This window comes from Felis catus, chromosome A3, assembly GCF_018350175.1.
Source record: "Felis catus isolate Fca126 chromosome A3, F.catus_Fca126_mat1.0, whole genome shotgun sequence".
Classification (NCBI taxonomy): domain Eukaryota; kingdom Metazoa; phylum Chordata; class Mammalia; order Carnivora; family Felidae; genus Felis; species Felis catus.
Genome location: NC_058370.1, coordinates 53036676 through 53108764, shown reverse-complemented (window position 1 = coordinate 53108764; position 72089 = coordinate 53036676). Strand labels below are relative to the sequence as shown.

Here is a 72089-nt window from a genome sequence, read left to right as displayed (position 1 = left end):
GAGAAAATAGGGATTTTTTATAAATTATGTAAATGACCCAAGGTCACATAGTTTATAAGTGCAGGACCTGGGATTTAAGTCTATAGTCTCTCTTCAGAGCTCATGCTCTTAGCAACTGGGTTATCATATCATGACATACACTGCTGAGAAATCCAGCAAGCTGGGGATAAAGCTTTGGTGTCTACTGCAGTCACTGCCTTGCCTTGAGGAAATAGAGCTCCCCTTGAGCACAGCTTGGGCAGGGACTTATTACACAAACAATACTCAAGCATCTAATATGCTCACACCTCTGTCCTGGGAAATGTCCTGTGAATACAGAGATGTGAAATATAGGGCTTCTACATTCAAGGAGCTAATACATGGTTGAACTCCCCATTAATGACAGCCAAGGTCTGGAGAAACTCTTCAGTTAACATTACCTTCCTCCTGTCCCACAAATCCTGTTACAGACAAAGAATGTTTATTTTTTGCCCTCACAACATCTTCTCCGATTAAGAAATAGGTCCTGTTTTTGTTCTCTTTTTTTTTTTAGGCTGTATGTGCATAAGGAGAGCTTGATTATGCTAATCAACATTACTCAGTTTCTAGATTAAGCAAGTGTTCTCATTTAAAACCTAGGAATGCTACACTCCATGAAATTGGGTAATTTGGAATGCTTTTGCTGTGTGTGTGTGTGTGTGTGTGTGTGTGTGTATGTGTGTGTGTGTGCATGTTGCACAGGTTTGTGTGTAGGCACACAATAAGAAATAGGGGCTCTCTAGTTAGGATAGTGCCCAAAGAAGAAAACACATCTGGCACTTTGAAATAACTCTCCCCATCTTGATAAAAGAGTCCTTTTGTTCCCTGCTGTTCTTGCTATCATTTCCCAAGATTGTTTCATTTTTCTTGTTCCTTTGTTTTTATTACTCTCACATCCTTTCTTCTCTGACTCTATCAGGGAGCCCCAAAGTTCACAAAAGGCTTAACTTACCACAGCATAAAAATGTCAGGAGTTTACTTGCTGCTAAGCAAATTAAAGGCTGATGCAAAAGGAAACACCTTCACAGAGCATTTCTATTCTGTTATAGATTTTGGGCAAATTCATCTTGCTTGTTCTTTTTGTTTCATGCGTATTGATTCTAGGACTCTTCTGTATAGAGTCCAGTGCATCTCCTCACAGGAAAGAGTGAGGGCATATACATGTGCAATCACACTAGTTGAATAACACAGCATGATATATTCAGTGAACAAAACATACTCCTCATTGGAGGTTTGGGCTTTCACCAGACTGCCCTAATTTGCCCTAATGCTCTGTGTTCTGAGCTTCAGTGATTAACGGGGGAAGGTAGGGGCAAGGCGGGGGGCCTCCAGCTGAGCTGAATGGAAGCAGAGCCAGTTTAAAGCACTTTAGCTTTAAAGCAAACCCCTCATTAAGAAACATGAAAAGCAATATTGACTATGGTAAAGATGGAGGCAATGAAAAGTGAATACAGCCTTGGTAAAAATAGCACACATTTACTCTCCACACCGGTATTTAATCCATTATGGAGTCATTTCTTTCCCTTTTTCTGCTACAAGGTTCCCTTCAAAAGCCTCCTCCCATGCTGGTCAGTAAAAGCATCTGTGATTATTTAAGTAGCAGGATGCAGATCCTAAGATGGAAGGCAAGAGGTTCTTCTGGTGGCAGCCCTGGGGGAGCTTGAGGACACATCTATTAGTGTCACAAGGGGACACTCAGAGGCCTCTTGAGCCCCAGTTCTTCCTAGTATCATATTTTATCTTTATGTGAAGTGTTGATTCTCATTGAAATAAACTATAAAATGAGAGGCATCGATAAAGATGGCACCTGTGTCAAGTGGAACTTGAGTGTATAAATTTCTCTAACTATTCCTTATTTAATTAAATAGCTTGGAGCCACCCAGTGGTAACAAAGCCCTCAAGGTTAATGAACTGTCACAATGACAACTGGTTATATGGTCTTAATTTTACCCTCTTGAAACATTCTCAGTGAGGAATTAGTCTAAGTATATAAATAGATATTTTCTCAATCTCAAACATTAGCCCTAAATTTAAGGTTAGATAGGCTTTTCCTAGATAGGATAGAATTGACAAGTTTTGGTGACTTCTATTTGGCAGTTTCCAAAGCGGGTGTCCTACTTATTATAAAATAAAACTGAGCATCTCAGTTTGTCTTTGTTTTTAAATAGTGACTGTTTGGGTTTTTCAAGTGTTATTAAGTCCTAATACTTAAATTCAGGGCCTCAAATTGTTGATACTTTGCTTCGAGAGCAATAATGCCTCTTGTGACTACTTATGCAGAGGCCAGAGGGTAGGAAACAGAGAAGCTGTCTAGATGCTATTGGTGTGCCGCCATAAAGGGCCCCTAACTCTGCACCTCTTCTTCTCTACTGGCTGGCTCTGGCTTTATTGTAACCATTTTGACCTTGGTCTTGTATTGTCTTATATTCTTGTCTCTTCCATCAAATTGCTCTTTTCCTGGGAATTTTCCTGCCTTATTTAACTCTAAAGCCCAGCATACAGACAGTATTTGTCACACAATAGGCACCTAATTATTGCTTATTATATGAATGCTTAATAAATATCAAGGCTAAATTTACAGAACCATTAAGCCAGCTGTGAAAAATCTTAATCCAGTCTGCACTGACTAATGGGGAATGCAGTCACTTGCCTAATAAATACACTACTTGAGTAGCAGACTCAGGACCTGAGCTTTGATCTCTGTAATCCTGACTTCTTCCCCATGCTGTCCCTCTCATTCCCCCAAGGATGCCTCTCATACTTGACTTCACATTTCCTTTAGAGTCAGCTCATGTCTGAGCTGGGCTGTGACATGAAGTGTTTCAAATATTTGTGTGCTGATTCAGAAAGATGGGTTGGTAGTGATCACCTGAACTCTGAGGCATTCTAGAACTGTGCCAGGGTTCAGAAAGGAAGCCTAGTGTTGGGGGGTGATGAGTAACCATGTGAAGGTGTGAGTGTGTTGGTGGTCATGTTGAAGGGAGTTGAGGTTCAAGTGCCACACATGAAATTTAAATAAGTACCTGCTTGCCAAGCACCTGTTTTGTGGTCGGGTAAGGGTGACATTTAAAAATTAATAAGGAGGTTATCTGGGATCAAATATTAACTAAGCAGGAAAGCTGTTGTGACTTCATAAAAAGGCCACGGGCTCTGAAAAGAGATATAACATCCAAACACCTGGGTTTGAGTTAAGAAACAGCCATCTAGCAGCTGGGCAACACTGGGCATGTCACTTAACCTTTCTGAGTCTCAGTATTTTTATCTGCAAAAGGTATGAGGGAGAATGCCTTCCATAGTCAATAATAACCAGAGTCTCATTTAACCAGAAGTGAGGAGGTAGGTCATTCCAGAGTTGGTGAACTCAGTAGCTTGTTGATGATGTGAGAAAACATGGCCCTCTCACCTTGCAGCTCTGCCATTCTCAGGGTGTCAGAAAAGGGTCTCCATAGTACTCACAAGATGGCCTCACCAGCTCCAAAAAACTCAACCTCACATGACAATGTCTCAGAGGAAAACAAAACAAAACAAAACAAAAAAAAAGCTGGGGAGAAGATGGTCATCATTTACTTGTTTGTTTGCATTGGCTGGAACTAGGTCCCCACACCTGATACCCCTAGGTCTACCCATAATAAAAGGGAGGGAATCCAGAATGCCTGATTCTGATGAGCAGAACTCATTCCCTGGGGCTCAGGCCACACTGCCACATACCTGAATGAAATCCGGGCTCTGACAGTAAGGAGGAAGGAAGGAATTAGTGCTTGTCAGGAAACCAAGTGCCTGCTACGGAAACCTAACCCGCAAATCTTTTGTGAGGCTTGAGGTAATGGGAATGAAAGTGCACTTTGTAAACTATAAATCACCATACAGCTTAAAGTTATTATTTCTGTCAAAATTATATTTGCTAACAGCTAGTGTTCTCACCTGGGGCATTTTGCCTCATTTCTTCACTGTGAGGAACTTGATAATGAAGGGTTATCCAGGAAAGGGAAAAATATCAACTTGTCTCCAATTCCTGAACTTAGGTAAATATAGCTGGCAGTTACTAAAATTAAAATATCTATGCACTTTCTCCAAGAGAATGAATGTTTCATGTTACTTACAATTTGAGAGGGTAATTGAGATTAGGCAGAGGGTTTGTAGTGGAAAGATGCCTTCTGGGGTAGCTGCCTCACTCCCTCCCAAATTTCTCTTCACTGAAAGCATCCCCAGATACACACCTCCACACTATGTGGTCCTACCCAACTGGTCAGAATGGATTGTTCCAGAGGAGGACGCTGGACTGAAGCTGGCTCAGTCTGTTCTTTGTGTTTGAAATTTGGAGTGGAGAGGCACAAATCTGGGAGCTGCCAGGCCCAATATCTAAAAGGCAGCGTTCTGATGGGAAGGACCCCTTCCTCCAACTCCTGAAGCCCTTAGCACTGCCACTGGCCACTAGATCCCACCCCAGATCTTAGTACCTTACCTAGGAGAATAGCAGTTTTGAAGTAAACAAGATGTTTTCCCTTCCTTCTTGATGCTTCCCTTTGATTTTGTCCCATCACTGACCATTGGCCCACTGTTACTCACAGTCAGCTGTTCTCTTCCTACCTTCAGAGTTTTAAAATTGTAGGTCCTCAGGAGGGAAGAGAAATTGTTTTTCTTCTAATGAATCATTCCTGTTATTATATAAATAGGATCTTATGCATGCCAACTTAAAATAATACCCCATCCTTTACCTGTAGAAGACAAGAGGTGGGAGAACCAGGCAACAGCATACGGCACTTGAAAGATAATCTCCACTGGCTTCCAGCCATTCGTAACATTCTCCTCTAACCTCACTGACCCATTCTTTTCTGTTTCCTTTCCTGTTCCTGCTCTCTTTTCTTACCTCCTGTTTTGAAATGGCTCATGCCTCAGTCCTTGGACCTCTTCTCTTCTCCCCCCATGCCTTCTATCCAGATGGGCTCATCCAACCATGTCTCAGCCTTTGGACCTCTTCTCTTCTGTATCCACACCCACTCCTCAGGTAACCTCTATACTGATACCTCCCAAATGTTCATGTATGCAGCTGTCAATCCGCATCTCCAGGTAAATGTCTAATTGGCATCTCAGATCTAGCATGTTCTCTGAAAAACTCTTGATAACTATTCCACACAATTCCTCCTCTTACAGTCTTTCCTGTCTCCATAAATGTCAGGTTGACTCTGCCAGTTGTTCAGATCAAAATCCTTGATACATCTCTGTCATATCTATATCCAGTCCATCTAAAACCAAATTATGTTGGCTTTACTTTCACAAATGCCCAGAATCTTACAATTTCTCATCATCTTTACTACTAACACCTGACTTCAAGCCATTACCATTTTTTACATGAATTAGTGCAATAGATTCTTCACTGGTCTTTTTTTCTACCTTAAAGCTCTTACAATCAACCATAAGCCTCAAAGCATTCTTTAAATTTTGTCAAATTATGTTAGTCTTTGCTTAAAACACCCAAATTTCTTTCCAGCTCACTCAGAGTAAAAGACAAAATTCTTATGTAACATTCAAGGCACTACCTGATCTGGCTCCCTCTTCTACTTCTCTGTCTTCATCTACCACCATATCCCTACTGAGTAGTAGGTCAATTCATTCTGCTCAGCTATGCTGATTTATTTGCTTTTACTCAAATATACAAAGAATTCTTCAGTCCCAGGGCCTTGGCACTGTTTTTCTTCTTCTACCTAGAACATTCTGCTTCAGTTATTGGAATAATCTATCCCATCACTTCCTCTGATTTCATTCAAATACCTATTAGCATATAGACCTTCATTTTCAACCTTTGAAAATCTCATATACCACTAAGTGTTAGTATTTGGATATTAAAAGGCTTTCCCTAAAGTGTGCGGGGCCCTGGGCAACTGTATTTGTTAGGCTCCCTCCCTGTCCACCTAAAAAAATTTGACTCACTCAAAATTGGCAGGTCAGTTATTTTTTTAAAATATTGCTTATTTATTTATTTTTGAGAGAGAAAGAGAGAGCATGAGTGGGTCAGGGGCAGAGAGAGAGACAGAGAATCCCAAATAGACTCCATGCTATCAACACAGAGACCAATGTGGGGCTCAAACCTATAAACTTTGAGATCATGACCTGAGACAAAATCAAGAGTCAGACACTCAACAAACAGAGCCACCCAGGTGCTCTGGCAGTTCAGCCATTTTAACAGCCCAATCCCATGCAATCTCATGAAAGATACACTGCCGTGACCAGTGGCAATTCTGTGTTTACCAGGCTACTCTCCTAGAATCAGAATCTGGCCCAATAAGGTCCTAAGGTGGCCTTAAAATATAAGTCCTGGACTTCTCAGGGCATTTGGCCCATCCTATGCAAGAGATAGATACTCAGAAAGTACCTCAGATGGGTCAGATGGAGTCAAAATCTCTTTTCAAATTCGAAACATCCTTACTAGATGGCACCACCAGCCCCAGCTTGTCCCAGACACCACAGGAGACTTACAGAACTTTAAGAAAGGCACTCAAAATGCCCAAGATGCCCAGTCCAAGTCAGGAACTCCACTTGCCCAGTTCTCAAGGCAGTTCTCTCACTCTCTTTCTGTCTCTTTCTTGTACACTCTCTTTCACACACACACACACACACACACACACACAAACACACACACCACATATACTCAATATCCCCCCAAATTTACTATCAACTCCTGAAATAGTATACATTTATTAACTTAATTATTTATTTTGTATCCAACCATATCATAGTAATTTTGGGCAAGAGTTTCACCTGTTTTTCTCTCTGATGTAATCCTAATGCATAATAGTGCCTGACTTATAGTAAATATTCAATAAAAATTTATTGAATGTGAAAATTAATGATTGAATGCTATCTTTAAAATATGTCTTTTTAAACATATATGTTTCCAATATGGAAAAGTATTTTACTGTATTTGTCTTGCTTTTATTGTTTACAAACACATCTTGGATCACTTAGAAATGATCCCTTTTCAGTTTGAATTTTAGTGTTGACATTAGAGTTGTATACTTTTAGATGTGGGAGAAATGGCTTTGGGCTCAGAAGTGGACTTTTTTGTTGTGATTGGGAAATATCCTTACAGGTTCAGAAAGAGGTAGGGAATCATGCAGTAAAATGGGAACACATTTCAGAATGAGTTATGCATTTGATTTGGAGGTTTTGACTAAGGGACCTTCAGTAGCAGCTCTGGTCACTGAATGGAACAAGGTTTGTAAGATATGATTAGCATGCTGAATTCAGTTTTCAAAGCTAGTAATAAAAAGGCCATATTTTCTTGTGTAGATTGTTTTTATTGATCTCCTGGGTTCTGATATCACATTGACATTTCTATTTGAGGAGCAGGTTACTGCACAATGAGGACTTTCTGCTTCCCATTGTGCTTACTCTCCTTTCCCAAAATGTGCTGACTCTCCCAGAAGCAGATGAAACAACAGGACAACAAGTGGTCTCCCCCCACCCCTATCACACACATAGATGGGCAAGATCCACCCCACCTTCTCCTGCTATTTTCTCCCTTCAGTCCTGCATTCTCTGCCCCATGTGGCATGGCACAGTGGGAACCTCCCTGCAGCCAACCTGCTTTTTCTCTCCCTTTAGAAGGTCACTGTCTCCCCAAGGAGCATTTTCACACTGTTTTGGTACTTACCATGTTGCAGCTAATTATGGCTGAAACTTTGGATAGCACTTTTCACATTTCCTTACTTTCTATCATTATTCATATAACTTAAAACAAAAAAAAGTAGAAAAATAAAAAAAAGGAAATGCGTAAATACATGAACATCAAAATTGGTTTTATACTCTTTTTCTCACAATTCAAGGAAATATCATAAAATGTTGAGGTTTTGATATATACCAGCCATTTAACAAAACAGTATTTTAAGGGTATTCCATGACAAAATAACTCTTCAGAATATTAATAGGTATTAAATAAAGAAGAAATACTACCACTAACAGGAGTTATATGAAGAGTGGGTCAGAGGAGTGAAAAACACTGGCATGAAGCAGATTTCTTTCACATAGGGCCTTATACAACCTCACATGTTCTCAAGGGTAGGTAGTGTGTTTCCAAAAGACGGCTCTCCCTGCAAACGTTTCCCAAGCCAATTTGACCACTGAAAGTGACTGACTTCTAAGGGCAGTTTGCAGTTTCTGTAACATTCTTTGGTGAGTGCTGTTGTAGACAATGATTGCTTGCATAAATTTTACATTAGCATAGCATCTAATTTAATAGCATCCTAGAACTGTATATATCCTTCCTTTGTCTCAATTAGTTTAAAAGCATATGCTTAAACATATAAATAAACAAAGACAAGGACCAAAAATGTTTTGGAAAGTGATTTAAAATTGTTCTTTTTTAGAAGAGTGATGTCCCTTTACAAGTTTCAGAACCTCAAGGGAAAAAGGTCAGTTGATGTTGCAGTTCCATTTCCTGATTTTTTTTTCTTTGCTGGAGATACCAGCAAACAGTAACTCAGCATCATAGGCACTGAACTGGTTAAAAAAAAAAGGCAAAATCAGAATGGCAAAGACAAGACAGTGTCAGAGAAGTGATCTGGAAAGAACTTTGACCTTCTCCACCCAAGATATGACCGGGGTAGCCTATTGCTCATAATAACCTGTATTTGCTTTAATAAGACGGAATGAATCTAATGGAGAATCCTGCTATGAGCAGCAGTTGAAATTTAAAGAAGAAAAAAAGAAACCACTCGGGTTGAATGGACTGATACAAGGATAACATTTGTCTGTACTCTGCTCAAAATAGGTGGATAGACGTATATAAAAAAATCAAACCAATAGATCTATCTAAATCATGAAATCCTTCATTTATTTTTTGTCGCTTTTGAGATAAAAGGCATGCTTGTTAAATAGCCTCTAGGCCCATGTTAATATATAGATTGAAAACATAAGTTACTTTAATAAAATTACCCAAGTGAGATAGGTGACAGGTCTGAAAATAAACATGATAATCCACAACACAACTAACACTAAAATATTTAAAATATCTTAACAATTCTTGAACTTGAATGAATGAAATCATTAACTTGTTTGCAATAAATTTCTTCACCTAAGAATATTTTGCCTTATTTTTTAGGTTGTGGACCCAGTGGAATAGGCAAAAGAATAAAAAGGAATATGAATTTCTCCTGTTTTGTTAGATTAGTTAATTATAACTGAGATCTAGTTAGCTTTAAGAAAAGAGTCTCCACCAAAAAACTGTTAGAACTAATAAATGAATTAATAAAGTTTCAAGATACAAAATCAATATACAAAAATCAGTTGCATTCCTGTATACTAACAATAAACTATTAGAAACTGAAATTAAGAAAACAATCCCAGTATGGAACCACAAAAGACCCTGAATAGTTAACACAATCTTGAGAGAGAAGAACAAAACTGGAAGTATCACAATTCCAGATTTCAAGATATACTACAAAGCTGTAGTAATCAAATTTGTATGGTACTGGCATCAAGATGGACACACAGATTGCTAGAACAAAATAGAGAGCCCAGAAATAAACCCACACCTACATGGTCAATTAATCTATTACAAAGAAGCAAAGAATATGCAATGAGGAAAAGACAGTCTCTTCAATAAATGGTGTTGGGAAAACTGGACAGCCACATGCAAAAGAATTAAACTAGACTTTCTTGCACCACACACAAAAATTAAGTAGATTAAAGACCTAAATATGATATCTAAAACCATAAAACTTCCAGAAGAAAACATAAACAGTAACTTCTTTGACATTGGCCATGGCAATTTTTTCTAGATTCCTTAGGCAAGGGAAACAAAAGCAAAGATAAACTGTTGGTACTACACCAAAAAAAAAGTACATTTGTACAGCGAAGGAAAACATCAACAAAAAGAAAAGGCAACCTACTGATTGGGAGAAGATATTTGCAAGTGATACATACAAAATATATAAAGAACTTATATAACCCAACTCCAAAAAAATCTGATAAAAAGTGGGCAGAAGACCTGAATAGACATTTTTCCAAAAAAAAAAAGCATACAGATGACTAACAAACACATGAAAAGATGCTCAACATCGTTTAATCCTGAGGGAAATGCAAATAAAAACCACAACAAGATATTACCTTACACCTGTCAGAATGGCTAGATTCAAAAAGGAAAGAAATAACATGTGTTTATAAGGATGCGAAGAAAAAGAAACCCTGGTGCACTGTTGGTGGGAATGCAAACTGATATAGCCAGTGTGGAAAACAGTACGGAGGTTCCTTAAAAATTAAAAATAGAAATCCATATTATCCAATAATTCAATGACTGGTTATTTACCCAAAGAAAACAAAAACACTAATTTGAAAAGATCTATGCACCCTATGTTTACTGAAGCATTATTTACAATAGCCTAGATATGGAAGCAACCCAAGTGCTTGTCAGTAGATGAATGGAAAAAGAAGACGTGAGAAATATTATATATATATTTTTTGTTTATATGTATATATTTATATATTATATATAGCATAATATATACATATATAATATATAACATATATTATATAATATTTATATATTACATATTAATATAATATAATTAATATATTATAATGTAAAATAAGATATATTATATTATTTATATATTACATATAGTATTATACATATGTGTGTATATATATACATACATATACATATACATACATATACATATATATATATACAATTAATCAGGAAGTGAAAGATGTGTATGCTGAAAGGTACAAAATACTGATGAAAGAAACTGAAGAAACTAATAAATGGAAAGATATTCTGTGCTCATGGATTGGAAGAATTAATATTGTAGAAATGTCCATACTTCCCAAAGCAATCTGCAGATTCAGTGCAATCCCTATCAAAATCCCAATAACATTTTCACAGGAAAGTGAAAATAGTCCTAAAATTCATATGGAAACACAAAAGACCCTGAAGAACCAAAGCAAACTTGAGAAAGAAGAACAAAGCTGGAGGCATCACACTCCCTGAATCAAACTATATTACAAAACTGTAGTAATCAAAACAGTATAGTATTGGCATAAATAGAGACACATAGATCAACAGAACAGAATAAAGAGCCCAGAAAGAAACTTAAGCTTAAATGGTCAATTAATTTATGATAAAAAAAGACAATAATATACAATGGGGAAAAACAGTGTCTTCAACAAATGGTTTCAGGAAAACTGGACAGCAACATGCAAAAGAATGAAACCAGACCACTCTCTGATACCACATGCAATGTATTAAAGATTTGAATGTAAGACCTGAAACCATTAAACTTTTAGAGAAAATATAGGCGGGAAGCTCTTTGAGATTAGTCTTATGATGATATTTTTAGATTTGACACCAAAAGCAAAGTCAGTAAAATAAAAAATAAAAAAGTGGAACTACAGCAAAATTAAAAGCTTCTGCACAGCAAAGGAAACCATCAACAAAATGAAAAAGCAACCTATAAAATGGTAGAAATTTTTGCAAATCATACATCATACATCCAAAATATATAAAGAACACATACAACTCAGTGGCAAAATAATAAATAACTCAATTAAAAAATGGGCAAAGGATCTGATTAGACATTTTTCCCAAGAAGACATACAAATGGCCAAGAGGAACATGAAAAGATGCTCAACATCACTCATCATTAGGGAAATGCAAATCAAAACCACAATGAGATATCACCTCACACCTGTCAGAATGGCTAAAAACGAAAAGACAAGAAGTAATGAGATAGTGAGGATATGGAGAAAAGGGATTCTTTATGCATTGCTGATGGGAATGCAAACTGGTCCAGACACTATGGAAAACAATGCGAAGTTTACTCAGAAAAATTAAAAATAGAACTACATATGAAATGGTACCAATTGCATTTCTGGGTATATATCCAAAGGAAATGAAAACAGGATATGAAAGAAATATCTATACCCTGTGTTTATTGCAGCATTATTCACAATAGCCAAGATATGAAAAAAAACAACCCAAGTCTCCATCAATGGATGCATGGATGAAGAAGATGTGGTGTGTATATATACAATGGAACATTATTTAGCCATTAGAAAGAAGGAAATCCTGCCTTTGGGGCAAAATGGCTCAACTTCAAGGGCGTGACACTAAGTGAAAAAGCCAGACAGAAAGACAAACACTGTGTGGTATCACTTACATGTGAAATTAAAAAAAAAAAAAAAAAAAGTCAAATTTATACAAACAAAAAGTAGAGAAGTGGTTACCAGGGTCTGGGATGGGTGGGGGATAGGAAGAGTTTGATTAAAAGGGGTACAAATTTCCAGTTATACAATAAATAACTTCTGAGAATCTAATGCAAAGCATAGTGATGATAGTTGGTAACACTGCATTATAAAATTTAAATCTGTTAAACCAACAAAGAAAAAAGATAAATAAAAAGAGGTGGGGCAGTGTCCTTATGTGGGTAACAGCTCTTCAAGTCCTGTATTATTCTTGATACCTCAGTTAATAGTTGTTTATTTCTGGAAGTTGACAGATTTCATGGCAATAGTGCTTTAGCATGTTTTAATAAGTTATGTCTAATTCACTTTTCTACCTGAGGAGGCTCTAAACATTATTTGTGTAATGAATAGACTTTCCCTAATGCCTCACACAATATTACAGATGTTTACCTCAGAATCGTAGAGCCAAATGTTAGAACATTAGAACATGAGGATTTTTAGAGGTAATCATATTCCCATATTTTACCATTGAGGAAAATGAGATGTAGTTATCTCCAGACTATTGGAACTTCATTTGGCTGTGCTTCCAAATGTTAGTCTATCACCTCTTCTCCTCTTCTGTTTTACAGGGATGCTGCTGCAGCTGGATTCACTCTCCTTGCAGGACTAATCCATTCCAATCTGCACACCCACCTGGGCTCCAGAAAAGATGAGCTTCAATAAGTTCATGTCTCTTATTAGATAAAGTTTGAATCAAACCATTCTTCTTGGGTTACCTATTGAACTGCTGGGTAAAGTTCTTGATGGGTTTTCTTTTGCTGATCCTACTTAGAATGTACTAACCACTGGAATTCTTTATTTCTAGAGGCCCAGTGTTCAGTTCTGCAGTACCATGTTATAATAACTGCAGTGATAAGACACTTAGACACACACACCAGTCACACACATATGCATGTCACACACAACATACTACACACACACTCATGCACACCACCCACCTACATACAAATGCATACCATACCCACATCATACACTACATACACACACCACCACCACCCCACACACATATGCACAACACACATATGACTGCCTCACTGACACACTCATATCACATCCTTCACATACATATATGCACACCACCCCCATATATACACATGCATACCACACACACTGTGTATCTCACACACACATATGCACACACACTACATGCTCCTTCATCTACACTCATAGGCTCTAAATACAGCCTTTTGTTATATTTATATTATATTTATTCTGACATCTTATCCTTCAGTTCTGCTCATTTGTCAAGATACTCCAATATCTGACTTTGGAGAATCCTGGGCCTGAGCCATAACTGAGTTCCCATAAGCCAGAACCCAGGCTTTGCTGTCCACTGAGCCTGTGTAATTAGCCAGGCCTAGGTCTCTGCACGTGTCCCCTTAGGAGAACTTGGCCCTTCCTTGGGCCTCAATCCATCCCAGGCTCATTTTCCTTAGTCAGCCAAGCTTTGGATACTCAACCTTGACCCAATACAAAATTATGAAAAATTTAATGCTAATCTCTTGCTTGAAGTAAGTTCTTTCTCCTTCTCTCTCCCTAATTTTGTTAATTTTAATGACCTACAAAGATACACCTAAATTAACAAATATCTCTGCCTTTCAAAGGTGCTCTAAAAGAAATGATTGTTTAGACAAAGATATTTTTGCTATGTGCACAGAATTGAAATAACTAAGGTTTTGCATGTCATGTTTTCTTTGCGATGTTATTTCAATTAAAGACATTTCTGAGATAGAAGGCATATGCCAAATGGTGAAATGTCAGAATTAAGACTGATCAGCATAGAAATCAATGCACAAAAGTATACCTAAGATTCATATGTCTTGATGTCTTCAACCATTGTAAAGGAGCATTTTTCATAGGGAAAAATAATTCAAGAAAGGATATATGGAACTATTATCCTGTGACAGAATAGTATACAGGCAAACAGGTGGTGCTTGGTGGCCATGACAAGGCCATGTGATGGTATTGTAAATTTTTGAGTATTTTTTTTACAAGCCAGAAATTTATCTTGAAGGGGAGGGATAAGGATAGGATATCTCTCAAAATCAGAGGGAAAATAAACATGAAGGCAATATCAGTAGTTTCATATGCAGTGAGTAAGGAGACTGGACAAGCTTAATGTAATATTCACTAGAAAGTTATGGAATCACAGAGTGAACAGATACATATATATATATATATATATATATATATATATATATATATTCATAGTACAAGATATTCAGCTTCTTCAATGAAAGCAGATCGAAGATCTTTAGGTTGCATTAAAAACCCATGGTGCCAAAATACAAATCAAGGGAAGACTCTAAAGGAAACCACTTCAGGATTACTTTAGCTTTAATAGTATAATTTAAGCCAACATTTGTATATCACAGTGTGGAAAAGCTCAACATTAAATGGTAACTCAGCAGTCACGCTTCAAGGCACATGAACTGGATCAAAAGGGGACATAGGGAAAGTGCATGCATCAATGTCCACACACACCCAGAATCTGATATCAGCCTACACTGTGCATACAAAACAGAGGGGATCTCATTTAAGGTGCTTGCGACAGGAAGGCAGGAAGGTGCAGTAGGAAGAGCATGATCTAAATACAAAAGACGTCTGTCCTGGGGCAAGTTATTTAAACTCTTTAATCTTCGACTTTCTCACTTGTAAATGTGGAAAATAAGATGTACTGTACTTTGTAAACTAAGACTGACTTTGGAGGCTTTAGTGCACTTAGAAACACAGTGATTGGCAACTGGGCACTCAAAAAATGTGTGTTGTTTCTCTGTCTACTTGAAAACTTATGTACAATGAAACACTGTGACAATGTCATTGAAAATTTCGAACTAGGACTGATGTCTTTTTGTTAGCTTCTCTATTGGCTAGTGTTTGTTGAGGAGGAAAAACTTTTCCTCTGCCTTGGTGGATTTTTGCCTGAGGGTATGCAAGTCAAATGAGCAAAAGAAATTAACAGATGAAGAGGCCTACCATTATTACTAATATTTATGTGCATGAGAGTTCGATGAAAATGAGTATAACTCATAGAAATGGTTAGAACCTTGAGCTACACACTATTCTAATAAAGGAAAGAAAGGGTCAATAAATCATGGAGAAGTGATGAGGAAATACATGAGGGACCTTGTGGGAGATCAGGGTTATTTTACAAAATCTGTATGAAAACTCAGTGTAGACTCTCCCACTCTAGTGATAAGAGTCACTCTTCTTTTCCTGCTCATGTGTGGGCAGCACCTTGAAAAAGGGAAATTTGTGCCCTACTTTAGGCAGCTAAGAAGGGGGGGGTGGGTTGAGGGGAGAAGGAACGCTTCTTGCGTCTGTTGATTCTCAACTGCTTTGAGGTCAAAATAATCCCCATGCCTGTGGCTCAGTCTGCTTAGTCTCTGACCTTCTTTTTCGGCTCAGGTCATGATCTGAAGGTTGGTGGAATCAAGTCCTGCGTCTGGCTCTGCTCTGACAGCACAGAGCCTGTTTGGTATTCTCTCTCTCTCTCTCTCTCTCTCTCTCTCTCTCTCACCCTCCCTCTGCATCTGCTCCATTCATCCTCTAAAAATAAATAAAATGAAAACATTAAAAAAATAATAATCATCATGCCAAAGTGGCATACTTTTGGGGTGGCATATACTGAACTCTTCATGTTTGACAGGACATATACATGACTTACACAGAATGATGGAGAACTATCTGGGAAGAACTTTTTGTTGAATATGTATCTATCCTAAGACATTTTGGAGTTTCTGATTCCTGGGAAGAATATCTCAATTGTGTTCAAACACAATTCAAGAGAAGCTCTTAGAAGATCTGATGTTCAGGGCGCCTGTGTTGCTCAATCAGCTAAGTGCCCAACTCTTGGTTTCAGGTCAGGTTCTGATCTCATAGTTCTTGAGATCAAGCTCCACATAGGACTCTGGCTGACAGTGTGGAGCCTGCTTAGGATTCTCTGTCCCTCTCACTGCCCCTCCCATGCTCTTGTGCATGTGCACATGCTCTGTCTCTCTCTCTCAAAATAAATAAACATAAAAAAATAGTTAAAAAAAGATCAGCTGCTCAGAATTTCTGCCCAACCTAATAGAAGTTAAATGAATTTCCAGATCAGCTTTTCTTAAAACAAAATTCACATGCACTTCTCTGGGTCCTTGCTATGTACTTCTCATGGGTCCTTCATTGTATTCACCATTAAGATATTCTGGTGTGGTCCTAGACCAGACAAGACCTCCTAAGAGTAATAAATATTAATGTTATTGTGATAAGGAATACAATATTGTACATAAATATGAGGAAAAAAATTCTTGCTATTTTAGAATTTAAAGCTTTTAGAACAAATAGGCTCCAGTTATTTCACTGAGAGGTAATTTGCTATAAAATATTTTAGTGTCTACAAAACTGTAAAAAATAAGCAATTGTAACAGAAATTCTAGGATTCTGGGTTCATCTGGGTTATAGAAATGATCTAAACCAGTACATAGCACTAAAAAGAGTAAGACTTTTAGAAAATTGAGTTCTTCCTCAACATTCCCATTCCAGAACCATCTAGTAATCATGCAATCAATTGATGCTGACTATATTCCTTCCTACTGTCAGATGGCTCTGTATCTTCTGCTACTTCCAGTTCATAAAGACAAGGTACATAGCTTTTCTAAACTATGATACAATGAGAATATGTGGTTCAAATGGATTTGACATAAAGAACCTTCAAGGATTTGCCTCTATGATTGTGATTCCTTCTCCCTTTAAAGTGCCACTCTTTCTTATACCATTTCCATTGCAGGATGCTTAAGAAAGAGAATCCAAAGCAGGCTTCATGCCATCAGTACAGAGCCAGACATGGGGCTTGATCCCACAAACCACGGACTCATGACCTGAGCTGAAATCAAGGGTCAGATGCTTAACCAACTAAGCCACCCAAGTGTGACGACTTCCATTTTTTTTTTTGAGTGGACTCCAACTCAACATTATATATACCAAAAATGTTGCTATATCCCATAACTCTTGCTATTCCTGTTGCTGTCCTTTCCCAACTGAAGACCACCCACTGCAATGAATTATGCTGAACTGCAGGATGGTTTTGTGATGATAACAAATGAGGACCAGAATGAGACCAAAGAGTATATATCCACCGGAGGTTTGAGGTTATATTTCAGGACTTGTTTTTTTTGCAACACGCATGTCTGGTTGGATTCTGCAGTCTCCAGATACATTGGACAGATTTGACTGCATTGGACAGATATTGGTTAGCTTGAGTGCTCACAGCAGCTCAGCTTTTGCAATCCTTCAGCATGTGCTGGTTTTCATCATTCCCCAGAGCATTTCAAAATGATAATTGCATTCATTATTGTGGATAGCACAGGTGGATTTCAAAAAGTGCTTATACCTTAGTTGACTTTTTTAATGAACAAAACCACTGGCATCAGGCTTAAGACAAACCATCTGAATAAGTATTTAAACCTTTATTTCATATCCTTATCCACTATGAAATTGTTTTGCTATTTTTTGTATTTTTTGAAAAAGCAACAAATAAGAGAAACTTGCCTCTGTCCAGAACTCTTTTGATGTGCAAACATAGTTATGGATTATAATCTGTGAAAGACAATTCACTGTCCCCACTCCAAACAAACTCAGAACAAGATCTCATCCCTTGTCAGGATCTAAAGTACAGTGTTAGGGTACTTGCAGGTCATTCCTTGTCTTTTTGGAAATTTGTTTTCTTTGACTTAGTGCTGAGCAATGAATGATTTTGATTTCTGATGGAAAACAAAATACAGCAGGTATTACTCATATGATTGAATATTTCTGATTGTATACTGTAAATGCAATGTCTCCTATAATAGAGAAGAGATTGCAAATCAGAGAGAAAGTTTCAGGTAGCAAAGCCTCAGATATCTGATAACAATTTTGTAATGTTTTCACATCCTCTTCAAATTTAGACCAAAATACTTTTAAAATTAATTTAGATTATATATAGTCAGTTATAGACTGAACTGTGTCTTCCCAAGTTTATATACTGAAAGCCTAGCCTTTGGAGATCAGGCTTATAAAATGGTAGTTCAGGTTAAATGAGATCATAATGGTGGGGCCCTAATTCCATACAACTGTTGTCCTCATAAAGAGAGGACATGGAAAAAGGCTAAGTGAGGACAGAGCAAAAAGGTGGCCATCTGCAAGCTGAGGAGGGAAGCTCAGGAGAAACTATCCCTGCTGACACCTGGATTCTGGACTTCCAGACTCCAGGACTGTGAGTAAATGAATTTGCATTGTTTGAGCCACCCAATCGATGGATTTTATTATGGAAGCCCTAGCCATCTAATACATAATCCATATGGTGATTTGATTCATTTTAATTCCCAGGTTTGATTTTTTAAAAACCTAACTTATAAAGAAATGAAGAATAATAAAACCTTTAACCTGTGAATAATACTTTCTATTCTTAATGATTAATAATAATACTAGATTAGTAATAATACCATGATAAAAAAAATCTATTTTAATGTTCCTTTATTACATTGTTCTTAATACTAAAAGGCTTAAAATATAAAATTCACACTTTACTTTCATTTGTCTGCTAATGGAAGATGCCAGAGGTAACCATATACAAGGGGGTGCATCATCTCTCATAATATTGTTCTGCTCCTGCTGTCTTCTCTGCATAGTTTTTCATGAAGCTGACACTGCTCTCTAGAGCTTTGACATTAAGCTATCTGAGTTATCCAATAAACAGAAAAAAACACATTAATAATAGTCATTCTTTGATAGCAATACCTGGTAAATATGAAAAGCAATACATCCTATCAAGGAGATAGGCAGGGGCACCTGAGTAGCTCAGTTGGTTAAGTGTCTGGCTCTTGATTTTAGATAAGGTCATGATCTCACAGTTCACGGGATCAAGCCCTGTGTTGGATTCTGCCCTGACATCACAGAGCTTGCTTGAAATTCTCTCTCTTCCCCTCTCTCTATGCTCCCCCACTCATGCTTTCATAAATAAATAAATAAATAAATAAACTTTTTTTTGTTTTCTTTTTGTGTTTTTTTTAAATACAGAGATAACCAGGTGGTCACAGAAGACCCACGCCAAAAACCAGTACATATATAATCAGGAGAGAATTAGACTCGCAGTGTCATTTCACTAAAATGTACATATTACATTGGATAGCCTTTAGTTTATCTACTTCCTTCCCCAATGTTTGGAACAGAGAAGTAATATCTCTAGTGGTCTGGTGGCTAGTTTCTAAGGAGAAGGGCTGAGGACAAAGCTGGGGTTATCACAAGGAATTTTAACTCCTTGTATTAGACTCCAACTTACCGCTGATACTCTCAAAAGGCAATTTGTTTTGTAGGTAAACTGAGAAAAAACATCCTACTCCCAAAACAAGATTATAAAAAGTTCCTTCCTGATCTTTACTCTGGATAGAGGAGAGAAAAAGAGAAAGAAAAATGTCTTCTCTGACAATTTCTGACAACAAGTTCCGCCTCATATGAATATAAGGACAGGATAAATACCACCTATTGGCTCTAAATAGTACTAGCCAAAAATTTAAGTTAATTAAATTTTAGGTTTGCTCTCAAAAGCTTGTAGAAGTGAACCATTTCTAACAGTGTCCAAATAATTTAAACTGGCTCCAAAATCATTTACACTATCATAACATAAGAAAACTTATTTATGGGAAAATTATAAAACACTTGAGGAAGGAAGACATAATAAGCAAATGTTGAGAAAACAACTCACTGCAGAATTAGAATAAAAATTTTGCAGATATTAGAATTAACAAAAAAAGAATATAAATATTTAATGTGTCTAATCATATTTAACAAAAGTATAACAGGACATGGTCAGGAAGACTTGAAGAGGAATTAACCAGAGCTTCTAGAAATAAGCATTCTAGTAAGTAAAATTTAAAGCACAATGTAAAAAATTCCAACAGTCCGCAAATGGCAGAAAAGAACATGAAATGAGCTGTAAGGTCATCCAAAGGAATATTGCAGAGCACAGTGCAGAAAGACTAATGAAATATGGAAATAGTGAAAAACAGGTATAGGGGTTGAGTAGAGGGATCTAACATACATCTAACAGGACTCCATAAAGTGAGGATGGAGAGAACAGGGAAAAATAAATAAAGGTAGAGAGGAAGAATCTTGCACAACTGATCAGAGACTCCAATTCATAGTTGTAGAAAGTCATCCATACAAACAAACAAAACCCCATTCCTAAATACAGCATATAACAAGAGGAACAATGAATACGGCAAGTGACTTCTCAATGCAGTGGATGTCAGCAGTCAAGGAAATAACATATCTGAAGTGATGAGAAAAATTACCTGTCAGGCGTAAGTCATATATACAGAAAAGCTCTTGTTCTTGAATTCATGTGAATCAAAAACATACAAATTAACAACAACAAAAAAAACCCTTTAATTATAAAAGATGCTTATTAAAGAAACTTCTAAAAGATATGCCTCAGGAAGATTGAAAATTATGCTAGATAGAAGGTCTGGGATGCAGAAAGGAATAAGAGCAAAGAAATGTTAACTATTAAGCATATGGGTAAATCTGACATGTATCAACTATAAAACAATAACTGTTTTCAAAGAATAAAGATAAAAACAAAGCTTAAATAGAATACCAGATAATGATAGCATCTAGTTTGGGCAGAAAGCAGTAGTTAATGATCCTGAGGTCCTGAGATATTTTTCAGCAAGGCAAAAGCACTGCTAAAATTATTAAAATTTATAAAGTAACTCCCCAAAGAACAGAAACAGAGAATACAGCTTCCAAAGTAACAAAGGAAAAAGAAATGTGAATGAAGAGAAGCAATCTTAAAAGATGAGAACTCATGAAAATCATATAAGAAGAGGGGGAAAAAACGTGAACTATAGAAATACAATTTATGTATTTTGGAAATCACATTAAATATTTTTTGACAAAATGCTTCCATTATAATATAAAGATGGTTGGACATGAATTTTTAAATTCCAGCATAATAAACAGATAAAAATATCCAAATCATATAAAAATTAATCAAATGAAAGCGGTTGTGCCTATATTAATATCAGATAAAATAGACTATAAGAATATATACGCTGATAAAATTTTCAAATGGCTAGGATGAAATAATGATATATACATAAGTGTGGACAGAGCTACAAGATAACCACCATTTGAATAGAAGATGTTTAGGCATTAGTATAAGTACCTGAAGGTTTTATTAGACAAAAATTTAGTGTGGAAAAGGAGATTTGGACTACACTATTAGCAACCTTGTCTTAGCCTCTGAAAGAAATACATAAAGTTCTACATCCAATAATGGGAAAATTAATATCCATTCAGATTTAAAAATGGAATATTTATGAATATTGATTATACTATACCATGAAGTAAGTCTAAATGCATTTTAGTTTTCATCATTGTGCAGTAACTGACCTCTAACTAAAATTAAAATAAATTAAGAAATCCTTACAAAAATAATTAAAACTGTACTGTGAAAGATAAGAAGATGTAATAAGATATAATAAGATACATAAACTTATAGATAAGAAGATGCCATAATAGAAAATACTAAGTACTCAGAAATATATATCAAGATTACAATACCCAGGCATAAACAGAATACATCAAAAAAAAATGAAAGAAAAATTTAAAACTCTCCTAAATGGCAGAATGTAACAAATTAGATTTGAACACAGGGAAAGAACTCCCAGTTTCCCATTTAGAGAGAACATGTTGGATAATGGAATTGACATATTTAGTATAGCCTCTGAACATACCCTTAGTACCATTATTACCAAAAAGGATGTGAAATAAGTAATCCAATGGCTTCCTTTGGAAAGTAAGTTTCATAGAGGTATTTTTAAAGTGAGATATATATATATATATATATATATATATATATATATATATATATATAATATTTTATATGGAGTACATGTTTGCAACTCATCTTTAAAATATTGTCTTGTGATAGATGTTTTTTTCCAAGTAATGTAATTATAGCATAGAATTTAGACATCCAGTTGGAAAATATTTTCATTGCATTTCTGAGGTCCAGTAAAATTACATGCCTTTTCTTGGGCCAGGAGCTGTGTGTGTGTGTGTGTGTGTGTGTGTGTGTGTATAAAGGTGCATGCACACGTGAGTGCTTGTGTATGTACGTGTGTATATGAAGGTTTATGTGCGTGGTTGTGGTGTAGGAAGGTGCACACACATGTGCATGTGTGCATGATACTGTGTTATTCACTTCAGAGTAAACTCAAGAGTTAGCTTATGATGGACAGCATTCTTCCTTCAATCACAGTAAAAGACTAAAGGGAAATTTTTAGGAGCTTATTTCTGTTGGTCTTTACCCTCCTTTGATGTCTAGTATCTTAGTTCTGGCCAGTTGTTGACCTTAATGTGAATAGGTCAGGAACAGCCAGAAACCTCATTACTTTGCTTCAGGGGAGGGTAGTCTTCCTGTAGAACTGACTGAGCAGGCCCTTTCCTCCCTACTAAATAATGAGGCTTCCTGACTATAATAACATAATAACTCCATGCAAAGAATCACTAACAGAGATAGTAGTTTAATGGCAAATGATGCAGCTACCAACAGTACGCAATTCTGACATTAGTTGCACTAGCACAAAGGTCGGGCTTTCTCCCAGGGTAAAAAGAGGAATATGAAAAGCCCAATTTTTTTAATTCAAAAAAGATAACAATAGGAAATAGAAGAAAATGTCAAATGAAAGAAAAATTAAAAATCTTCAAATAAGGAAATATAAGTATTTTTAAACTGAGTGATAAAAGCCTAGCAATGGGCATTGAATAAAGTGACAGTGGGATACCATAACATTTTGTAGCATACGTAGAGGAGAGGAGGGGCATACTGAAACACTGAGGCAACAGGGCCCGGCTGACATACCCTGCCAGGGTCATAGTCAATCACAAAACAATAATACCTTCAATTTATATGCTTTTCTTCTTATGTTTATATAAACACACAAAGGAAAAATGCCTAACAATTTGTTTATTTTCACAAGAGGATATTTTCACAAAAGATGCCTGCTTTCAAAACAAAGTGAGGTGACCCTATTAGCAATGCCCCTCAAATGGCAAATTTAAAGGTACTCTGAAAACCACACAATTAATTCAAATTTTTATAATTTATAGATTTCTCTGTAAATATATTAATGAAACATCTGATATGAGTTTGGTTAATTTTGACAAAGTCATCTTTATAATTGATTATAAGGAATGAACTTAAAAATGTATTTCTAAGTAACTAAAAAGTATTTTGCATTTAAATTCCCTGGTCCTATTACATATTGGAAATTTACTCACATTGTAAGTATTCCAAACTCTGAAAAAGTACTCATTTTCTCCTTTCCAGTTTTCCTAGCTAGAATATTTGATTTGTCTCAATATTTACTCTGCCCTAATATCTTCATTAATATAAGAAAAGGGACAATTATCTCTGGTAATTATTTTTTTAAAAAGAAATTCATCAAGATGGGAATTAATTAAGCAAATATCTTAGTGTTTTTAAATATTAGAAAAATTATGCCAAAGATCCCTTTAAAGGCATAGGCTACAAAAAAATTGGCCAGCTTATTACTTTTCTAAAATAAGCATTATAGTATACATGCTCACAATTTATTTTATTTTTTTTTTATTTATTTATTTATTTTTTTTTTTGGGACAGAGAGAGACAGAGCATGAATGGGGGAGGGGCAGAGAGAGAGGGAGACACAGAATCGGAAACAGGCTCCAGGCTCCGAGCCATCAGCCCAGAGCCCGACGCGGGGCTCGAACTCACGGACCGCGAGATCGTGACCTGAGCTGAAGTCGGCCGCTTAACCGACTGAGCCACCCAGGCGCCCCAACATGCTCACAATTTGAAAGAACCATTTACTCTCAACTATAACTCAGATGTCTCCAGAAAGTTAATATTCTGGAGCTAACTAAAAAGGTGTGGTGTATTATGGGATGCCCATTAACAGATTTGACTTAATGTGCAGGTGAGAACCACAGTTATCTATTTTCTGTCCCTGCCTTTTATAACTCACCCTTAAACAACACAAACACACTTAGGGTTTTAACTTCATCAAGGCCTTGATGAATAAAACCAGACATTGGTGTTTGGAACGCCCTCCATCCCTGGAAGAGTGGAGAGGGGTCAAAGAAAGCCCAGGATACTGGAGGTGCATGGAGCTACAGTGTACCTTGTTGGCCAGAGAGTCCCAAAGCTCTCCTCAAAGGTCTGGGTTCCTGGTCCCTGGCCTTTGTCCCAGGGCTTGACTTGGGGCTGTAATTCTGATTGAAGCAGACGTCTAGCCAACTGAACCCCAGAATTCCTTGCTTGGTCTCTGCCAGCATCTTTGTCCTGAAGGTTGGTCCTTGCTTCTGGAATTCCTGAATCTCATAATCCTACAATGCATCTGATTTCTCCTCACTGCCTGTTTCCACATAAAACATGACTGCCTGGAAACTTGAACCACCAAGCTCTTCCCCCACCCTGTTAGACACTGATATCCACCCAATCCAGAAAAGTCTCCTGTTAGCTCTAGTCTCTGAATAGGGTCTGTGCTGTATTGCATTGACTTCTTCATACCTCCCATAAGGAACCACTCAATCTGTTGCACACCTGGGTTCATGTAAGTTATCATACTGAAATGACACAATATATGGGATTTTTGAAGACCAATTCTTTTTAAATATTGACCCCACTCTCCCCATTTCTTGTCAGACTACTGAGTTTGTTTCAAATTTTTGGTCATCAGGGCTGTTCCTTGGATTAATGCAATATTCTCGGATATATTCTAAAAGATATAACAAAGAAATAAAATATGTATCAGCATCTGCTATTATATTCAGCAGAGCCCCAAAGAAATAAGGCACAGGTAGGTACAATTTTTATTCAGTCCAAAAATATATTTTGAATATTTACCATATGCAAGTCTCTAGGCCAAATGTGTAAAGATGAGATTCATTAGTGGTGAGCACAGAATGGGTTTAAGCCCAATATAACATTTATTTGGAAAACATGTACTAATGTTAAGAATACAGCAAGAAGAAGGGCATCTGGGTGGCTCAGTTAGTTAAGTGTCCTACTCTTGATTTCAGCTCAGGTCATGATCTCATCATTTGTGAGATCAAGCCCCATGTTAGGCTCTGCACTGATAGCATGGAGCCTGCTTGAGATTCTCTCTCTCCCTCTCTCCACTCTACCCCCACTCATGCATGTGTGCACTCTCTCCCCCTCAAATAAATAAACATTAAAAAAAGATATGAAATGGTGAATTTTTACATGTTTATTCCTGTGTAATTATCACTGAAATCAACATATAGAACACTTTCAGCACTCTAGAAAGCATCCTCATGACCCTTCCCAGTCAGCATCCATATCCTCCCCCAGGTGAACCTTTACTTTTATTTCTATCACCATAAATATATTTTGCTTGTTCTTGAGCTTCTTATACATGGAATTATCCATACATACTCTTTTGTGGCTGGCTTCTACTTGACATTGTATAATCTATGAAATGTATTTATGCTGTGATGCTTAATAGTGTTTTTTTTTTCTTTTCTATTCCAGTGTAGTTTTCTATTACATGAGTATACCACAATGTATCTATGTTACTGCTGATGGACATTTGGGTTGTTTTCAGTTTGGGGCTACTATGAATAGAACCACTCTGTATATTATAAATGTCATTCATGGACAAACTTCTCTTTCACTTTCTCAAGGGTTACAAGATTACATAGGTCTGCTTTTAAAATACCTATTCACTGATTCTACCATTTTGGGGGATAAACTTCAATTATTGTAAGACAGTATGTTACAAATTTAGATTGAAATTAATTTTTGATCTCAGTAATCTCAAAGAGCTCAACCTCCCACTTCCATTCTTCCTTCCCTCCCTCCCTCCCACCTGTCTTCCCTTCCTTCTTTCTGTCTCCTTAATCATTTAAGAGTGACCTTCAGAGAACCTGATCCTTTGCTCCCCAAACCTTAGCTTGCATCTCCCAAAGCAAGAATGTTTTCTTCTATAATCACATTGAAGTTATAAATTTCAGAAAATTTAAGTTTGTCTGATTTTGTCTTCAAGATTTGATTAAAGTTATGGATTTGGGGCAGAAATACTTCAAAAGTAATGTAGTATTTTTCTCAATGTAACACAACAAAGGCATCTGATATCAGTTTTTACTATTGCTTGCAGTGTTAATTTGATCACTTGGTTAAGGGGATGTCTGGTAGATAACAATACATATATTGTTATAAATATATTTTTATAAGATGAAATAATATAATGTCTAAATATTGAATGGAACAAAAATTCTGTACTGGAAAATTCCTTCATCTACAGATACAATCTTTATTATAAAACTTGAAAATGAGGATAAATAAATTAAAAATAATTATCCTTTGTTATGCTTCTCTAAATACACAGCTATTGTTAATATTTTGATATGCAGGTATATCTTCCAGGATTTCTTTTCCTTACAGTAATACAGATACATGTGTAGATTTTGAATCTTTACAAAAATAAGATCACATTTTATGAAATCTGTTTTCTTAATCTTTATGGTGAATATTTGTCTGAGGTAATAATTAAGCTTCCCTGATACACCCTGATACTTTGTGATATTTCATGTGTTCTACTTTTATCTTCAAAAGATAGGATAAAACACATAAAAAGAAGGAAATCATATACATAATTTATGAGGCACACAGACACAAATTTATATTCTTCTTTGTTATTGTTTGTTTGGAATTACTTGTCCTCACACCTTTTTGGTCTTTCATTTGGAGTCTAATTGGATCTGCACCAAATATTTTTCTCTTCTTTGAAATGCCAGTTAGTCAGTCAAAAGAATGAGAAAGATGATAATGAAAGAAGAGAGGAAACATAGCATAAAAGACATTTTAACAGAAAAGAAAATATTTGTCTTTTTAATAACAAATGTCTTGGTCATGCTTGGTGTTGTCAGGAGGACCTGGTGGGTGGGAGGAAATAATGAGTATCTTTTCTTACAGTGTGATGATATCTAGAGAATACTAGGAGCTCAGTGTCCAGCTTGTAACTTATTCAAAAAGCTAAAGAAAAGTATTAGTTTCAGAAAGATTTCACTATCAATAGAGTGCATAATTTGTAGAAAAATAACAAATCTTAACAGCTGCCAGAATGCCTTAGTAAGCTACTCAGTAATTTGACACCTGAGAGTATGGTTAACAGGAAACAAGGACAAAAATGGAGTAAAACTACTCCAAATCAGAAAATAACTAGACTTTCAGGGAGGGTATAATCACAAAAGAGAGAAGGAGAGAATGCCAGCATGTTAGGAATATCGGTCCAGAAACACAGCATTTTTAAAGGGAAATTGACTCAGAAGAAAAACATCATAGTATTCAGGAAATCCATAAACTGTATCACTCACCCTAAAATCTTTAGAATGACTGAAGCTTCCTGTTACACGTAGTATGGGAGTTGAGCCAATTTCACTGAATCTAAAAGCATGGAGGGCACCTGCGTAGCTGGGTAGCATCTGATTCTTGATTTCAGCTCAGGCCATGATCTTGTGGTTGGTGAGATCAAGTCCAGCATCCAACTCTGTGCTAGTAGCTCTGAGCCTGCTGGGAATTCTCTCTGCTCCTCTCCTTCTTGCATGCACGTGTGCTCACTCTTTCTCCCAAAATATAAATAAACTTAAAAAAAATAAGAGCATGGAGTACCTTCCTCGATGCTTAGTTATGCCTTAGGTATATGAGGGAAGCGGTGTTTGAATACAAGTCTGCACTTGATCTTAGCCAAAAGGCCGAGAAGCAATGAATACAAGTCTGAGTAAACAGAAATGGGCTACTTTTCCTGCCAATTCTGTCACCAATTAGCTAGATGCTCACGGGAGAAAATCGTGCCCTTATCCTTTGAGTTTCTCACTACAAAATAGACATAATGCCACCTGATTCATCTAACCTATGGAATTAAAGATCAAATGAGTACACTTAGAGGATCTAAAACCTCTTTAGAATGAAAAGCGTGTAGAGTTGACAGCCTCAGTTAGGAATCCATGGGTAGGTGTCAATGCCTCTGACCCTGGATTGTAATTATAGCCAACTGTATTTTGTTTTTATTCACACAATGGATGTCAAAACCTGCAAGCACAGAAAGAATTCATCTTGCTACTTCTCAGTCCTCATCTAACTGTTTGACACAGAAATCTGGGAAATCACCCAGATCTGCTTCCTTCCCCTCACATGTAGTCAATCACCATATATTACTTATTGCATCTGCCCAGTCATGCACTTCCCTCCATTTCCTTTGCCACACACTTTACCAAATGTTGCGACACCTTCACCTTGAAGAGTGCTACCGATCATGATGATGGTGTAGATACTAAGCAAAATGTCCACAACACACGTGCCAAGGAACATCCCACATGATTTCTACCTACCAATTCATTCTATCTTGACAATGACTCTGCTAGATAAATGTGAAGTTTTCTCCATTTTTCAGATGAGGAAACTGAAGCACAGAGGAGTTAAATAATTTTTCATTATTAGTGAAGCCAGGACTTAAGTCCAGCCAACATGGCATCAGACTCCATCTTCTTAAATACCTTTCTTTGCCCTTGTTATATTTTTTTTCACACTAAGGCTAGACTATTATAATCATTTTCTCTTGCTATCAGGGTAAAATTCCAAATTCCTTAGTATGACACAAAAGTTATGATTCTAACTCAGGCTTCTAACCTATTCCCTTGACTACCTACAGCATATTTTACTTGTATTAGACGTCTTTATTTCTCTGAACACCTCTCTGTGTTATCTTGCCTCAAATAGTCCACTGCACTTTCTTTTCCATCTACTGAGAGCACATTTTACTTGTATTAGATGGCTTTATTTCCCTGAACACTGCTCTGTGTTATCTTGCCTCAAATAGTCCACTGTACTTTTTTTTCCATCTAGTGAGAACACATTCTTCACCAGTTTTTCTTGGCTAATTTCTTCTCATTCTTTAAGTACCTGTTGTGAGGTATTCTTCCTTTGAGACGTCTATCTCAACCCCATCTCAAGAAAATTCCAAGTATCCTGGTGAATTCCTATTGCCAGGAGACAATATTTTATTGTCTCCCAATTCCTTCGGTGTTATAATTGTCTGTTTACTTTACGGTCTCTTCCAGTTGACTATAAGCTCCTTGAAGGCTAAAACCATTTGCTATGTAATTTTGTATCCTCATCGATTCTAGCATGTAGAATGCACTAAGATGAGAACATCTCATGACAATGTGAGGTCTTTATATGAACTTCAGGAGTTCAAATAATTTCCATGAAATTTTATGCTAAGTATTGTGAGCATATGGATGGGTGAGGGATCTGGAAAATAACTGCATTCTATGAATTACTAATGCACTAAAGTGTCTGTAGGTGAAATAAATCAGATGTCTTCCAGGAGTAGCTCTACAGCACCTGTCTCTTAGAAGAATCCCACAACTTCCCAATATTTTCCAGAGTCTCCTGTCCCCAAACACTGACAGGATGGCACCTCCCTACCTCTTACATGACAAGCTGGACACACTTCTGGTTTCATGGTTCTATGCAGATTAAGTAATTGAGGGTTCTAATGAGGACACCCAAATCATAATATTCCTATATAAAATAATGGAATTATTTTAATCGATCAACTATTCTAATTAATGGAGAGCAATAATAGGTGAGACGTGACCATACAGTGATGAAATGGGTTTATATGCATGGTTGGTAGAATTTGCCTTTTTTCTTTATACTTGCAACTATACATGGATTTTTAGATTTCAAAAGAGAACTGGTTAAAAGACATGCTTTTCAGTGGAATTTAATCTTTGATGATTCAGCAAGACCTCAGAACTTTCAGGCCAGTGCTAGAAGCATTCATCATCATTGCCATAGCTGTGCAATTAATAGAGATTTCCAGTTGAAGGGTCAGTTTTTACTCCTCTCACTTAGGCTTCAGATATGGTTGTCAAGAAGAGAAGAGAAAGGCGTTAAAAAAATTTAGTGGATGACTTCAAGGAGAATAAAGGAAATTTGTATTCATTGGCTGTGGTGGCTGAATTGTTTTTTGTTCTCTAACATGTATTAACCTTCCACCCTCCTTCAGTGGCCTCATAATGGATTCATTATTACTTTTTTAATGATAAAAGTGTTTGGACCAAGTGTTTCATTAAAAGGACAAGCCTGAGCGCATAGTGAGCACAAAGCTCAGCTCTATGAAGTAGAAAGTTAATGTTCACAGGGATTCTCATGTCCTTTGTATCCAACAGAAGGACAATAACACATTAGTCATTTTCCATCCTAATTGGGGTTGGGGGTGTGCAGAAAATAGAGGGAAAGTAAGAGAAGTGAGGACTGCCCTTTCAAGGCAATCTGTGGGGATCTTGAAGCAAGCATTATGTTCAGTCTAGCATTAATCAGTCTTCTCAAACACCTTGTGATTAATTCTGCATAATAAGAGAAGTGTCAAAAAATTCAAAACTGGAAGCATTTGAATCAGAAACCTGGAGTTCACAAAGAACTCAAGCTGTCTTTAATAACTTAAGACCTTCCTTCCTAACTGCCCGATGGTCATCTCCAAAAGGCTATTAAATAGATCATGACAACAAAGGAAATTTATTGTTTTCTTCCTACATATGATCCTCCTCTTTTCTACTTCATTTCACTCTAAGAGAAAGAATTAATCAACCCATCCTCTGAACTACTTCTGCACCTTGTTTATTGCACTGATGCCTTAATTACCACCTTTTACATGTAAACAATACACAGTACGGATTACATATTAGCCTCTCCCAAAAAGGTGAGCTGACTGAACCCTTGGAGAGCAGGGACTCTCATTCATTTTTGTAGCTACAGTATTTTGCATAGTACTGAGCCTTAGATAATAGTTAAAATAAGAGTAGCTAAGATATGCTAAAAATTTTGTGCCAGACACCATTCTAAACAAGTTACATGTACATTTACCTATTCTGTATAATAGCCCCATGAAACAGGCAGAATTATTGTCTCAATTTTACAAGTGAAGAAACTGAAACACAGAAGGTTTAAGTAGCTTTCCTGGGACCATATAAATAGTAATGGAAAGAGCCATGATTCAAATCTGGGCAGTTAGCCCTCAGTCTCTATCTGTCTATCTATCTATCTATCTATCTATCTATCTAATCTCTATATCTCTATCCTTCACATGGGGGAACAAATGGCTAGGGAAATTACCACAGATTGGGTTACCAGTAATTGGTCCACTAGCTAAAAGTCTCAGTAGCCCATCAATAGGGTGAGGTTTGTTGAAATTCTGATAAATGATCCTAACAATACCTATTTCACTTCCAGTACTGGAGCATTTCCCTGCATCTTACCTCACTATAGACACTGTAACATGGTCTTATATACCACAGTTGTTGAATAAACATATATCAAAGTAAATTTCACTTCTGGCAATATGGAAAATGTGATATCGTGAAAAATTATGTTTACAGAACCCATGGAAGTGCTGAAAAATGTAAAAGCAAATACAAAGCAAACATTTAAACCCTGAGCTGAAACAAGGATTTAAGATAAATCTCCAGGAGTCTAAAACAAAGAAAAGGTAGGCAATCAGAATTTGTTTTAAGAGTGCACTAAAGCTACAAGTGCTCCCAAAGCTATTTGCCAATTTTAGTAAATTTAAGTATTGGATTTTTACCAATTGCAAGAAGGATAAGAGACAGGGGCTTGGGCCCAAGAGAATGGAAGATTGAGGAATGAAATACCTACATGTAATTGGGACCCTTGAAGAGCTAAAGCCTACATGAGATTTTGTTTATAAAACAAAAATTCAACTAACTGTATGAAAAAGATCCTTGTCTATCTCTGGATCCAAGACCACAGCCCTACACTGGTGAACTTGATGTTTGAATTTATACTTTCTATTCAGTCTGGGAAACACAAAGTTGCAAAATTACAGTAAGTGGCCAGCAGATATACCAAGATACCCTGATCAGCAAACGAAAACACAAATTATGGAGTTTAGACAAGTATAAGCTCCAGATCTGAAATTATGAAACATGAACAATAAATGACCAAAAGAATAAGGAGCACAGATAGCCCCCTGGAGACATGATATATTAGGATTCTTTCATACAAATTAAAAATAAACACGAATAAGCTTCTTAAAGGAATAAACCAGAGAATTGATAATATGACCCAAAAGTAAGATATTATCCACGAAGGACAGGCAGGTTTGAAGACTATCTATACATAAACTCTAGAGATGAAAAACATCTAATAAATAAAATTAAAAACTCTGTGGATAGGTTAAAGGACTAGGTGCTGCTGAAAGTAGAAGTAGTGGGTGTCTTTAAAGATACAAAGAATGTATCAGAGAGAGAAGTGAAAAATAGGACAGAGGCAGAGAGACAGGTTGGATAGACAGAGAAGACTGAATGTAAGTTTCAGAATAAGGAGAAGAAATCGAATGCGGAAGATAAAATATCTAAGGATGTACTGGCGAGACATTTCCACATTTGAAGCAAGTCAAGCAATCTTAGATTTAATAAGAACTACAGTCTTAGGAGAACAAGTAAAAGGGAAAATATTACAAATAGGAGAACAAAACTGCACAACAACAAAGTATAAGAGAGGAGCTCAAGTTGCCCATGACTTAAGACTTATTAACTGTTAAAGATAAATAGTGGGAACACCTGGCTGCCTCAGTTGGAAGAGCATGCGAATCTTGATCTTGGGGTCATGAGTTTGAGCCCATGTTGAGTACAGAGATTATTTTTAAAAATAAAATAAAAAAGATATTTTTTTAAATCTTTTTTTATCTGGATTGAGACTGACTTCTTAATAGATCAAAGGAAGTCAGCAGATGGTGGAATACAACATTCACTATGTGGAAAGAAAATAATTATCAGGCCAAAGTACATAAACAGTAAGGCAGTTATTAAAAAATGACAATTCTATTTTCAAACAAAAATCTGAAGTTTACTAACAACTGTCCCTTATTAAACAAAGTAAAAAAGATAGCAGAGGAAGAAAGAAATCCAGAAAAAAAAGTAGCTGAAATGCACAAAGGAACAGTGAGCAAGAAATTTTTAGCATGTGGGTAGATCTTTATAAATACTATCTCATACAAAATAGTATTGCCAAATTGGCAAAATACTCAAAATACTGATTAACAATAGCATGCAAGTCAGAAAGACACTGACTAGTTGAAGGTATTTGCATGATTCATGATGATGGGAAAGCTTTTAGTCAACTGCATACTCCACTGGTTCTACAACTTAAAACTAAAAGATTGATGATTGAAATAACAGAAATAGCTTGTATACATTCCCAACCAGGAGTGGAAAATACAGCACAACAATGAAACCTCAATGAAGTACCACCCCCACCAAAAAGGAGAAAATTTAATTAAGAGCAAAATAATCAAATGAAAAGAAAAAAAATTAAAATTATTTCAAATATATGAGTAATTACAATAAATGTAAATGAATAAACTCTCATTAAAAACTCAATCTTATTAGGGCATCTCTGTGGCTTAGTCAGTTGAACAACCAACTTGATTTTAGCTCAGGTCATGATTTCATGGTTTGTGGGTTCGGGCCCTGCATTGTGCTCCACGCTAATGGTATGGAGCCTGCTTGGGGTTCCCTGTCTCTCTCTCTCTCCCTGTGTCTCTCAAAATAAACTTAAAAGAAGGTCAATTTTATTTTTTAAATTTTTAGCTATGTACTATATTATTATACTATACTACCACCAAACATAAATACCACAGGGACCTTCAGATGAAGCATGTATTTTAGAAAGGAAAAAATTATTAGGAAGAAAGAAAGAGGATCATTACAGATAAGAGGTTGCCATGGACTGAATTGTGTGTTCCCCAAATCATATGTTGGAACTCTAGCCTCTAAGGTGATAGTATTAAGAGTTAGGAGTTAGGGCCTTTGGGAGCTGATGAGGTTCAGGTGATGTCATGAGGTTGGGGCCCTCATAACAGAGTTAGTGCCTTTGTAAAAAGAGACCCCAGAATGCTTGCTCACTCTGCCATGTGAGGACATGGAAAGAGTGGCCATCCACAAGGCAGAAAGAGGGTCCTCATCAGAACCCAACCATGTTGTCCTCTAGAACTGTGAAAAATGAATTTCTGCTATTTAATCCACCAGTCTATGGTGTTTTGTCCTGGCAGCCCCTGTTGACTATACAGAGGTATAAGATCTCAAGAAGATGAAAAGATTCCTTGTAGCATAGTTTCTATATAAACAAAATAAAATGTGTACAATACAAAATTACAGAAATTTAGAGGAAACTGATAAATTCACTACCTAATGGAATATATCTTTCAAGCAAAATAAAAAAAAAAAACGTTTGTGAGGATACAGAAAATCTGAAAAGAGCAGTTAGTACTGGCAGTCTAATAAAGACACACAAGTAATGAGTGAGAACCCACTCTAATCAAGCACATAGGAGGAACAGTATACAAGATGGCTATGCACTCACCATAATGCAAGTCCCACACTTATCAAAAAATCACAGATCATCTTACCCAAATTCATTGCTCTATATGTCATAACCATCAAAGAAAGTTTTTTTTTTTAATAGGAAACAAAATCCTAAATATATAAGGATTGGAAGAAAAAGAAAAGACTGCCATTATTCAAACATTCTGTTTTCTCAGAAAATAGCTAAGATAATTAACAAGGAAAACATAGAAATAAATAGGGGATTCAGCAAATTTGCCAGATATGATGTACATGTTAAAAATCAATGGCACTTCTATACCCCATCAACAAAATGAAATGTAATTTTAGAAGATACCATTTAAAATAACTATATATATCATATATGTAAGATATGTTTTATACATAATAAAGAATGAATTATCAAAAGAAGCATATAAACTTGATGGATAAAATGTCAGGGTTTTACTGAAATAAATTAAAGTAGGCCTAAATAGAACAAAATGCCATGTCTAGAGATGGAAAGATGTCCTAAAGTTGTCAACTTTCTTCAAATTAATGTAAAAAATTCAGTGTAAACCCGGTTAAAATTCCAACACTATTTTTCTCAAACTTTCCGAAATCAACATATGAATTCTAAAATTTATGTAGAAGGGAAGAAAATAAAAATAGTAAGCAAGACAGAAAAGGACTGCAGCCAAATGGACAGACAGAACACAAGGGCTGACTGACTAGAAACACACAAGACTTTTATAACCCTTGTCATGTGGCAGAGCTGGCTACCTACCATGGAGAGATGGAAGATTCAATACAAGGAGATGGGGAGACTGTTTATAAATACGGCCAAACAAGAAACGGGATCCTTCATTTGCAAAATAAACTAACATGAATTTCATGTGAAGAATCAAACCTGACAATTTTAAAAACAAAATAGAGGAACATCATTGTAATCTCAAGAGTGGATTTTTTAAAAGAAATACAAATCCATGAAAGAAGATTGACAAATTTGGTCGTTTAAGAATAAAACCTTCTGTTTATCAAAATGCAGCATGAAATTGTGTGTGTGGGTGTGTGTGTGTGTGTGTAAAAGAGAGAGACAGAGAAGGGACTCAGAGAAAATATAGATTGCAATAATTGGGGTATCACACATAGTTGGCAAAGAATCTATATCTTGTGTATATTTTTAAAATCTATGAACATTAAGAGAAATACAAATAACCCTGTGGGCAACTGGCCAGAATTAACAGAAAATCAATTAAAATTTAAATCAATTTAAAACTTAAAAAAATTTTTTGATCCCTAAAGTAACCAGGGATGTGAATCTAAAGTCCAAAGAGATACAATGTCATACTCATCAGATGGGTAAAAATTAACTTAAATTGTCTGAGAATACCAAGGTTTGGTAAGGCTGTGAAGCAATGGAACTCTTACAGTTTGTGTAGTATACACTGGGCAATCATTTTGCAGAAGAATTTTGTCTAAAAATATTAAAGTCAACTGAACACACCTTTTACTTAGCAATTCCAACTCTTGGACTATGCAAAAAATAAGTGTACAGAGGATTCAGAGGAATTATAAAAGGATCATTGCATGTATTTTTAAAACAGTAGATATCTCATAAATATCAATTAAGAGGGGAATAAATAAAGAATTTGTGACAATTTTGTAGAATGACCTATATAGCAGTGAGAAAAAAGGCACAGATTTATACCTACCTACCTACCGTGAATGAACCTCACAAATAAAATATCAAGAGAATAAAGCAAGTTTAAGGATATAGTTTGAAAACATACAAAGGTAAAAGGTGTCTTTGAAAACCTGCAGTTAACATGATTATTCTCATTATTCTTCATATTTTTAACAATATTCTTAAAGGTTAAATATTGAACCTCATCCTTTAAGGTTAGGGATAGCACAAGAATGTCTACTCATAGCACTTCTATTCAAAATGCATTCATAGGCCTTATAAAGCAATAAGGTGGGGGAGGGAGAAAGGAAGAGAAAAAGAGATAAGGAGGGAGAGAATAAATAAGGAGGAAAGAGAAAAAGACTTAAGTAGGTATAAAAATTGGGAACTAAAAAGTAAAGCTTTCTTCATGATTTATAGGTTACAAACACACAAACTAATAGATTAATTTAGCAAGATCACAGGTTAAAAGATTAAAGTACAAAATACTGATTCTGTTTCCACTACAAATAAACAACTAAAAAATGATGTTTAAAACATCTTAGTTATTAGTAGCGTTAGAAAAAACCCCTAGGATACATTTAACAAAAGATATGTAAGACATCTAGAACACATTAGAGATATGAACCATGTTTGTGATTGAAAAACTCTATATTTAGTTAAAATGTCAATTATCTTCCAAATTGATACATAAATTCAATTCAAAATTCAATTTTAACAATAGAAATTGGAAAGCCATTTTTCAAAAATTATATGAAAATGGAAATGACCTCAAATAGCAAGACAATAATGAAGAAGATAAATAATGTTAGAGGACTTACACTCTGTGATTTCAAGCTTATTCTAAAGCAAGAGTAATAAAGATCATGTGCTATTTGCAAAAGTATATACAAATAGATCAGCAGAAGTGAGAAGAGTCTAGAAATAAACCCACACATATGTCACAGGTTATTCTACGAAGAAAAAAAAAAGGTGCCAAAGCAATTCAAGGAGAAAAATAAATCATTTTCAATTAATGATGTTGGAAAAGCAAGATGCTCATTAGCACCTTTTAAAACACTTCATATTTATGAACTCATTTGAATTCTCACACAATCACATGAAGAAAATACTACTACTATTTCCATTTTTAGAGAGAAGAAACTGAGGCACAGAGGGGTTAAATAACTGCCAAAAGTCCCACCACTCACAACTAGCAGAACTGGAATTAGAACAGAAGCAATATGGAGAGTTCAACGCAAGTAGTATGATAAGGGAGGTATTACCACAGAAAGTTGTGTTGAGGAACCGGCAAGATGGCAGCTTAGGAGGACTCTGGGCTCACCGCACGTCCTGCTGATCACTTAGATTCCACCTACACCTGCCTAAATAACCCAGAAAACCGCCAGAGGATTAGCAGAACGGAGTAGCCGGAGCCAAACGCAGACGAGAGGCCCACGGAAGAGGGTAGGAAGGGCGGCGAGGCAGCGCGCGCTCCACGGACTGGCGGGAGGGAGCCGGGGCGGAGGGGCGGCTCGCCGGCCAAGCAGAGCCCCCGAGTCTGGCTTGCAAAAGCGGAGGGGCCTGACGGACTGTGTTCCCACAACAAGCGCGACTTAGCCTCTGGGAGGTCATAAGTTAACAGCTCTGCTCGGAAAGTGGGAAGGCTGGAGGACAAAGGGAGGGAGAGCTGCTGAGCCCCCTGATGACAGAGCTCAGTTTGGTGGGGAACAAAGGCGCTCACCAGCGCCATCTCCCCCGCCCATCCCCCAGCCAAAATCCCAAAGAGAACCAGTTCCTGCCAGGGAACTTGCTCTCTCCGCGCAAACACCCAACTCCGTGCTTCTGTGGAGCCAAACCTCAGGCAGCGGATCTGACTCCCTCCAGCTACCACAGGGCCCCTCCTGAAGTGGATCACCTCAGGGGAAGAGATCTAAGCCTGCCCCTCCTGCCCCTGTGCACCTTGCCTACCCACCCCAGCTAATACGCCAGATCCCCAGCATCACAAGCCTGGCAGTGTGCAAGTAGCCCAGACAGGCCACACCACCCCACAGTGAATCCCGCCCCTAGGAGAGGGGAAGAGAAGGCACACACCAGTCTGACTGTGGCCCCAGCGGTGGGCTGGGGGCAGACATCAGGTCTGACTGCGGCCCCGCCCACCAACTCCAGTTATACACCACAGCACAGGGGAAGTGCCCTGCAGGTCCTCACCACGCCAGGGACTATCCAAAATGACCAAGCGGAAGAATTCCCCTCAGAAGAATCTCCAGGAAATAACAACAGCTAATGAGTGATCAAAAAGGATTTAAATAATATAACAGAAAGTGAATTTAGAATAATAGTCATAAAATTAATCGCTGGGCTTGAAAACAGTATACAGGACAGCAGAGAATCTCTTGCTACAGAGATCAAGGGACTAAGGAACAGTCACGAGGAGCTGAAAAACGCTTTAAACGAAATGTATAACAAAATGGAAACCACCACAGCTCGGCTTGAAGAGACAGAGGAGAGAATAGGTGAACTAGAAGATAAAGTTATGGAAAAAGAGGAAGCTGAGAAAAAGAGAGATAAAAAAATCCAGGAGTATGAGGGGAAAATTAGAGAACTAAGTGATACACTAAAAAGAAATAATATGCGCATAATTGGTATCCCAGAGGAGGAAGAGAGAGGGAAAGGTGCTGAAGGGGTACTTGAAGAAATAATAGCTGAGAACTTCCCTGAACTGGGGAAGGAAAAAGGCATTGAAATCCAAGAGGCACAGAGAACTCCCTTCAGACGTAACTTGAATCGATCTTCTGCACGACATATCATAGTGAAACTGGCAAAATACAAGGATAAAGAGAAAATTCTGAAAGCAGCAAGGGGTAAACGTGCTCTCACATATAAAGGGAGACCTATAAGACTCGTGACTGATCTCTCTTTTGAAACTTGGCAGGCCAGAAAGAATTGGCACGAGATTTTCAGGGTGCTAGACAGAAAAAATATGCAGCCGAGAATCCTTTATCCAGCAAGTCTGTCATTTAGAATAGAAGGAGAGATAAAGGTCTTCCCAAACAAACAAAAACTGAAGGAATTTGTCACCACTAAACCAGCCCTACAAGAGATCCTAAGGGGGACCCTGTGAGACAAAGTCCCAGAGACATCACTACAAGCATAAAACATACAGACATCACAATGACTCTCAACCCGTATCTTTCTATAATAACACTGAATGTAAATGGATTAAATGCGCCAATCAAAAGACATAGGGTATCAGAATGGATAAAAAAACAAGACCCATCTATTTGCTGTCTACAAGAGACTCATTTTAGACCTGAGGACACCTTTAGATTGAGAGTGAGGGGATGGAGAACTATTTATCATGCGACTGGAAGCCAAAAGAAAGCTGGAGTAGACATACTTATATCAGACAAACTAGACTTTAAATTAAAGGCTGTAACAAGAGATGAAGAAGGACATTATATAATAGTTACAGGGTCTATCCATCAGGAAGAGCTAACAATTATAAATGTCTATGCGGCGAATACCGGAGCCCCCAAATATATAAAACAATTACTCATAAACATAAGCAACCTTATTGATAAGAATGTGGTAATTGCAGGGGACTTTAACACCCCACTTACAGAAATGGATAGATCATCTAGACACACGGTCAATAAAGAAACAAGGGCCCTGAATGAGACATTGGATCAGATGGACTTGACAGATATATTTAGAACTCTACATCCCAAAGCAACAGAATATACTTTCTTCTCGAGTGCACATGGAACATTCTCCAAGATAGATCATATACTGGGTCACAAAACAGCCCTTCATAAGTTTACAAGAATTGAAATTATACCATGCATACTTTCAGACCACAATGCTATGAAGCTTGAAATCAACCACAGAAAAAAGTCTGGAAAACCTCCAAAAGCATGGAGGTTAAAGAACACCCTACTAACGAATGAGTGGGTCAACCAGGCAATTAGAGAAGAAATTAAAAAATATATGGAAACAAACGAAAATGAAAATACAACAATCCAAACTCTTTGGGACGCAGTGAAGGCAGTCCTGAGAGGAAAATACATTGCAATCGAGGCCTATCTCCAGAAACAAGAAAAATCCCAAATACAAAATTTAACAGCACACCTAAAGGAAATAGAAGCAGAACAGCAAAGGCAGCCTAAACCCAGCAGAAGAAGAGAAATAATAAAGATCAGAGCAGAAATAAACAATATAGAATCTAACAAAAAACTGTAGAGCAGATCAACAAAACCAAGAGTTGGTTTTTTGAAAAAATAAACAAAATTGACAAACCTCTAGCCAGGCTTCTCAAAAAGAAAAGGGAGATGACCCAAATAGATAAAATCATGAATGAAAATGGAATTATTACAACCAATCCCTCAGAGATACAAACAATTATCAGGGAATACTATGAAAAATTATATGCCAACAAATTGGACAACCTGGAAGAAATGGACAAATTCCTGAACACCCATACTCTTCCAAAACTCAATCAGGAGGAAATAGAAAGCTTAAACAGACCCATAACCAGCGAAGAAATTGAATCGGTTATCAAAAATCTCCCAACAAATAAGAGTCCAGGACCAGATGGCTTCCCAGGGGAGTTGTACCAGACGTTTAAAGCAGAGATAATACCTATCCTTCTCAAGCTATTCCAAGAAATAGAAAAGGAAGGAAACCTTCCAGACCCATTCTATGAAGCCAGTATCACTTTGATTCCTAAACCAGACAGAGACCCAGTAAAAAAAGAGAACTACAGGCCAATATCCCTGATGAATATGGATGCAAAAATTCTCAATAAGATATTAGCAAATCGAATTCAACGGCATATAAAAAGAATTCTTCACCATGATCAAGTGGGATTCATTCCTGGGATGCAGGGCTGGTTCAACATTCACAAATCAATCAACGTGATACATCACATTAACAAAAAAAAAGAGAAGAACCATATGATCCTGTCAATCGATGCAGAAAAGGCCTTTGACAAAATCCAGCACCCTTTCTTAATAAAAACCCTTGAGAAAGTCGGGATAGAAGGAACATACTTAAAGATCATAAAAGCCATTTATGAAAAGCCCACAGCTAACATCATCCTCAACGGGGAAAAACTGAGAGCTTTCTCCCTGAGATCAGGAACGCGACAGGGATGCCCACTCTCACCGCTGCTGTTTAACATAGTGCTGGAAGTTCTAGCATCAGCAATCAGACAACAAAAGGAAATCAAAGGCATCCAAATTGGCAAAGATGAAGTCAAGCTTTCGCTTTTTGCAGATGACATGATATTATACATGGAAAATCCGATAGACTCCACCAAAAGTCTGCTAGAACTGATACAGGAATTCAGCAAAGTTGCAGGATACAAAATCAATGTACAGAAATCAGTTGCATTCTTATACACTAACAATGAAGCAACAGAAAGACAAATAAAGAAACTGATCCCATTCACAATTGCACCAAGAAGCATAAAATACCTAGGAATAAATCTAACCAAAGATGTAAAGGATCTGTATGCTGAAAACTATAGAAAGCTTATGAAGGAAATTGAAGAAGATTTAAAGAAATGGAAAGACATTCCCTGCTCATGGATTGGAAGAATAAATATTGTCAAAATGTCAATACTACCCAAAGCTATCTACACATTCAATGCAATCCCAATCAAAATTGCACCAGCATTCTTCTCGAAACTAGAACAAGCAATCCTAAAATTCATATGGAACCACAAAAGGCCCCGAATAGCCAAAGTAATTTTGAAGAAGAAGACCAAAGCAGGAGGCATCACAATCCCAGACTTTAGCCTCTACTACAAAGCTGTCATCATCAAGACAGCATGGTATTGGCACAAAAACAGACACATAGACCAATGGAATAGAATAGAAACCCCAGAACTAGACCCACAAACGTATGGCCAACTCATCTTTGACAAAGCAGGAAAGAACATCCAATGGAAAAAAGACAGCCTCTTTAACAAATGGTGCTGGGAGAACTGGACAGCAACATGCAGAAGGTTGAAACTAGACCACTTTCTCACACCATTCACAAAAATAAACTCAAAATGGATAAAGGACCTGAATGTGAGACAGGAAACCATCAAAACTCTAGAGGAGAAAGCAGGAAAAGACCTCTCTGACCTCAGCCGTAGCAATCTCTTACTCGACACATCCCCAAAGGCAAGGGAATTAAAAGCAAAAGTGAATTACTGGGACCTTATGAAGATAAAAAGCTTCTGCACAGCAAAGGAAACAACCAACAAAACTAAAAGGCAACCAACGGAATGGGAAAAGATATTCGCAAATGACATATCGGACAAAGGGCTAGTATCCAAAATCTATAAAGAGCTCACCAAACTCCACACCCGAAAAACAAATAACCCAGTGAAGAAATGGGCAGAAAACATGAATAGACACTTCTCTAAAGAAGACATCCGGATGGCCAACAGGCACATGAAAAGATGTTCAGCGTCGCTCCTCATCAGGGAAATACAAATCAAAACCACACTCAGGTATCACCTCACGCCAGTCAGAGTGGCCAAAATGAACAAATCAGGAGACTATAGATGCTGGAGAGGATGTGGAGAATCGGGAACCCTCTTGCACTGTTGGTGGGAATGCAAACTGGTGCAGCCACTCTGGAAAGCAGTGTGGAGGTTCCTCAGAAAATTAAAAATAGACCTACCCTATGACCCAGCAATAGCACTGCTCGGAATTTATCCAAGGGATACAGGAGTACTGATGCATAGGTCCACTTGTACCCCAATGTTCATAGCAGCACTCTCAACAATAGCCAAATTATGGAAAGAGCCTAAATGTCCATCAACTGATGAATGGATAAAGAAATTGTGGTTTATATACACAATGGAATACTACGTGGCAATGAGAAAAAATGAAATATGGCCTTTTGTAGCAACGTGGATGGAACTGGAGAGTGTGATGTTAAGTGAAATAAGCCATACAGAGAAAGACAGATACCATATGTTTTCACTCTTATGTGGATCCTGAGAAACTTAACAGGAACCCATGGGGGAGGGGAAGGAAAAAAAAAAAAGAGGTTAGAGTGGGAGAGAGCCAAAGCATAAGAGACTATTAAAAACTGAGAACAAACTGAGGGTTGATGGGGGGTGGGAGGGAGGAGAGGGTGGGTGATGGGTATTGAGGAAGGCACCTTTTGGGATGAGCACTGGGTGTTGTATGGAAACCAATTTGTCAATAAATTTCATACATTAAAAAAAATAAAAATAAAAATAAAAAAAAAGAAAGTTGTGTTCTTTCTGAAAAGATAAAAAGTGTTCACTTGGGAGACTATTTTCTTCCATGATTTTCTCTGGTTCCCTTTCCTCCTTTAGATGTTCCTGGCTCAAGGTGGTCCTCACTCCAGTTACCTCCCCTTCAAGAAGTCATGCTCTAGCAATCCTTTACTGCCCCTTGAAGGAAAGGTTACTGGACCCCTTTAAGCCAGGTAACTAAAAACCACAATTCATTCAATATAAAATACGTAATTTGAATAGCCCTATAAATATTAAGAAAATTGAATTTATAATTTAAATATTCCCCCTTCCAAAAAACTTTCAAGCCTAGATGGTTTCACTACAGAAGTCTAAATAAGGTATAAAAAATTAACAGGAAATCTATATAATGCCTTACAGAAAATAGAAGACCACTTTGATTGATCATTGTGCTGGAGGTTGTAGCCAGTGCAATAAGATAAGATGAGGAAATAAAAGGCATACAGATCAGAAAAGTAAAAATAAAACTGTCTATTTGGTGATGACATGACTGTCTACATAGAAAATTCCAAAGAATTTTCCAAAATTCCAAAAACGAAAACCCTTTCATAACCAATAAGTGAGTTTAGCATGTCCACAGGGCACAAAATAAACATTTAAAAAATCAATTTTGTGTGTATATATATTTAAATACACACAAATATATGCAATAAACATGTGGGCACTGAAGTTTTAAAAATGCTATTTATAACCACTCAAAATAAATGAAATATTTACAACCTATAAATATAACCTAACCAATTATATATATATATATAACCTAACTAATTATAATCTAACAAACATACACAGAACTTATATGCTGAAAACTATAAACATTGATCAAAGAAATCAAAGAAGAAGTAAATAAATTGAAGGACCATGAGATCATGACCTGAGCCAAAGTCAGATGCTTAACCAACTGAGCCACCCAGACACCACCTACATGGCAATGAGAAATAATGAAATATGGCCTTTTGTAGCAACATGGATGGAACTGGAGAGTGTTATGCTAAGTGAAATAAGTCATACAGAGAAAGACAGATACCATATGTTTTCAGTCTTACATGGATCCTGAGAAACTTAAGAGAAGACCATGGCGGGGGGGAAGGAAAAAAAAAGGTTAGAGAGGGAGGGAGCATAAGAGACTCTTAAACATAAGAGATTCTTAAAAACTGAGAACAAACTGAAGGTTTGATGGGGGGGTGGGGGGGAGGGTGGGTGATGGGTATTGAGGAAGACACCTGTTGGGATGAGCACTGGGTGTTGCATAGAAACCGATTTAACAACAAATTTCATGTTTAAAAAATAATAAATAAATAAATAAATAAATAAATAAATAAATAAATAAATAAAAAACCGGACATGTCAAGTTCAAAAATTGGAAAATTCAGTATGGTAAAGAAGTCAATTCTCCCCAAATTGATACACAAGTTTAACACAATTTCTATCAAAATCCTGGAAAGATATTTTTCTAGGTATAGACAAGAATATTCTAAAATTTATGTAGAAAGGCAAAGTAACTATAGCAACAAATTTTTAAAAAATAATAAAATGAAAGTAATTAGTCTAATTGGTTTTAAGACTTATTACATGGCTATAGTAATCACTGTGGAATTGGCAGAGGTAAGGACACAGAGATCAATGAAATAGAACAGAGAATCCTGAAATAAGTCCACATAAACAGTTGAAATGATTTTCAACGAGGTGCAAAAGCCATTCAGTGGAAAAATATACTATTAAACAAATGCTGGAGCAACTGGAAATCCATGGAAAAAAACAAAACACAACAAAAACAAACCCAAGAAGAACCTGGACCTATGATTCACACTTTATAAAATAACAAACCCCAAATGGATAAATGAATCATGGAGTTACATGTGAAACATAAACTATAAAACCTTTGGAGAACAACATAGAAGAAACTCTTTGTAATCTAAGAGCAGATGAATTCTTAGATTTGACACCAAAAGCATCATCAATCAAAAGACAAAGTGATAAAATGGACCTTATCAAAATGCAAAATTTTGCTCTGTGAAAGATACCATTAAGAGAATGAAGAAACAAAATATAGAGTAGGAGAAAATTTTGCAATCTACATATCAAAGGACTAATATCTATAATATTTCTTTTTTTAATGGTTATTTATTTATTGAGACAGAGAGATCACTCAAGTGGGGGAGGGGCAGAGAGAGAGGGAAAGAAAAAATCCCAGGCAGGCTCCTTGTTGTCAGTGGCTAGATCCCACAAACCATGATATCATGACCTCAGCAAAAGTCAAGATTTCGATGCTTACCTAAGTTACCCTGGCTCCCCTATAATATTTCTATCTATAGCTATAGACCGATGATATAGATTAGACATAGACATGTAGAGATATGGATATCTCAAAACTGAACACTTAGTAAACAAACAATTCCCTTAGAACAGGGACACTAGCCATAAAGTAACATTCCACTGAAAAGAATCTACAAATGGCAAATAAGCACATAAGATGTTTAACATCACTAGCCATTAGATAAATGCAATGAGATGTTCTATTACAGAATGGTGAAAATAAACAATAGGACACCAAATGCTGGCAAAAATATGGAGAAACTGTCACTTGTATACTGCTGGTGGGAATATAAAATGGAAGAATCACCTTGGAAGGCAGCTTGGGAATGTCTTCAAAAAATAATTATGCAACTACCATATGACTCAGAATTTCATTCCTGGGCATTTACCTCAGAGAAATGAAGACAAGTTCACACAAAAACTGGAACGTGAATATTCATAGCAGCTTTATTCATAGTAGCCCAAAACTAGGAACAATTCTGTTGTCTTTCACTGGATGAATGGCTAGATAAAGTGTTAATGGCTAAATGTACTTATCATACAATCCTACTCAGCAATCAAAAGAAGTGAAGTATTAGAGCAAAGGATATGGTCAGTGGTAGAGCATTTAACTGTAGATCAAAAGATATAAAGTATTGATACATGCAAATACCTGAATTAGCTTCCGGAGCATTATTCTAAGTGGAAAATCCAACCCCCAAATGGTGCTGACTACATAATCCCATTTGTATAATGTTATTGAAATGGCAACATGATAAAATGGAGAATAGAGTCATGCTTAACTTAGGGATGAAGACAGAAGTGAAGACAGGGTGCCTGAGTGGCTCAACTGGCTAAGTGTCAGACTCTTGATTTCAGCTCAGATCATGACCCCACAGTTGGTGAGATCTAGCTCCATGTTGCATGCTGTGCTAACAGCCTGCTTGGGACTCTCTCCCTCTGCCCCTCCCCCTTCAATAGTAAATAAATTAACTTAAAAAAATGAAGACAAAATGAAAATGGATGTGGCTATAAAAGCACAAGATAAAATCTGGTAGTGATGTTCTGTGTCTTGACTCTTAATGTCAATACTCTGTGGTATTTTACTACAGTTTTGAAGAACATGCCATCGTGGAAAACTGGGTAAAGGTTACCCAGGATCTCTCTATATCTTATTACTGAATGTGAATCTACAGTTATCTCAAAATACAAATTTAGTTAAAAAAATAAAGTGCTCAACCTTTGTCTCTTCCACCAGACCAATGTTCTATGAAGGACTTGAAAGGGCGGGCCTACGCCAGCCAACTCCATCTTGTTCTGTGTCCTTCACCTTGACCACGCCTCCTTCCCTTGAGTAACCACCCCCCTCACCCACCTAACAGGACTGGGACCCTTCCCCAGCCAATCGGCTAAGGCCACAGCCATTATCTCACCAACTGCCCCTAGGCCCCAATAAAACATTTGTCCTTTTGAAACTTGCTCTCTCTCCCTGGTATGTCACCGCTGCATCGGTGCAGGTAGGGGATTGAGCTCGAGCTAGCTCGAATAAAGGCTCTTTTGCTTTTACATGGGACTCGACTCCCTGGTGGTATTTGGGGATCACGAATTCTGGGCATAACAGACTCTGTCTTCCTTTATGCTATAATACCAGTACACTGCTGGGAATGTAGCTGCTAGAAAGAGTTTGTCAAATGAACCTCTACATTATACCATCATTTTTGTTTGCATAAAAAATTTGAGGAAAAAAAATTGAGGGACAAATTATCAAAGTCTTGACAGAAAAACAAGTGAGAAAACACGTGAACAGACAATTCACACACATGCATATATACAGAGATATAAAAATGGCTCTTAGCATTTCAAAAATATTCAAAGTTACAGATAGATAAATGCAAAATAAAACAACACTGACACCTTGAAATGATGATTGGAGGAAATGAAAAAGGATGACAATATAGCCTATTTATGTGGCTGTTAAGAATTAGGACCTTCTGGGGCGCCTGGGTGGCGCAGTCGGTTAAGCGTCCGACTTCAGCCAGGTCACGATCTCGCGGTCCATGAGTTCGAGCCCCGCTTCGGCTCTGGGCTGATGGCTCAGAGCCTGGAGCCTGTTTCCGGTTCTGTGTCTCCCTCTCTCTCTGCCCCTCCCCCGTTCATGCTCTGTCTCTCTCTGTCCCAAAAATAAATAAACGTTGAAAAAAAAAAAAAGAATTAGGACCTTCTGTATATTGCTGATAGAAATGTAAGCAAGAAGAACCATTGTGGAGAAGAATTTGCCAATACTTAACAAAACTATAAGTGCATTTATGTTTTGATCCATTACATTTAAGTTTTGATATGACTTCTAGCAATTTACACTAAAGATACACCTTCAACAGTGTGAAAATATACATTTACAAAGCTATTCATTGTGGCAGTGATTTTACCCACAAATGAATGAATATTGTATGAATGTATGAATGTATTGAATACTCAATTAATATTCATACATTGAAGAACAGTTCAATCAATAATGATGCAGCCACAAAATGGAGTACTCTGCAACTGTAAAAAACAAAAACAAAAACAAAAAGATGTGGAAGACCTCTATGATTTCTTTGATGTACTAGTAAATGAAAACAGAACTCTGAAAGAGTACCGGTATTGTAGTTCCTTTTCATGTAAGAAAGGAGGGGATATATGAAAACTTACATATGTCTCTTCATTTTGTGTAAAAGAACTGAAGGAAGTATGGATCAGAAATTAATGAGATTGGTTACCTGCAGAGAGGGAACAGAATAGGGGATTAGTGACATTTCTCTCCGTACATCTTTTTCTAATAGCTTTGGCTTTTAGAATGATGGTAATGTTTTACATACAATCAAAATGATAAGGTGAATTTAACCAGGATGTGGATGAAACCCAAATTGAATACCAGATGTAACAAATGAATCTGTTTTACAAATAAATTACATAATTACATAATCACAATGAAAGGGGGTGGGAAGGAAAAGAACTTAGCTTAAATAACTATGAAAAAAAAGTAGTTCAATTGTGTACTCTAAAGCTTATGACAAAAAGAACTGTACACAAATATTTTAATCTAGTTAATCTTTCTCAAAGCGTTAGTTTTACATTTATGCTAAGTATTGAAAAAAATGTGCAAATACATTATGGGTAATAAAAAACAGGTATCTCACTGTTGCAGAAAGACGTCACAATACTGAAATACTGAATTGTAAAAAAGTTTCAAATACTGAAAGGAGGAAGGCTGTAATGAAACTGTGGTGTTGGAATAGAATCAGCGTTAGCAATATGAATTTGTGGTTTTAATATATATGCATATATATCCAAACAGAAATAGAGATGTGTGTATATGTGTTTGTGTTAGAAAAACTACATACATTTCCTAGTTATTTCTACTGGGAAGGCCTAGATGCAATGATATTCTAATACAGCAAAAAAATATATCTATCACTCAAGTCTTAGTTTCTAACTATGATTCTCTGATCAAAGAAACCAGAGCTCCTTGTAGAAATGACTGGGTCTGGAACTGGGAAAAGTAAAATACAAAATGAGCCCAAACATTATGTGTACTTTAAAGTAAGGAAATGCTCAACAAAGATCAGAGCATATTGAAAGGATACAGAAACAACTTGAAGAAATTCTCATCGGCAAAATCTGGAATAATCTGAGCCACAAAATTAATAATGATTGTATTGTGTTATATCTATAGATAGAATAAATATCCTTGACTATATTACTGATATAAGTCAACATTCAAATACATACTTAAGGAAGAAGGAGAGCTCTGCCTAACAGTAGAATGATAATATATAAATGTAAAAGGATTAAAAAAAAAACAGGAAAACTACCATTACACCAGTACACAGTAATAACTACTGTAGGCAAAAGTCATCAATGAATACTAACATAAGTAGGTAAATATATGATGAGAAAAAGCGTATTTGACTAGCCTCAGAGTGTTACCTCCAGAGTATTGATTCATTGAAAAGGGAAAGATGGTAACTTTATAGTGGAGAAACCCTGAAAATATTACCTTAACCAAGTGATGAAAATTAATATCATCAGTAAAGACACATATCTACATCCTGCCCCCTTGATGATGCACTGAGAAGAGAACATCTTTTCTGATATATTCTTGCTAAAAATATATAACTTGAACCTAATCATGAGAAAACATCAGACATAGTCAAATTGAGTGACATTCTACAAAATAGCTTATCAGTACACTACAAAAGTAGATTATCAGAAAAGAAAAACATGAAAACAAACACAGATTTTTGGAGGTCAAGGAATTGTGGCAATTATATAAAATGTGAAATCATCCTCAATTGGGTCTTAGCCCAGAAAAAAGGACACTACTGGAAAAACTAGTAACTTATGAGGTTCTGTAGATTACTTAGTAGTATCAGTGTTAATTCCTTCCTAGTTTCCATATTTGTGCTATGGTTATCCAAGATGTTAACATTAGGGGAAGCTGGAGGAAAGTTATATGGAAATTCTCCACTATTTCTGCAAGTCTAAAATTATTATTTTAAAGGAGTACATTAAAAACAAATAATTTGAGGGGCAGCTGAGTGGCTCAGCCAGTTAAGCATCCAACTTTGGCTCAGGTCATGATCTCGCTTGTGAGAGCATGTTTGTGACCTCGAGTCCCACGACAGGCTCTGTGCTGACAGCTCAGAGCCTGGAGCTTGCTTTGAATTCTGTGTCTCCCTCTTTCTCTGCCCCTCCACTCCTCATTCTCTGTCTCTGTCTCTCAAACTAAATAAACATTAAAATAAATTAAAAAAATAAAAATAAAAACAAATAATTTGAATGAAAATGGCACATTAAACAATCCCAGCTAGATAAAATAACCCAGGGCAAGTATTAGATTAAGTTTGTGGCCTTCCCATTCAAGCCCTATTCTTAAAGGATTTAATAAATAATTTAAATAATTTAATTTATAATTTAAAGTAAGGTAGGGGGAAACACACAAGTAATTATATATTTAAATATATATGTTTATAAAATGAATAGAAATTATATTATAAATATAAATATAAAGATGTGATTGTTGACATATAGAACTGACAGGATGCAGGGCCTCCTGGGTGGCTCAGTCGGTTAAGCGTCTGACTTTGGCTCAGGTCATGATCTCATGGTTCATGGGTTTGAGCCCCATGTAGGATTCTGTGCTGACAGCTTGCTTAGAGCTTGGAGCTTGCTTTGCATTCTGTGTCTCCTTCTCTCTCTCTTCTGCCCCTCCCCCACTCACGCTGTGTTTCTCTCTGCTTCTCAAAAATAAATAAATGTAAAAAAAATTTTTAAAAAGAACTGACAGGATGCAATTACACTGTACACCTTCTACATTTTTTAGGGAAATGTGTTGCCAGAGAAAGCATAAGTCTGAACTAAAAAAAGCCTATTATTACAGGTTACAGAAATCTATGTGAACTAACAGAGGGGCCGATAATGCTATGCAAGACCCAAGGAAACCATAGACCCACTTCAGATGTAGCCAAAGAAGGTGATAGAAAACAAAATCAAAGGCAGAGCCAAAAACTATGTGGAACATTCTTCCCAGAGAGAAGAATCAGGGCTTATCTGTCCTCCTTTGTGACCACCCTTTCTCCAAATTGTTCATCAATGCCCTGAACATTCATGGTGGCTCCTTGAGAAGTGACTTAGAAACAGTTTTATAATAAACACACCGAACATGCCAGAAGAATCAATAATCATAAAATATCAGTGGCTTCACACAATGAAGGTTTGCTTCTTGCCCATCTCACACAACAGTGTGCATGTTACAGGTGCATGTTACAGGTGGGCTCCCCTCCACCACATATCCTAGGGCTGCAGAATCTTCTACTGGATCCTCTGCATCTGTCTAGGAGTGGGAGAGAATGTGTGGAGGGTCCCAAAAGAGGTTTGAATGAATCAAGTTAGAAAATGGTAAAGGAGACCTCTCCAGTATAACACTGAGCATAACTCATGGATATACCTACCTGTAAGAAAAACTGAAAGGGCCATCTAAATGCCCTGGTTGGTGAGCTTCTACCTGTCTCTCTCTCACACACAGATGCAAGGGGTTTCCCATCCAGTCTTCCTTTCCTGATGTTATTTACTTAAAAACTAAAATGCAACTTTTTTCACTCAAAATTATATTTTTGAAATATATTTCTATTAGTACACACATCTGGTTCATTCATGTAAACTATTAGAAAACATTTCATGGTATGAATACACTACAGTTTAAGTTACCAATGCTTTATAGGTGAGTATACTGGTTATTTTCAATTTGTAGCTATTACAGCAAGGCTGTGATGAACATCTTCTCTATGTCTCTGTGCGCCCACATAGGAGCATTTCATTTATATAAGTGAATGTACACACAAGAACACACTACATAATGTGCATGATTGCATACATATATATTTCAAACATGCATGCTAATCTCATATATTTATTTCTTAATAGCACTTTGAGTAGAAAGAAAGTGATAAAGGACAGATATAAGGTGGAAGCTTAAGCTAGAATTTTTTAATTGCATTTCTTTAAAAATACTAAACAAAAAATGCCATAATGTTAGCATACGTTCAATGAGTGGTGGGTAACTGAGTATCTATTATTGCCATCATGTTTAAAACATTTGCTCAGTAGAAACCAATGCTGCCATCTGAATTTTAATCACTGCTAACCCTTTGCAATCTCATGATTTCCTCTCAGCCCCAGCCACCATCCCTGTCTTCACCAAACTTCAAGGTGCATATTTCATATTTCATTTGCAAATTCACATTTCAGCCTCTTGCTTGACCTTCAAAGCCAGCAAGACAGGCCAGAAGGAGTTCAGAGAGCTATTAACCAGCCAGGTCTTTAAATCTTGTGCCAGAAAACAAGCTTATAGGAGACATTTCCTAGCTCCTTTTTGATGCACACAGCTGGAACACACAAATTGAAATGTGCCAGGATTTGGTTAATTGGGGGCACAACAGGTATAATTTAATTGTGTACTCAATTTTACAGCTTCTATTTTTAGAAGGCAAAAAAATAAATAAATATGAGCAAAGATGCAGAGTAAACATCCTGTGATAATTTTATCCTATCATTTAATTATGAGCCTTTCAGTACAGCTTTCTCTTTGTCAGCCTTGAAACCCTGAATTTCATTATGGCAGCAACAAGAGTTTTCTTTTCTTTTTAATTAAGTTTACTTTTCGATTTGGAGCTGATCACACTGACAGATGCTTTAATTCACTTGGAGGTCCACATTTCACTTTGCATTTATCTCCTTGCTTCTGAGAACTCGTACATAAGAAAATTGTCAAGGGATAGATGGGCCCTACAAAAATGCTTAGGAGAATACCAATGAATTAGATTTGATTGGAAAATATTTGCCTGCAGGCCCCAGCCTCTCTTCCCCCATAGACCAACAGTAGATTATCCTTAACAGGCTAACTCATCACTGTCACTGATTTTTTCTAGTGCCATATATTATCTTAGAATACCTATATACATTTCCAGAAATCCTTATAACAACCCTGCCTAGTGGATATTAATGTTTCCATTTTACAGATGAGGACATGGAGGCTAATGAATACATAAACTGCCCACCTAGTATGCAGCAGAAACAGTATGGAAACACAGGTCTGTCTGACTCTAAACCTGTCATGCCCACTCCACACATAATATAGCCTGTTTTAGAGGAAGTAGAAATAAACTTATTGTACAACTAAGACAAGATAACTAATGAATACAGCAAATACAGGATTAAATCTGTTCCAACCTATGTTGAGCTTCCCAAAATTAATATGTAATCACCTTCACGCTAGGTAATTTCAGCATACCAAGTTAACAAGCGATTTTTAAATATGTCCTGTGGCATATCAAAATTGGTTATTTCCTACAAAGTAGAATTTCAAGGGTACAAACCTTATCTTATCCCTCCTTATCTTTGCAGAACTGATTCATTATAACAAGGAAGAAAGCCCTTCTTTCTACAATGACAGACATGTGCAAACAATTTGGGGAGAAGTAATGCAAATCATCTAACAACTGATCTCATAACCAGGTTTTAGCACAGGTGGTTGCGAGAGCAAAATAGTGCCCTCTCTTTTTGGAAGGAAGAAAACAAAATGTAGCATCCTGACACTTCATCCTCCACCTAAGAAGACTTTCAGATTTTTCTTTTACATTAAGGTAAACATCTCAAAGATAAGCACAGATTTATCATTTAGTGTCTCCAAATTCCACCATAAAAGTCCGTACAAAGATTTAAAAGAACTTTGATATCTGATGGAAGGACACAGAGAGAATGTGCATATGTGTGCATGTGTGTGCGTGTGTGTGCATCTGTATATATGTACAGTCTTTTTTTAATATTTATTTATTTTGAGACAGAGAGAGAGAGAGAGAGCATGAGCAGAGGAGGGTCAGAGAGAGATGGAGAGAGAGAATCCTAAGAAGGTTCGCTGCTGTCAGCACAGTACCTGATGCAGGGTTCAATCTCACGAATGGGGAGATCATGACCTGAGCCAAAATCGAGAGTCAGACAATCTGAGCCACCCAAATTCTCCAAGTCTTTATTGAACCTTTGAAGTCAGTAAATGTCAACAATCTTACCTCTGTGGAGAGAAGTCTGCAGACTCCAGGTGTCTTTTCACTAGAATATGGCATCAACCCATCTGGTTCAATATCCATCTCCATTCTCCTTCTGTCTTTATCCACGTACATAGAGGCAAGATAACACCAATCACTGAGATGCTCCTCAGGTCACCAAATGAGGAAAAACTAGATCCCTCACACTTTCTTTGCTGAAAGAATATACAAATATACAGGGTGAGCCTCTATCTTACAGAGAAAACATGCAAAAAAACCATGATGAAATGCTTCTATCTGGTCCAGTCCATGATAGGTAGCGTGAGAAATCTCTCCTTTCCATCCTACTACTAAGACATGGTTTTAAAATAACAAAATGTATAAAATAACATGTCCTGAGGATCCTCCCACAGTGTATCTCAGATTCCTTTCTTGCTCCACGAACAACACCTCTGTCTGTCTGTCTATCTTCTTGTCATTGAACCACACAGGTGTAAACCTACAGCATCTCCCCTTGGGGTACTGTGCCTCTCCTGCTTTTTGGCCACAGACTTTTCTGTCTTTATGTGCATTTCCTCCAAGAACCCCCTCGGTTGTAATGACAAAGTTCGAACTGGAAGGCCCAGGGTGCTAACAAGCCATGCACTTACCCTTCACCAAAGGAAGATGGAAGCTAGTACATGAGTGCTCCCCTCTTCTATCCCTATTGTTTTCTGACAGATGCAGTATTCATAGCTCTCCAGAAAGACCCCAGAGAAATAAAACCCCCATTGCTGACAGACCACAGTGATCAGTTCCACAATGTGTACTTGCAGCAACTTTCTCTCTTCTCCTGTTTCACATCCCAGTACCCCATTCCTGTGCTTTCTGGATCAAGTTCAAGCATGGAAACAAAGCACCAGCATGGAAATTGTCATGTTGGGCTCTGCTTTTTCTGGAAAACTAATCAAGGACACCTCTGATATTGGACATTTCATGAGTTCTCATTGCTCATGTTTTTCAGTTTTGTTTTGTTTTGTTTTGAAAGTTGAAGTGAGTGTCTTTAACAGTAAGATCCAGTGGTCATAACTGGCCAATTCTACTCTACTGAAAAGTTGGTGATTGCAACGACTTGAAGCTTCTTGCCTCCTAACCTGAAGGTAATTGTAAACATTTAACAATTCCCAGTTGAACTTTGCCATATGTTTAATGCCTTTGAACTGATGCCAGAAGAAAGCTTTTCAAGGTGAATTTTCTCCTCTATGTGCACCTACATTTGCAACTCTAATATTGTGTTGCTGGGATTTTCTCTCCACTATAAATTTAAAAATGATGTAACCATATGCGCACCCAGGCTCCAAATGCACAACTTCACATTAGAAACTCAGATGTTTGGGTTGCATGTGTACACATTTTTCCTTGTGCCAGGCCATAGAATGCCCACTGGAAAACCCATCCCCTGGTGGCACCAGAGAAGTGATTAATATGTGTTATTTCTACAATTAGGATTTAATGTTCCCTTAAGTGATTTACTCTGTTAGTTCTGGATGAGTTACTTTTGTTTTTATACTTTCTCATTACTGATTTGTATTTTTGCCAGCCTCCTTTAAAGGAATGTGAAACAGAGCTGCCATACAGCAAATTATTGGTAGACATTATTCAAATAATATCGTGGTGTGTATATGTTAATTTACAGATGGGAGGACAAAGATTCATGAGGTAATTTTCATTGCATCACCAAAATATCCTTGAATATTTGCAAAGCCAAATTCCTTTACTTAGCTAGAGAGCCCTCCTAAAGAAGAGGCTCCAACACTTGTGTGTATTCCCTTTGAGTTTTGTTGGGTACTTCTTGACTTTTTAAATGGTCCATTATGGCGTATGCATAGGATACATTATTCCTAAAAGTAAAATGGGTACATTGTCACCTATTTCTTTAATGCTTCACCATGGAGATGAAAAGCTTGCCTAACTGAGAAGTTCAATATGTTGCCTCTGTCCTTGGAATCATCATTTCTAATGTAAAACTTTGCACTTGCATCATTATACTTTATAAAAATGAAAGAAATGGATTTTAATATAACTACCTTCTATAATAGATAGATAAAGAGTTTTTGCCAGTCTAGAAATGTGTGCCTTATCTATATTTACAGATTAATTTAAGCAAGTCAATCCTTACTCTGCTTTGGAGGGTCACCAACTCTCTGCTCTTCAGAGTCTATAAAATAAAGGATAACTTGAGAAAAATATGCCAATCTGAAATTCAACGCAAAATAATTCATAAATGTTATGGCTTTTCTTATCATCTGGCATTAGGTATTCCTGACTGTACATGGCAGGGAATCCCAGGACTTGTTATCATATTTAAAAGTCCCAGGATAAAGTATGCCAAAATATTATTTATATAGAAATTCACTAATGGCTGTGATGTGAAGATGGATCTTCTAGTTATTGATCTATGTGCTTTATCTCAAGGCAATTGCCACCATATTGGACTAGTAGAGAAGAATAAACAGTATGGATAAGATAGACTGTTACCTAGAAATACAATTTTAACAATAGGACTTGCTTCAAGCCAGAAGTTCCTATGACACTGTACAAAGAAGGCAAGGAGAACCTAAACTCTTAAACAGAACAAGCACCCATACCCAGAGGATTAAGATCTGGTATACAACTGCAGGAGACTTTAGGAAGAGCTTCTATAAAGTGGTCATGTTCAATGTCAGTGTCATGTCAGGCTAGTGTTTCCCATATAAAATGACAGGAAAAGAATCCAGTTTATACAAGAACTGTAGATGAAAAGCCAAGTACAATGGCTAGATCTTAGCCAATTGAGTCAAAAAAAGTTCCAAATCTAGAGATAGATAAGAGTTTAATCAGAAAACCAGGAGAGAAGTCAAGTAACAGCAAAAGAGTAGGGCCATCAGAAGACTGAAGCTTGCTGCATAGACACATCAGAACGCAACAAGAAGGTAAAACAATCAGGTTCAGAGCCCACATATACATTGGTCCAACATTTCTCAAACACTGTCACTCTTTGCAAGTAATATCAGGAAATCAACTTGGAACTGAGTTTGCTTGGGAGAATCTTTCCATGAGCTCTAGAGGTGAGTTTATAAAGAAGTCAATAAAATTTAAGCTTCAATTGCATGAGCTACTTCCAAGGCCCTATACATATTTTTTAATGTATAATTTTTTTTCATAAAAAGTCCCTAAATAAGGGACTTACTCAGGCCTTGCAAAACCTTGATCCACCTCTGCTGAGACCTTATGTAAAGCTTGAGTCTGCAGTTTTCAGGATTATCAGACCATTCACGACCCTCCATGAGATTGATTTTGCACATAAGACTTTCATATGGAAGCCTTAACTTTTACAGTATACAGGGACTCTAAAGCCTGACAGGAGAAGAGATGGTTTATAGTACTCATAATCATAGCCCTAGATATTTATCTCAGTTGGTCAATCCAACATAAAGAAGTTATGAAGACATTTGCAAGGTATTTTCCAAATGAGAGACACTTTTTAAAGGAAGACAGTGCAATGTTATATGTAAATCGGTGTTGAAACGTGTCACTCAAAGCCTAAAAAGTAACCAACTGCTATAACTTAAAACAAGGTAAATATTCCTCAACATCCCATGGAGTACACTGCCCTAGAACTGTTGCATATGCCTTAAAGATTTAGTTAAGTGTGTCAATCCTACTAAAGACTAACAGGCACATAATATGATGGGGTAAACATAGATTGACAAATTATCTGTCCTTAATATCCAACGGGGTGATCAGTAAAAAACAAGAAGAAAGCAAAACAGTAAAAGTATTAACAAAAGCAAAAAACTCATTAGCAGCAACAAGAAAGGAAGTTAGATATAACCCCATACTATCATTTTTAAAAGTTGTAACCAAAGGGGGGGTGCCTGGGTGGCTCAGTTGGTTGAGTGTCCGACTTCAGCTCAGGTCATGATCTCACAGTTCCTGGGTTCAAGCCCTGTGTCAGGCTCTGGGCTGACAGCTCAGAGCCTGGAGCCTGCTTCGGATTCTGTGTCTCCCTCTCTCTCTGCCCCTCCCCCACTCATTCTCTCTCTCTCTCTCTCTCTCTCTCTCTCTGCCACTCAAAAATAAAGAAACATGTGGGGCGCCTGGGTGGCGCAGTCGGTTAAGCGTCCGACTTCAGCCAGGTCACGATCTCGCGGTCCGGGAGTTCGAGCCCCGCGTCAGGCTCTGGGCTGATGGCTCAGAGCCTGGAGCTTGTTTCCGATTCTGTGTCTCCCTCTCTCTCTGCCCCTCCCCCGTTCATGCTCTGTGTCTCTCTGTCTCAAAAATAAATAAAAAAAAAAAAAAAGTTGAAAAAAAAATTTAAAAAAAAATAAAGAAACATGATTAAAAAAGAATTAAATAAAAAGTTGTAATCAAAGAAAGAAGATTCCAGAATGACTCTGGGAAGACTGGAGATTCTCCCCTTCCCTCCCAAAACCTCCCAGAAGCAGAATAAGGAAAGAAACTGATATGACAAAAACACACTGGGAAACTGCATTAATATCCCTCAATCCCGGAAAAAAAATGGACTAAACTGGTAAGTAGAATTACAGGTAAATTATCAGTGAAACCCTTGAAAATAGACATCTATGTAATCTCAATCCTGTCAGAAAAACATTATCCCGTCTCAGGGAAAGAAGAGCAAGAACATCCAAGAAGAAAGGTGCATACAGCCCAGTTGAGCTCTCCTGGGCTCCTACCCTATCACGTTATAGAGGAGCAAATAGAGCCCAAGGAAACAATCTCCAAGTTACAATGTGGAGTGGAAGGAAAACAAGCTTGGACAGAGTGTGAAGAGAAGTCACCAATCCTGTATGTATCAAAGTAAATATTGTCTGAAAGAACATTATTGTCTAAAAGTATGAGCTAAAGAACCAAAAGAAACACATACCAACTATGCAAAAGCACTATAGAGGAAGGAAGGAAGGGAGAGAGGAAGGAAGGAAGGAGAGAGGGTGGGAACAGAGGGAGGGAGGAAGGAAGGGAGAGGAGAAGAAAGGAAAAAAGAAAGAACAGAACATAAGACACAAAAGACACAGGTAAAGAACCTCTGGAAGAGAAAATGTGATGAAGAATACACATAAAATTTACCATGAGTAAGTTACCACAGAAAAAAACTTAGAATATAATTCAGTAAAATGTGATCTCAAAGACAAAAATGATAAAACCATCCCCCAAAAAAGAAAGATTTCAGAGATAAGGGTTCAAACTGAGGATGCAAGTGACATAAATATTGAGCTAACACATACATGAGAAATAACAAGAAACAGAAAAGACATCTGAAAAATTGAATTTCTGATATAGGTGAAAGTCTTGAGATAATCATGGTAGATGCAGTGGGAAAAAAGACAGCAATTACTGCAATTAGAGAGAAGATAATATAAACAGACAGTAAAGATGACCCAACTTGTATGTGGTAATTTTCCTGAAGGGAAGCCAACACATAAAACAAAAAAAATATTTAAATATGTAATAGCAGAAAATTTCCAGTCACTTAAATATCCGGTTGAAGTGATTTAATGTCAAGAACAATGAAAGAAGTTTTATGTATATTAATGCAAAATAAGGACATGACAGTAATTTTGAGTAAGTATAAGGAAAGTGAATGCAAGAGGTGTAGAAAAAAATGAATACAGGCAAAATTTGTTTTGAAAGTAATGGTTCCATAAAATGTTGGAGAAATGCCAATAAAGTTCCAAAGAAAAGGAACTTTACTAAGGAGACAGGAGTAATGGTCTTAGGCCAGTAGTTCTCAAAGAGTGGTCCATGGTCTTCTTGAAGGATCCCCAAAACTATTTCAGGGCGTCCTCAAGGCCCAAATCCTTTGTGTAATAGTACTGAGAAAGGATTTTTCTCCCTTTCTCTGATGGTGCAAATTATGACATTTGTTCCCAGATAGAAAATAATGAGGGGGGGTCTACTTTAAAAAAGAAGAAGGAGGAGGCAGAAGAGGAGAAGAAGAAGGATAGGAAGAGGAAAAAGAGGAGGATGAAGTAGAAGGGAGGAGAAGGAGAATGATCTAGATAGAGTTTCTGGAGACAATTGCAACATTAAAGAAAATAAATAAAACAGAGATATGGGGGGAAGGGAGGGGTTGGTATGACTTCCATAAAGGGGATGAAATTCTCCTATCCTCCAATGGATATTCTGAATACTGGATGAGGAGAGGATAAAAAAGAAGGAAAGAAGCAGAGACAGGAAGAGATGAAGGGAGCGGACTATAAGGTAACCTGCCCTCCATCTTATAGTTACTTGAACCCAGATCCCACTGTCCTCAGAGACCTCTTTTGATCACATTTGCACCAGTTTATAGCATATTACATTTTCTACCCATCAGCACTAAAGTTTCTAAATTTCACTTTTGGATCCAATACTTACGTGGTAAATTCATGGTATTTCTTTTATTCTGACAAGCCCACTGATGTTATTCTACCTAACACTGAAATTCTAATTATCTTTATGTATAGTTGGGATGTCAGAAAATAAGGAATGCAAAGCAAATTTTTCAAGTCACACAGCTAGTATGTAAGGAAAACCTTTCGAACACAGATATGTATGGCTCCAAAAACTCGCACCCTACAAATTATCTTCTTTTAATAAAAGAGCTGAATGTTTTCACAATCACATCTATTTTCTTGATGTAATCATCCTTGGTCCTCAATGATTTGAAGATTTCCTTTATTCCTTTATAACTTTAATTCCATTGACCTATGGATACAGCTGGACTCTTGTGTTCAGTGGCAAAATCAAAACCTCCCTGTGAATCTAGAGAAGAAATACAAAATGCTTATTCATGGTGCTGTTTGCCTCTGCTAATTCTACACTGGACATTTTAATTTTTTTTTTAATTTTTTTTCAACGTTTATTATTTTTTTTTGGGACAGAGAGACAGAGCATGAACAGGGGAGGGGCAGAGAGAGAGGGAGACACAGAATCGGAAACAGGCTCCAGGCTCTGAGCCATCAGCCCAGAGCCTGACGCGGGGCTCGAACTCACGGACCGTGAGATTGTGACCTGGCTGAAGTCGGACGCTTAACCGACTGCACCACCCAGGCGCCCCTGGACATTTTAATTTAGAACAACCTCTTGATTCGCTTCTTCAGATAATCAAATTAAGTTGTGTGAATTTTCATATATATATTTTCACACTTGCATATTTTGCATTGTTTGTGGAAGAGATGCCTGACATTCAAACCATTCAGAAGTCAACAGTATCCATCCACAGACAATGTCTTATTTCATTTTCAAAATATTGTTATTTCAGAAAGTATTTATCATGCAAATTTTGTATTTTGTATATTGGTCCATCCTAGAATTATTTCCATGAATTCTCTAAATAATAAAAACTAATTTTTTCAATTGAAAATTAATTCTAGAATTGAAAATCATATTCACAATTGTACTATATACCCAGTTAACTGGCATAATCTGTCATCATTTCTTTCAAGATAAATAATTAAGAAAACTTAACTAAGATTCCATGTTGATTTTTTCAGGATTCTTTAAGGGGAATTTTTTTTTCTTTTTCCTTTTTGATAAACACAAACATGTTTATTAAATGAGATGCATCTTTTAAAAATACAAAAGTGAAGCCTATATGAAGTTGTACATTCAATTAGTCAGAATTTATTCTGATTTCTACCAAACCACACAAAATCTATTGAAGTTAATTAGGGTAGTCTAAATGGACATTCCAGAATATTTATCATTCCGTTGCAAGATCTCTACTTTCTACTTTCAGAAGGAAGTGGGGAGGGATCAGGATGAGGGTGTCACACAAGCTAATTTTCAATATGTCTCAAGTCTTGTTCAGTCTAGGAAAAACACTGCCAAGGGTTACTGTTTAAGTACCATTTAAGTACTGTTTAAGTTTATTTTTCCTCTATCTCTCACGTCACCTTGCCCAGGCATTCAGGTGGGGTAGGCTATTCATCCCTCAATTGATGATGCCTGGCTCCTCACCTCCCACTTGAATAGACATCTCCTCAAAGAGTTACCAAGTCCATCTTGAAGTTCTGTGGCAAAGTCATAGTTTTGTAGGAGTTAATTAAAATAAAAGACTCACTAGGCTTCATTATTCCAAACAGTGGACCTTTATCTACTGTAGCTCATTCTAAGGAACCTGTGACTAAGTCTCATCACCATTCTGCCCCAATGTTTTCAAGAAAACAACCAAAATGAAAAGATCATGCAGACCTCTCAGAACTCCCTTCATCACATTGACAGAAGAGATGGGCCAGTTGGCTTTTATAGGTTTCTAATTATTCAAGATGTCACTCCATATTTGCCAACCAGATACTCCTATTGGCTTATTAATGGAGTAATTTCTAAAAACTTGTCTTTAGATTTATGAAGTAGCCAAAGACTTGAGGAAAATTGAATCATATTCTTAATGTTCATTTACCTGTATCTACTCACCTCACCTTTTCCAGCACACAATTTAGTAGTTTCTAAATATTGAATCACCACTGTCTTACCCTCAAATGTTTAGAGTATCAGTGGGCTATAGTGGTGTCTCCATAGTGGAGTTATTTCTATGGAGTTATTTCTCCACCAAGAGAGCTAGAGAACAGAAGAAAAAATCACAAGTTCTTACCTAAAGCCATCCAGCATAAAGATTTTCTCAAAACATTCCGGGAATTCATGAAAACTGAATGATAAGAGAAACAATGACTTTTTGGGTGTGGGCTACAATAGTTTAAGAGAGGTGTGTTAGCCGTGTCCATAGTGAGAAACATGATGTACTCAGATTAGGATAATTTGAGGTAGGTTTAATAAGGCACTATTTACAATAGTGGGAGCAGAATTGGGCAGCGATGTTCACCAAAGGATTCAACAACCCAAAGCAACCCTACAGGAATGAGCCTAGGGGAATATGTATCCTAGCCTCACTCTCTTTTTTTCTGTGATCGGCTGACTGTCCATTGTTTGAGTAGACCAGAAACTGGAAGACAAGGGATCCCAGTGATGTATCCATCCAGTGAGGCTTCCAGAGAAAAATGGAGGGCTAGAAGTCTGGAGGGTGGATATGAAGAGGCTAAAAAATGTGATTTCACTAGTAGAACCTACAGGCAACCTTACAAATGGACAGTTTTTGATTGAGCAAGAAGTGAAAAAGATGTGTGAGATTAATATCTGGTCTCAGTCCTTTGGAGTTTCTGCCATTACCTGTGTTTGGGGTAGAGTTATTCTCAGATAATAGTGTAATAACAAATCACTGTATTGACAAAAACTTGTTCAATTCCTCTATTATTTAGTAAGACCCTATCAAAAAAATCCAGATAGGCATTTGGAAGTTAGCTTGGTGCTGTCTCCAGCCAAGAACAAAACGCAGGGGTCAGAACATGACTGATTATGTTCTTTTATTTTTTAAAAATTTTTTAATGTTTATTTATTTTTTAGAGAGAGACAGACAGACAGAATGTGAGCGGGGAGTGGCAAAAAGAGAGGGAGACACAGAATCCGAAGCAGGCTCCAGGCTCTGAGCTTCCAGCACAGAGCCCGATGCAGGGCTTGAACTCACAAACTGCAAGATCATGACCTGAGCCGAAGTCAGACGCTTAACCGACTGAGCCACCCAGGTGCCCCCTGACAAGACAGGGTGAAATGCAGAGTGATTAGGGCCCAGGTCTAGGTCAAAACAGGGTCAAAAGGATGTCAGTGATGACAGGTCTATATGTAAATGTTTACTTACACATCTATAATATGTATACCTTAGATATATTAAATATTTTGTCATTGTGTTTCTTTAATATTTCCTTACGTAATTTAAATGGAAGAGCTTGGTTTCGTTAAGAAATAAGTTATCACACCTCACACATATTTAGTCACATCCATTACATTTTTAAGCCTGTATATGCATGTGCTTTTTTGTCCTTTTGGATATCAAATTGATGTAATTAACACTTGGGCTCTTTTTGGACTTTAAGCTCATGGAAGACAAAACCATAGAAAATGCATCATATCTAGCAGTTCTGTACTTTCTGCACTGAGCTACTGTTTCATAGCCACACAATAAATTTCTACAGATTGACTCGTTTACTGAAACTCTCAGTACACATTTAACGTATCCTGCCTATTCTGGTTCCCAAATCCATCACTTACTTGATCTCTGACTTCTATTTGAGATGGGTGAGACAAAGTGTAGAAACCTGTTTATTTTTACTCTAAATACAGTTCATAGGAAATGAAAAGATCAGAGTAAATGTTCTGAATACAAAACAAATTCCCAGAGATTTAATACCCAGATTTTGTGTTGTTGTTGTTTGTATTGTTAAAGGAATATACGCAGGTACAATAAATCAAACTCTGAAAGAAATGAAAAAATCCTACATTCGAAAGGTGTTTTTCTCTTGGAGAAAACCTTCTCTAGAGTAGGTTCCAGTTTTGTATTTTTCAATGATTAACTGTCTTACATTGGGAAAATCATTCAACTAATGTGAGACTCAGTTTTTCTGATACTAATTCAGGGGAGTAAATGGATGGGTCAGTTGATGAGCTTTAATGATGTTTTCAACTCTACAGTTGTACTTGTAACATAAAAAAAACCAAATTGAATGACAATAAGAGAAATGCATGCCTGCAAAAATAAAAGGGCGCCAAAAAGGCATTAAAGGATAGCAAAAATTACTTAGTCACCAAATGTTGATAATGATAGGATGCCATCTGGAGTCCTAGAATAAGAAGGCAGTAATGGTGAGAGCTTAGGAAATAACTGCCTGAGGGAGTGAATGAATAAGATCCTTCCTGATGGACGTCAAAAATCAAGCAATGAAAAAAAGCACTGAGTGATGGACGAGTGTGAAATTAAACCAAAGGTGATGCTGGAGGAGATGAATAATGATGTGAATTTCTTCAGTTTGTGTCAGCTAAATGTCAGGGCATCATTGCTAAATAGGTAGTGCAAGCATGGCATTTGGAGCCCATGGACTGCTCTGGAAAACAGGCCTGCTGTGGCACCACCCCATTAATTCAGAAAGGGTTACTATGAGGAAGTGTAAGTTTCTGTAATAGCAATCAAAGTATGCTCTTTTCTTGGGAGTAGGGAGATAAAGAATGGAATGGGGGGAGGGATTTAAGAAACCTAACTTTGTTGAGGAAAAAGCTTCACTTTTGAGAGAGAGAGAAAGATGCAATTCCATAAACACCTCCAAATCTGTTTGATTTACTCAGGGATCAGAGTTTTAGACAAAGAAACAGATCAACAACCAAGATACGTAGAGATTTAGTATGGTTTTCTAAGAATCTGTGGAGGGTATCTAGCTTCAGAGTCTATAACAAGTCCCCCAAAATGTCCTTTCCTTTCCCACCCCCTCCTACCACATTACTATTTTGTCCTACAAATTAAAATCCAGGAAAACATTTCTCCTCTCTCCCTCTCTTTTCTTTAGCTACCTGGCTCAGAGTAACCTTTCTTAGGCATGAAAGGATATCTTCCATTTAGGAGGTGGGGAAGAAGTAACATTTCAGGGTTCTCTTTGATGGGTTGGTAGAGGATGGAGGATGAAGTCTGTGAACACTGGCCCTTTAACCATTAGATTATGAGTGGCGCCAGCAGGAAACATATGTTAACCTAAATGGTTCAAATGAAGAGATGCTAATGAAATGACTAGACACTAGATACAGAATTGTGAGTAGGTTCAAGGAAAAAATAGTGGATGGGACATCCAGTGACCAGCAGTTACCATTCCTTATGCAGTAGCACAATGGGAAGAAATAGTTTGACTGGAGAGCAGGGGTGGTTGGAGTGGGGACTGCCCAGCAGGAGCTATAATCAAGAAAAGACCTAGCCACTGGTAGGCACCCAGAATCCATACACACAACAGTGTGGAGGAAAGAGCCTCAACTTCTTCCGCTGCTCACTGCTCTGCCCATGCTTCTCAGTAGCCAACTGGCAAGACAGCCTGGGTAACACAGTGGGCAGAGGTCAGCCTCCCAGGGCACAGAGCAGGGACAGCGGAGTAAGGAATGAGTGGAGGTGCAAACAAACAGAATTTTTCACACAAACGTTTCCCTTCTCACAGTAATATTTCTACTTGGCCAGAAATGGTTTCTTCAGTAATGACCAATGTTATTCTGTGTAGTAGAATCTCTTGTTGCTGTTTTCTCTTTTATTGCCCTTCCTAGACTATACCTGGGCCCAGAGCTCCAACTGATCTTGAAAATGAACAGCACAGGAATTCTTCTGAAGGAAAATACAGAGGGCACTGGATATGCACTCTGGACTATGAACAACATCTCTGATGGTGACCACCCCCTTGCTCCCAGCAGCTGCTGGCTCCTGGTTAAGTGATAGAATTACTGCAGCCAGAGTCCTGATAAGCCCCCCTGGTATAGGATATATCTGCTTTTTTATAAGATTTCATCTTAGAACTCTACTTTGTTGCAGTGGGAGTTTTGTATGGCCCTGAATCAACTCCTTTGTCTTCTAGTATTTAGGGGGACAGAGCTTCATGCTCAGACTGTGGAATTTCCATCAAGGATCAAGAGGAGCTCAAGGGTGTTCAGAGCTCCCAGGGACCCCCAGCTCTGGGCTATACTACATATTCTCACTTTCATCTTACTATATGTGTGCTAAGATTTGAGGGTGCTGGCCTGGGTACCCCAACAATTATTCATAGTAAGATTTCTGTAGAAAAAGATGAATTCTTAGCCCAAGCCAAATGGCATATAAATGATGTTTTTGTTTTGGTATCACCTCCAGCTGGATGTAATGTTGGCTATCACATGTTCTAAAATAAATAGGGTGAAATAGAAATAATCTGAAATAGAAAAGAAATGAGGGAAAACGTTTAGCCTTCTTTAACCTGTTTTACTTGCCGAACCTGATTTTAAAAACCTCAAAGTGGGCTCAAATTCACTAAAATCTTATTCCTGAAAAGCATGGATTTTACTTAAAGATTCAATTTGAATTTTAAAAATGCCTCTTGTTTTACTGTATCAAATATCCTGCTTTTTTTATGGATAAAAAGAACCAACTATGTGCTATCACTTGGAAGATCCCTCTGAAATACCAGAGGCAGCAGCAATTCTGTCCTAGTTCTTATGTTCCAACAGCACATGTTCTCCTTAGCTTCAGCTACTTTGAATGGATATTGTGTGAATTCTCTCTAGGAATGTCCATCAGCTTTCCACGCAGCTACATCTTCCAAAAATTTTTAAAAATCTTTCCTCTTTGTTTTGGTTTTTCTTGTTTTTAAACCTCGATAATCTGATCCTTCATGAAACTCTCACCCACATTGGCTTTCTTCATCAGTCTTCAACATCTACTTCTAGTGTCCCTTGCTAGCCCCCTTCTCCTCCCACTGAGCCCTCATGTGGACACCTCCTAAAGCTTGCTTCTTTCCCCTTCTCCTCTCTTTCATTCCTGCACACATACCATTAACTCCCCAGACCTTTGCTTGTTTCCTAGACCCTAGTCTTTCCTCTGTGATCCAGCACTGCCTTTTCAACATTCTGAGAGTGTCTTCTAAGGCACCATAAACTAAGTGGCTTAAAAATGCAAATTTATTTTGTTACAGTTTTGGAGGCCAGAAGTCTGGTATCAGTGTCAGTGGGTCAAAATTATCCCCAGAGACACTATGGAAAAATCCACCGTCTTGTCTTTCCCAGCATCTAGAGCTGCATGTCTTGTATCTAGGGACCCAGATTTGAGCTCATGGCCCCTTCTTCCATCTTCATGGCCCACAGAGAGCATGTTTAAATCTCTCTGTTAAGCTCGTCTCATTACCTTCTTTCCTGTGTGTGCTCCTTCTCCTGCCTCTGTCTTATAAGGACACATAAAAGCCCATCTCGATCATCCTCCCCATCTCAGTATTTTTAACTTAACATCCATAAATAACTTTTTTTTTATTTTTTACCATACCATACCATACCATACCATACCATACCATACAAACCTAATATTTATAGGTTCTAGGAATTAGTATGTGGATATCTTTTCTTTTTTAAAAAATGAAATATAGTTGATGTATAATATTATATCAGTTTCAGATGTACTATTCTGTTCATCACCATAAGTTTAGTTACCATCTGCCACCATGCAATATTATTTCAATAATATTGACTATATTCCCTAAGCAGTATTTTACTTTCTTATAACATATTTGTTTTTATAAATTGAAGTCTGTATGTCTTAATCCCCCACATTTATTTCACCCATCCCTTTTCCACCCTTCCTTCAGACAACCATCAGTTTGTCCTCTGTATTTATTCCTATTTTGCTTTGTTTTTTTTTTATTTTTCTAGATTCCACATATAAGTAAATCATACAGTATTTGTCTTTCTAGACCTGACTCATTTTACTTAGCTTAATATCTTCTAGATCCATCCATGTTACATATGACAAAAATTTCATTCTTTTTAATGGCTCTGTATTATTCCACTATTCCAATATTCTGTAATATTACAATATTACAATATTACAGAGCCATGAAAAAAGAATGAAATATATATATGCCACATCTTGTTTTTTAATTTTTTTAACGTTTATTTATTTTTGAGACAGAGAGAGACAGAGCATGAATGGGGGAGGGACAGAGAGAGAGGGAGACACAGAATCGGAAGCAGGCTCCAGGCTCTGAGCCATCAGCCCAGAGCCCAACGCAGGGCTCGAACTCACGGACCCGCAAGATCGTGACCTGAGCTGAAGTCGGACACCCAACCGACTGAGCCACCCAGGCGCCCCTATATGCCACATCTTTATCCATTTCTCTATCAATGGACACTTAGGTTGCTTCCAAATTGTCACTACTGTAAATAATGCTGCAGTGAACATGGGGGTGCATGTATCTTTCAAATTAGTGCTTATGTTTTCTTTGGATAAACACCCAGAAGTGGAATTGTTGGATTTTATGGTAGTTTTATTCCTAATTTTTTGAGGAAACTCCATACTGTTTTCCATACTTGCTGCAACAATCTACATCCCACCAACGCTATGCATGGGTTTACTTTTCTCAATATCCTCACCAACACTTACTATTTTTTTCTTTTTGGTATTAGCTATTCTGACAGGTGGTACCTCATTGTAGTTCTGATTTGCACTTCCTTGGTGATTGGTAATGTTGAGAAACCTTTCATTTGCCTATTGACCTTCTGCGTTCTTTAGAGAAATGCCTGTTGATATGCTTTGCCCATTTTAAAATTAGGTTATTTGTTGTTGTTGTTGTTGTTGTTGTTGTTTTGTCATTGAGTTGTATGAGTTCTTTCTATATTTTGGATATTAACCCTATATCAGATATATGATTTTTTTCATTCTTTTTTTAAAGTTTATTTATTTATTTGGGGGTAGAGGAGCAGAGAGAGAGAGAGAATCCCAAGCAGGCTCTGCACTGTCAGAACAGAGCCTGATGTGGGGCTTGATTTTACAACTCATGAGAATATGACCTGAGCCAAGATCAAGAGTCAGATGCTTAACTGACCAAGCAAACCAGGTGCCCCATAAAATATATGATTTGCAAAAATTTTCTGTCATTCTGTAGATTCCCTTTTCATTTTGTTGATGTTTTCCCTTGCTGTGCAAAAGCTTTTGGTTTAATGTTGTCTCATTTATTTTTGCTTTTCTTTACCTTGCCTGAGGAGACAGATCCAAAGAAAAAATATATTGCTCAGACCAATGTCAAAGAGTTTACCGCCTTCTTCATTGTGGATGCCACTACTAGAAAAAAAAAAAATGCTCCTAAATCACCATGTCAGTCATGGCACAAAACAAACCTTCCAGAGCAACCTAACTGCTTTTAGCCTTAGTTTCCCTTAGTCTGCCAAATAAGGCTCAACTTTCCTTGTCTAGTATGCAACCATCCCATCCTGTCCTTTTAGTTTGTTATAAACCTACCTTTCTAGTTAAACCCTATAATCCAACCAAAGTGAAATTATATTTTCCAATTCTCACCCATCTGAAATAACCCACTTCTCATGCTCTCTTTCTTGAAATCTCCCCTGATTAAGCAAAGAATGTGTTCTCCTCCTTCTGAACAACCTAGTTCTTATTGACACATTTCTCATACTGCTTTGCACTACAGTTATTTGTGTTGATTTCTTTTCTTCTCTTATGTGATCTCAAGTTCTGTGGAAAATTATATAATATTCTTCTAACTTCCACTGACTGTTTGTAGAATGTTGGCTTACATGTAGTAAATGTTTATTGAAACACTTATTAACTAAACCAGTGAATTAAAAAATGACTGGTTTCCCCTTTTGCCTCTTTCTAGCTAAATCTTAGGATTACGTTTACTACTTTGGCTACCTTGGTCCCAAGTAATATCAAGAAGGTTAAGTAATGCTATACTTAGAATTTCTTTGAATATGGTCTTGAGCTTTTTAAGAAAGCTCAAAAACAAGAGTGAGGACATTTAGAGCTACGTACCTTCACTTATTAAGATTTGGGGAACTTCACTTTATTGAGATTTTCTGCATTGTTTTAATATTGCATCATTCCCAAGAAACAGTTCCTTGCTAAATTGGGACATGCAAAAATTGCTTTTCAATTCGATTAACTTCAGCACACCTATCAATGTTGATTATAGTCACTTATGTGTGATGACACAGATATTGCATAGCTGTTCTTTATAAATGAAAGCATATGACCAGAAAAGGGGCCATTACACAAGAATTATATTCTATGCTTCATGTTAAAACCCAAAATCAAATTAGAGTTTAATTGACTATTTTATAGTAATTACAGCATTTTTAAAAAGGAGTGACATGAAAATTTAGAGAAAAAAGTGATATGGAGGATTGATAAACCCAATATGTAATGTAGGGGAAGAAAGAGAGGGAGAAAAATGTCTCTCTCTTCTCTTTGAACTCAGAAGTGACAAAAGCAACAGTAATATTTGAGTATGATTCCCCTAGTCCCCTGTTGCCTCTCATGGTAAGACAATTAGTGATTTTACATGGAATTTGGAACAAGTTATGTCTGTTCTGCATAAATTTAGATGGGTATAGTGCTTTGTGCAGAGTAAAGAACAATGAGATTTGCTTTGTGGAATAGCCTAGACTTGTGCTAATGCAATAGCTATTAGCTACATGTGACTGTGGGACACCTGAAATGTGACCAGTCCAAGTTGGGATCTGCTGTAAATATAAAATTCACACTGGATTTTGCAGATATTGTATGGAAAACAAAATAAAAAATATCTCATTAATTTGTTTTTATTATTACTTTTGAAATTATATTTTAGATATATTGGGTCAAATAAAATATATTATTAAATTAATTTTACCTGCTTTGCTTCTAATATGGGTCACATTATATTTCTGTTGGACACTTGGCATGGACCATGCTCTCTTCATTTAAATAATTCACAACTTACAATTCTTGGTCTTGTTAAATTATGAATTCATGAAGTGCCTCAAAAACTTATTGGAATGGCCCCAAATAAACATCACAATATGAGAATTAGATATCAGTACTCGAGTAAAGTAAAACAGATAATTTTTTGCATATAACTGCACTCATTAAGAGCATTTCTCAGGTTACATAACTTAACCTTAACATCATATACACACAATGTCACTAGTCAGGTATTTTCATCCCCAATAAGCAGATGAG

General features: G+C 37.0%; 1 long non-coding RNA gene across 1 annotated transcript; it reads left to right on the top strand.

Annotated features, from left to right (window-relative positions):
* The first annotated feature begins 18393 nt into the window (after nt 1-18393).
* LOC123384405 lies at nt 18394-54226 on the top strand. Its single transcript, XR_006595446.1, has 4 exons — nt 18394-18493; nt 25005-25124; nt 31732-31841; nt 53886-54226. It is a non-coding gene; the product is annotated as an uncharacterized LOC123384405 (long non-coding RNA).
* The last annotated feature ends 17863 nt before the right edge of the window (nt 54227-72089 follow it).